This window comes from Camellia sinensis, chromosome 2, assembly GCF_055761805.1.
Source record: "Camellia sinensis isolate YWXY chromosome 2, ASM5576180v1, whole genome shotgun sequence".
Classification (NCBI taxonomy): domain Eukaryota; kingdom Viridiplantae; phylum Streptophyta; class Magnoliopsida; order Ericales; family Theaceae; genus Camellia; species Camellia sinensis.
In genome coordinates, this window is record NC_138962.1 from 60,538,985 (window position 1) to 60,611,073 (window position 72,089).

The 72,089-nt window shown below is 36.7% G+C and overlaps 3 protein-coding genes and 1 pseudogene across 5 annotated transcripts; 1 reads left to right on the forward strand and 3 right to left on the reverse strand.

Moving 5' to 3' along the window:
- Nucleotides 1-14,727: 14,727 nt before the first annotated feature.
- On the reverse strand, nt 14,728-15,423 carry LOC114277860 (uncharacterized). Its single transcript, XM_028219812.2, has one exon. It carries the CDS (start codon nt 15,421-15,423, stop codon nt 14,728-14,730), a length of 696 nt encoding a protein of 231 aa, XP_028075613.2.
- A 10,669-nt stretch (nt 15,424-26,092) lies between these two features.
- Nucleotides 26,093-33,005, reverse strand: LOC114259947 (uncharacterized). 3 transcript variants are annotated; one of them, XM_082914535.1, is made up of 4 exons: nt 32,644-33,005; nt 32,455-32,570; nt 26,865-30,085; nt 26,093-26,425 (listed from the first exon to the last, which is right to left on the reverse strand). In XM_082914535.1, exons 1-2 carry the CDS (start codon nt 32,945-32,947, stop codon nt 32,494-32,496), a joined length of 381 nt encoding a protein of 126 aa, XP_082770661.1. In that variant the 5' UTR covers nt 32,948-33,005; the 3' UTR covers nt 26,093-26,425; nt 26,865-30,085; nt 32,455-32,493. The 3 variants fall into 3 exon arrangements, with proteins under 3 accessions (XP_082770661.1, XP_082770659.1, XP_082770660.1); XM_082914533.1 differs by lacking the exon at nt 32,644-33,005 and having other exon boundaries at nt 32,455-32,571; XM_082914534.1 differs by lacking the exon at nt 32,644-33,005 and having other exon boundaries at nt 26,209-26,425; nt 32,455-32,571.
- A 20,937-nt stretch (nt 33,006-53,942) lies between these two features.
- Nucleotides 53,943-55,280, reverse strand: LOC145813848 (uncharacterized). The gene is made up of 2 exons (XM_082909978.1): nt 54,633-55,280; nt 53,943-54,551 (listed from the first exon to the last, which is right to left on the reverse strand). The coding sequence occupies exons 1-2, from the start codon at nt 55,278-55,280 to the stop codon at nt 53,943-53,945; spliced, it is 1,257 nt and encodes a 418-aa protein (XP_082766104.1).
- An 8,568-nt stretch (nt 55,281-63,848) lies between these two features.
- LOC145813850 (uncharacterized) overlaps nt 63,849-72,089 on the forward strand; it is a 16,781-nt pseudogene continuing 8,540 nt past the window's right edge.

The window sequence follows — 72,089 nt, forward strand, 5'->3', positions numbered from 1 at the left end:
AATTTCAAAAAATTTGTAACGGTGTGTTTTCATTATTATTATTATTTTTTTTTTTGAAAATAGTTTGCCATACAAGTTTAATATCGTGTTTTTCAAAAAATAGCTTGCCATACAAGTTTAATATTGTGTTTTTCAAAAATAAACATAGAGAACGAGAAATGTACCACACAGTTTAAGTGCTTTGAGACTAACCAACTGATTTGATGAATTAATTGGTTAAGAATGTTTGGTAGACCTATTACTTGTCCATTGAGAAATTAAACGCATCTTGAAGGAGATGATTATTTGAAATTGTGTTGTATTTTACTTGATTATATACAGGGGTGCAGGCATGTGAGACCTAGGGTCACGTGCCCCCTCAACTTTTGGAAAATTATGCTTTTGTCTCTTGTAAAAATAATTATTTTAATTTAAACCTTTCATGTAATGTTATGAAATTTTTATATCACTATTTTTTTTTTTTACTTTTAAAAAAAATATATATGTTTAATTTTTTACTTTAAATGTTTAATTATATTAAAAATTTCTTATATATTGTATATTGGAGAGATGTTACGTATCACTGATTTCTATCACTAAGAATATTCATAATTAGTTCATTTGTTTCTAAATAATTCTTGCGTAATTAATAACACCTAATAACATATTGTCATGTGATTCAATGATTCAAAGCGGTGAAAGAAAAAATGATATATAGTAGTCCCTATATATTATTTATTCACCATTTTTTTTATTTCTTTCTGTATCCCTCTCTATATCTCTTTTTGTGTGTGTATTTTTATATAATTTAATTGGTTAACTTGAGCTTATATCTAAATATAAATTTTGCATCACACTAATTTTTAGTTGCTATCAAATAAAAGTTAAGTTAAATTGGATTGGATTGGATTATTCACCCAAAAAAAGAAAAAAAGTTAAATCGGATTGTGAATTTTGTTAAGATTTTAATTTAGTGGTGCCCCTTGTGAGTTAAAACCTTGGCTCCACCATTGATTATATAACACCTTTAAAACTTGGTTAATACCTGCCTTACTCTCTCTCTCTCTCTCTCTCTCTCTCTCTCTCTCTCTCTCTTCCTCTCCCTCTTTTTTTTTGTGGTATAAAGGATGTAGGTTTTTTTTTGACATAAATAAAGTGCAAAAGTGTCATGACCTGAACCTCCCCAATGGGTTAAGGACATAACCGGCCAGTAATCCTGAGATTACCTACGGCCTCAAACCAAATCAGACATAACTCATCAGAGTAAAGGGGCCAAACGGAAGCAAAATTTAAAACTTTGTCCATAGAGCCGTGCTTACATGGCACATCAAAATAAACCATACATATGTACATTAATAACTCACATCAGAAGTGCAGAACCATAGAGTTCTGTACAGATAGGATCATCCAAAACTAAGTCAACCCATGAAAACCATATACAGATATGTTCAAAGACTTCGCCAATCATGACAACATAAAACAAAATGGCAAGAAGGCGAAGACGAGTTTCGTGCGTGAGACGCAAGGGCTGACTCTGCAAAACCTTTGTTGTTCCCCACATACTTCACTGGGGCTGGGTTTGGACTTCTCTTGGCTCACCTACAAACACATGAATGAGCGTGAGCGATAGCCCAGTGAATAATATCAAATAAGGAAGTTATACAAACGGTACATAGAACAACATGCTTCAGATGGCCTTGGGCCCAAATTCACATTTCTATTTAACATATATCTAAACACAATTTAAGTCGAGTGACTGTGGTTCCAAACATACTAGCATTTGGCCCATTTATCTTCAATTTGTCAAACGGGCCTTTGGCCCATTCAGATTTTCATGTCAAACTGGCCTCTGGCCCATCCAACTTTCATTCATGTCAAACTGGCCTCTGGCCCATTCATTCATGTCAAACTGGCCTCTAGTCCATTCATTTATATCAGACCGGCCTCTGGCCCATTCATTTATGTCAAACCGGCCTCTGGCCCATTCATTTATATCAAACCGGCCTCTGGCCCATTCATTTATGTCAAACTGGCCTCTGGCCCATTCATTTATATCAAACCGGCCTCTGGCCCATTCATTTATGTCAAACTAGCCTCTGGCCCATTCATTTATATCAAACCAGCCTCTGGCCCATTCATTTATATCAAACCAGCCTCTGGCCCATTCATTTATGTCAAACTGGCCTCTAGCCCATTCATTTATATCAAACTGGCCTCTGGCCCATTCATTTATTCATATCAGACATTTGTCCGTAATTCAAACTAGCAAACTTATAAGGCTTCTAAGAAAATAAGCAATTGGACAAATGACAAGCTTCAAATATCGATATTACTCATAGTGATCGGCTAGTTGGTTTGCCCTGGACCTCGACCCTACACATTTCATGAACACAAAAGGGTCATAAACAATTCAATCCGTTCTAAATTCACATATTCCTCTTTAGGCTTCATTCTTATCTTTTTAACTCAATTACAATGCTCAATGCATGCCTAAGAGTACTTAAAAGTGAAAGAGAACAGAAAGTGAAACACAGAATGTTTTTTCAAATTTTTAGAAAACAGGGTCCCCGCTCGAGCGTGGACTTTCCCGCTCGAGCGGACCCTTGAGGCCTGCAAAGGTTCTGGATACATCGAATTTACGCTCGATCGTGCACTTTGGCGCTCGAGCGGAAAGCCTCTCGACATGGCTCCCCGCTCGAGCGTGAAATTACCCCGCTCAAGCAGACACCATGTCTGAAAAAAAGTGCTAGATGCATCAAAATTACACTCGAGCGTGAAGTCTGGCGCTCGAGCTGAAGGTCTGCATACATAGCTCCACGCTTGAGCGTGAACTTACCCGCTCGAGCGGACATCCAAGTCTGCAAAAGTACTGGGAGCACGAAATTCACGCTCGAGCGGCGGTTTCCCCGCTCGAGCGAACATTAAAATTCTGGAAAACCCAGAATTGTTCTTTGAGCTCAATTCGACCTTCCAATCAACACTTCATGCATACGATAGCTCAAACTTCAAATATACTTGTACTAACATGGTACAAACACTAAATTACAACATAATGGAGCTCAATCTCACAAAATAATCACATGCATGGCTCAAATTACACCAAACTCATTTTCATCATAACACATTCATGTATTCAAAGCTCCTATCCTCTTAAATTGTATATGCATGTGATGTATTACTCTCGTCATCAACTTAGATGATACAAATGGTGATCATAACATGAGCTTTAACCAAAACTCTACATAAATCATGTATATCAAGCTCAAACATGCAAATTCAAAGCAATTACACACATGCATGCATACATTGACCTTCAATTCAACATGATCAACTCAATTTGCGCTCTTGATCACAAACAAACCTTGAACTTACAAAATCACAAATTTAAACTTATGAATTCAAGATCAAATGCTTACCTAGAGGCTCAATTTTTCCAATCAACAACAAATTCTTGAGTATAGCTTCAAAGCTACCAAGTTCCCTAGCCAAAACTCTTCCTTGAGCTCCTTTTCTCACTAATTTCGGCTCCCTTCTCTCCCTAGAGCATAATTTCGGATGATAAGCTCAAAATGAGCAAAGTGAGGGTGTAAAATGGCCCTTTAAAGGCTCCCTCTCAATTACATTATTTTATTATAAAATAAATGAGCACTAATTCATTACATTAATCCAATTAATCTGATCCGAATCAATTTTCAATCAAATTTCACCGTAGGCTCTAAAAATTATGCCAATCACAATTGCGCAATCAATTTCGGGTTTTGTGGCTGATAAGGCCTTCAATTTAATTCTCAAAGCAGATAATCAAACAGATATTCCTACGGTGAACAGATAGAAATTCAAAACCACATATTTTCACATAATGGCACACAAAATCATATTAAACACATAATCATGCTCATATTAAGGACCAATTAACATTTTACGAAACACGGATATCACAGTCTTCCCCCCTTTAGGAAGTTTGGTCCTCCAAACTTAATTTACCTTCGTCGGGAAACAAATGTGGATAGCGTAGTCGCATTTTCTCCTCTTTTTCCCATGTAGCATCCGTCCCATAGTGTTCCTTCCATTCCACTTTCACCATTGGGATGGACTTGCTTCTCAATTGTTTCACTTGTCGATCAACAATTCGTTCCAGTCATTCGGCGTATTCCATATTTTCATCAATAGCTACCCGGTGATAATCAATCACATGAAACGGGTCTCGGAGGTAACCCCTCAACATCGACACATGAAACATGTTATGGATTTGCTCAAATCCCGGTGGCAAAGCAATTCTATAGGCAACTGGACCAAGTCTTTCTAGAATCTGAAACGGCCCAATGTAACGGGGCGATAACTTGCCCTTCTTTCCAAACCTGACTTGGCCTTTCATTAGGGACACACGAATGAACACATGGTCACCAACCTCATACTCGAGAGGTCTCCTCCGAACATCTGCATAGTTCTTTTGTCGGTCTTGAGCTGTTTTGAGCCTTTGCCGAATAATCTTGATTTTCTCAGAAGTGTCTTGCACAATTTCTGGCCCAAGTAAAGCTCTATTCCCGACCTCTGTCCAACAAATCGGTGATCTACACCTTCTACCATACAAAGCCTCGTATGGTGCCATACCGATGCTGGAGTGGAAGCTGTTATTATAAGCAAATTCTGTAAGTGGCAAATAGTCTTCCCAACTCCCCTGAAAATCCAAAGCACACATCCGAAGCATATCTTCCAAAGTTTGTATCGTTCGTTCTGACTGTCCATCTGTCTGTGGATGGAATGCAGTATTGAGCCTTAGTTCTGTTCCCATAGCTTCCTGTAAACTCTTCCACAATCTAGATACAAATTTCGGATCTCTATCCGACACAATAGATACCGGGACTCCATGTAAACGGACAATCTCATCAACATATATAGTGGCCAATCTATAAGCACTAAATGTAGTTTTGACAGGCAGAAAATGTACAGATTTAGTCAGTCTATCAACTACAACCCAAATAGAATCCATACCTCTAGAAGTCTGAGGTAGGCCAACAACAAAATCCATAGTCACATGCTCCCACTTCCATTCAGGAATAGGGAGAGGTTGAAGTAGACCGCCTGGTTTCTGATATTCAGCATTGACTTGCTGGCATTGAAGACATTTAGACACATATTCTGCAATCTCTTTCTTCATTTTAGGCCACCAATAGGTTTGTTTCAAATCCCGATACATTTTATTATTACCCGGATGCATAGCAAATACGGATCTGTGGGCTTCATCTAGAACCCTCTTCTTTAGTTCCGGAATATCTGGGACACACATTCTGTTCCGAAATCTCAACACTTCATTCTCAATGCCAAACTCTGCTTTCGGACTTGTCTCAAATTCATCAATCACTTTCTTGAGGAATTCATCCTCTTTCTATTTCTGCTTGACTTCGTCGATGATTGCCGGCTCGGCTGTTATAGCGGCTATCAATCCGCTCTGTTCACACATTACCACTTCAATTTCAGACTTCTCAAAATCTTGCAAGATCTCTTTCTGTTCAGTAAGCAAACAAGCCATACTCCCCGTTGATTTTCTGCTCAAGGCATCAGCAACTGTGTTAGCTTTCCCAGGGTGATACTGAATCTCTAAATCATAATCCTTTATCAATTCCAGTCATCTCCTCTGCCGCATATTAAACTCTTTCTGTGTGAAAAAGTATTTCAAACTTTTGTGATCTGTGTAGACTTCACACTTGGCTCCATACAGATAATGCCGCCAGATTTTCAAAGCAAAAACAACTGCGGCCAATTCTAGGTCATGTGTTGGATAATTCTTCTCATGTGGCCTCAACTGTCGGGAGGTGTAAGCAATAACCTTTCCGTTCTGCATTAACACACAACCCAAACCTTTATAAGACACATCACTGAAATTTCCAAAATTCTCCGTACCTGAAGGTAGTGTCAAAATTGGTGCAGTGGTCAATCTTGTTTTCAGTTCATGAAAGGCAGGTTCTCTTTCGTCATTCCATTCAAACGGTTGATCTTTTCGTGTCAATTGAGTAAGAGGCACAACTAATTTCGAAAAGTTTTTAACAAACCTTCTGTAATAACCAGCTAAGCCCATGAAACTGCGAACTTTTGTCACATTTGTCGGTGTAGGCCAATTCACAATTGCCGCTATTTTCTGTGGGTTCACTGAGATTCCTTCCTTGTTGATCACGTGCCCTAAGAAAACAACTTCATCCAACCAAAACTCACATTTCTTTAGCTTAGCAAATAATTTCCTTTCCCAAAGTATTTGTAGGACAGTTCTCAAATGATGTTCATGTTCAAGTCTATCTTTAGAATATATCAAAATGTCATCGATAAAAACCACAACGAATTTGTCAAGGTAGGTTTTAAAAATTCAGTTCATTAAGTCCATAAATGCTGTCGGAGCATTAGTCACTCCAAATGGCATAACGAGAAACTCAAAATGTCCATACCTCGTTCTGAATGCGGTTTTCTCAACATCCTCTGCCTTAACTTTCAACTGATGATGCCCAGATCTCAAATCAATTTTAGAAAACACCTGTGATCCCTGCAATTGGTCAAATAAGTCATCAATACGGGGTAGGGGATATTTGTTCTTTATTGTTACCTTGTTCAATTCCCGATAATCAATACACAGGCGTAGGGTTCCATTCTTCTTTTTCACAAACAACACTGGTACATCCCATAGCGAAGTGCTAGGTCGGATAAACCCTTTGTTAAGCAGGTCTTGCAACTGTTCTTTCAATTCTTTCATTTCAGCAGTAGCCATTCTGTAGGGAGTTTTAGAAATAGGTTGGGTGTCTGGCACAGTTTCAATGGTAAACTCTATCTCCCTATCCACCAATTCCCATGGCAATTCCTTTGGAAACACATCTGGAAATTCTCTAACAATAGGAATATCATTCAATTCAACATTCACAGATTGTTTAGACAACACATAGCACAAATAACCCTGGCACCCTTTCCTGATCAGTTTACATACTTCCATTGCAGATATCAAATAAGGTGGAGGCACTACCCCATTACCCACAAACGTAATCTCCTTTTGTTCTGGTAGTTTAAACACAACCCGTTTTTTCACACAATCAATGGTGGCACAATATTTGGTTAACCAATCCATGCCCAGAATTACATCAAAATGTCTAAAATTTAAGGGCAACAAATCCACATATAGGATAGCATCCTCAACACGCATATCACAAAACCGGTATATAGATTCACACAATACAGATTCCCCAGATGAAACAGACACACATAGCAGATATGGCAGTAATTCTAAGGGTCTATTCAGTCTAGATGCAAATGTATATGTTACAAAAGAGTATGTGGATCTGGAGTCAATTAACACAAAAGCATCCTGATTACATATAGAAATAGTACCTGAGACAACTGCGTTGGCATTTCGCGTATCGCCCGGAACAAGCACAAAAACTCTCCCCTGTCTCACGATATCCCTGGTGGTAGCAGACTTCAAAGTATTTCTCAGCTTCGGGATTGATGCAGTTGAGCTAGCAGCTAGCTTCCCACTATTCTGATTACAATCTCGGGCCATGTGCCCTTGTTTACCATACTTGAAACAGGCCCCTGACACACGGTAACAAACCCCACGGTGCCTTTTGCTACAAATATTGCACATGGGAGATGCGTCTAGGGAAGAATTTGAAGTACTTGAAGAGCCTGTGTTTTGCTTTTTCAAAAATTTCTTCTTCGAAAAGAAGCCTTGTCTTTTATTGCCTTTCCATTCTGTTGGTGGCTTAGCCTGTCTAGCTATGTTAGCCTCTAATATGATGGCCCTGTCTAGCATCCCAATATAAGTCTCCAGCTTCAAGACATTCACGCTTTCTAAAATGTCACTTCGGAGCCCACCTTCAAAGTGTCTCGCCTTCTTATAGTCAGTATCAATTACATGTGGTGCAAACCTGGCCAATTCAGTGAATTTGGCCTCATACTCAGCTACAGTCATACTGTCTTGCTTAAGTTCCATGAACTCTGCTACTTTCCTGTCCCAAACACACTGCGGAAAGTACTTGTCATAGAAAATCTCCAAAAATTTCACCCAATCAACATCTTTATGATTTTCTCGCATTAACATCCACCATCTTCTTGCCTCGTCTTCTAGCATAAAAGTGGCTAGAAGCACTTTTTGTGTCTCTGAACAGGGGAACACTTCAAACAGTTTCTCAATGCCGAGGACCCATGCTTTGGCTTTCAACGGATCTAATCCCCCGTGGAACTGTGGTGGTTTCATTTTCTTGAACTCTTTGGTGAGTGCTATTATTCGATCATCATTCTGATTATCTGGCACGGGTGGTGCCGGAGGTGGAGGTGGCGGATGTGGTTGTTGCCACTGCTGTTGCCACTCCTGTTGCTGCCTCAAAGCTTCTGCCATTTCCTAAATCAATCTTTCCATTCTATCTATTCTAGCAGTAGAGGACTCTTCTATCTCATCACCTCTTGTCCTCACCATCTGATTAAACTTACATTATTCTTTATACAAAAAATTCACAATATGCATAAACTAAAGAGCATATGTAGTCAAATAATTTGCAATGCAAGTAAATCATAACTTACAGCACATAATTGTCCACATCAAAACACTTAAGCATATTCTTGATGCTTTTAAGTTCAGACTTATCACATGAATGCATCCTAGATCTTTTCCAAATGCTTATTGCTCTTTTTGGACAAATGTGTGAGTTATTAACTCGTGCTATAATACCACTCTGTCATGACCCGAACCCACCCCTATGGGTTAAGGACATAATCGGCCAGTAATCCTGAGATTACCTACGGCCTCAAACCAAATCAGACATAACTCATCAGAGTAAAGGGGCCAAACGGAAGCAAAATTTAAAACTTTGTCCATAGAGCCGTGCTTACATGGCACATCAAAATAAACCATACATATGTACATTAATAACTCACATAAGAAATACAGTACCATAGAGTTCTGTACAGATAGGATCATCCAAAACTAAGTCAACCCATGAAAACCATATATAGATATGTTCAAAGACTTCACCAATCATGACAACATAAAACAAAATGGCAAGAAGGCGAAGACGAGTCTCGTGCGTGAGACGCAAGGGCTGACTCTGCAAAACCTTTGTTGTTCCACACATACTTCACTGGGGCTGGATTTGGACTTCTCTTGACTCACCTACAAACACATGAATGAGCGTGAGCAATAGCCCAGAAAATAATATCAAATAAGGAAGTTATACAAACGGTACGTAGAACAACATGCTTCAGACGACCTTGGGCCCAAATTCACATTTCTATTTAACATATATCTAAACACAATTTAAGTCGAGTGACTGTGCTTCCAAATATACTGGCCTTTGGCCCATTTATCTTCTATTTGTCAAACGGGCCTTTGGCCCATTCAGATTTTCATGTCAAACTAGCCTTTGGCCCATCCAACTTTCATTCATGTCAAACTGGCCTCTGGCCTATTCATTCATGTCAAACCCCATTTATTCATGTCAAACTGGCCTCTGGCCCATTCATTCATGTCAAACTGGCCTCTGGCCCATTCATGTATGTCAAACCGACCTCTGGTCCATTCATTTATGTCAAGCCGGCCTCTGGCCCATTCATTTATATCAAACTAGCCTCTAGCCCATTCATTTATTCATATCAGACATTTGTCCGTAATTCAAACTAGCAAACTTATACGGCTTATAAGGAAATAAGCAATTGGACAAATGGCAAGCTTCAAATATCGATATTACTCACAGTGATCGGTTGGTTGGTTTGCCCTAGAGCTCGACCCTACACATTTCATGAACACAAAAGGGTCACAAACAATTCGATCCGTTCTAAATTCACATATTCCTCTTTAGGCTTCATTCTTATCTTTTTAACTCAATTACAATGCTCAATGCATGCCTAAGAGTACTTAAAAGTGAAAGAGAACAGAAAGCGAAACACAGAATGTCTTTTCAAATTTTCAGAAAATAGGGTCCCCGCTCGAGCGTGGACTTCCCCGCTCGAGCGAACCCTTGAGGCCTGCAAAAGTTCTGGATACATCGAATTTATGCTCGATTGTGCACTTTGGCGCTCGAGCGGAAGGCCTCTCTACATGGCTCCCCGCTCGAGTGTGAAATTACCCCGCTCGAGCGGACACCATGTTTGAAAAAAGTGCTGGATGCATCAAAATTATGCTCGAGCGTGAAGTCTGGCGCTCGAGCTGAAGGTCTGCGTACATAGCTCCACGCTCGAGCGTGAACTTACCCGCTCGAGCGGACATCCAAGTCTGCAAAAGTACAGGGAGCACGAAATTCACGCTCGAGCGACGGTTTCCCCGCTCGAGCAGACATCAAAATTTTGGAAAACCCAGAATTGTTCTTTGAGCTCAATTCAACCTTCCAATCAACATTTCATGTATACAATAGCTCAAACTTCAAATATACTTGTACTAACGTGGTACAAACACTAAATTACAACATAATGGAGCTCAATTTCACAGAATAATCACATGCATGGCTCAAATTACACCAAACTCATTTTCATCATAACACATTCATGTATTCAAAGCTCCTATCCTCTTAAATTGTACATGCATGTGATGTATTACTCTCATCCTCAACTTAGATGATACAAATGGTGATCATAACACGAGCTTTAACCAAAACTCTACATAAATCATGTATATCAAGCTCAAACATGCAAATTCAAAGCAATTACACACATGCATGCATACATTGACCTTCAATTCAACATGATCAACTCAATTTGTGCTCTTGATCACAAACAAACCTTGAACTTACAAAATCACAAATTTAAACTTATGAATTCAAGATCAAATGCTTACCTAGAGGCTCAATTTTTCCAATCAACAACAAATTCTTGAGTATAGCTTCAAAGCTACCAAGTTCCCTAGCCAAAACTCTTCCTTGAGCTCCTTTTCTCACTAATTTCGGCTCCCTTCTCTCCCTAGAGCATAATTTCGGATGATAAGCTCAAAATGAGCAAAGTGAGGGTGTAAAATGGCCCTTTAAAGGCTCTCTCTCAATTACATTATTTTATTATAAAATAAATGAGCACTAATTCATTAAATTAATCCAATTAATCTGATCCGAATCAATTTTCAATCAAATTTCACCGTAGGCTCTAAAATTATGCCAATCACAATGGCGCAATCAATTTCGGGTTTTGTGGCTAATAAGGCCTTCAATTTACTTCCCAAAGCAGATAATCGAACAGATATTCCTACGGTGAACAGATAGAAATTCAAAACCACATATTCACATAATGGCACACAAAATCATATTAAACACATAATCATGCTCATATTAAGGACCAATTAACATTTTACGGAATAGGGATATCACAAAAAGCTAGCAAAAAAAAACTTAATTTTGAGACTTCTTAATTGGATTTATTTATTGATCATCAAAGCACTTATTTATACAACTTATCAAACTAGAAAAAGCATAAAGAATGCAGCCAAATCTACTGCAGTTACATAACAGAAACTTCCAGAAAAGCAGCAGAAGAATAGGTCAAGCCTAACAGACTTTTACAACTTCAATTCAGCATGTGTTGTATTAAACCTCAACACATCTCAAACATCAGCAGCTCCTGGGGCATCATTCAACACTTCTCCTTGGAGCTGCAGACTCCAAGTCTTTGCCTCAAGAACTCATACCTAGCTTTGGAAAGTGTCTTGGTCAGGATGTTAGCATTTTGATTTTCTGTTTTGTAGAAGATCAGCTATATTTCTCCTTCTCTTTGTACCTCTCTTAGGAAATAGAGTTTCAGCTTGAAGTGTTTTTGTTTTGCCATAGAACACTGGATTATTTGCAATTGAAATTGCAGCTTGGTTGTCTACAAGTATCTGTGTGCTTTCCTTTTGCTCCATATGCAGGTCTGCCATCAATTTCCCAATCCAGAGAGCCTGATTCACAGCAGCAGCAGCAGCTACATATTATGCTTATGTTGTGGATTGAGCTGTGATTTCTTGCTTCTTAGAACACCATTAGAAAATAGCAGAACCAAAGCTAAAACAATAACCTGAAGTTCTTCTCATCAACATAACCAGCCTAATCACTATCAGAATAACCATGGAGTGTGAAATTTTTAACTTGACAGAACCTCAAACCATAGTCAATCGTATCCTTGATATATCTAACAATTGCTTTTGCTGCTTGAAAATCAATTTCACTAGCACAGTGCATGTACCTTGAGAGTAGACTTATAGCACTCATAATATATGGTCTTGTTACAGTCAGATACATCAAGCAGCCTATTATGGTTCTGTAAAGCCTTTCATCAACCTTTCCAGCTCCATCTTCTTTGCAAAACTTCTCCTTTTGATTCATTGGGGTTGCTGTTGGCTTGCACTCTTCCATGTTGAATTTTTTTAGAATCTCTTTGGCATATTTATGTTGACAAATGAAGATCTCATTCTGCTTTTGTTTAAATTCCATGCCAAGGAAGAATGTCATCTTCCGAAGATCAGTCATCTCAAAAACATCCTTCATTTCCCTTTTGAAAGTGTCAATCTTCTTCTTACTGCTTCCTATCACAAGCAAATCATCAACATATAGGGATACCACAAGTATTTCATCACTAACCTTCCTGAGATAGAGAGTAAATTCACTTAGGCTTTTTGTGAAGCCTAAGTCTAACAAATGTGCATCAATCTTGCTGTACCAAGCCCTTGGTGCCTACTTTGGTGCCTACTTTAAACCATACAGGGCCTTTTTCAACAGATAAACTTTATCCTCTTTTCCTTGGACAACAAAACCTTCAGGCTGCTCCACAAAAATTTCTTTCTCCAAGTATCCATTTAAGAAGGTAGATTTGACGTCCATCTGGTGTATATTCCAACCCTTTTGAGCAGCAAGGGCCAACAACATTCTTATGATATCCAATCTAGCAATTAGGGCAAAAGTCTCAGAGAAATCCAACCCAAACATTTGAGCATATCCTTTAATGACCAGCCTTGCCTTGTGTTTGTTTACAGAACTATCAGGATTGAGTTTGGTCGTATAAACCCACTTGACCCCTATGGCCTTTTTGTGTGCAGGTCTGTCTACTAGCATCCAAATTTGGTTTTTCTCAATCATCTTAAGCTCCTCCTTCATTACAGCCATCTATTTTTTATCTGTTGCAACTTCTTTATATCCTTCAGGCTTTATTATAGCAACATTGCACCTCTGATAGATGTCAGAGAGTGATCTGGTTCCCTTAACAGGTTCGTCATCAATGTCATCATTCTCCTCCTAGAACTCAAGCTTTTTATCATTCTCCCAGCTCCAACTATCTGACTCAAAGAATTGGACATCCCTGCTAACAATTACTTTGTTGTTTTGTGGAAGATAAATCCTGTATGCTTTTGAAACTGAACTGTAGCCTACAAAGATCCCAGGATTCTGTTTTCTTATCCAATTTGTCTCTCTTAACCTGAGGAATATAAGAGAAACAAAGGCAACCATATGTTTTTAAATTTGGCAGCCTTGGTTTATAGCCATACCATGCTTGAAATGGAGTCTTTTGTTGCAAAGCTTTTGTTGGCAATCTGTTTAGCAAAAAAAATTGTTGTGTTAGCAGCCACGGCCCAGAGTTTCTTTGGCAGCCCTTTGTCATGCAGCAAACACCTTGTTATCTCCATAAGCGTTCTGTTTTTCCTCTCAACCACCCCATTCTGTTGAAGGGTATAAGGTGCTGTCAGCTGGTGCTCAATGCCTTCATCTTCACAGAACTTGTTAAATCTTTCTGAGGTGTATTAAGTTCCATTATCAGATCTAATCACCTGCATTTTGCATCTACTTTGATTTTCCATCCAAGCTTTAAACTTCCAGAAGATGTCAGCAACCTCAGATTTAAATTTCATGAAATAAATACAGCACATTCTTGTGTGATCATCAATGAAAACAATGTAAAACTTACTGCCATTCAATGATGGTGTTTTGCGAGGTCCTCCCACATCTGTGTGTACTAACTGTAGTTTCTGTGTAGCCCTCCAGGCCTTGTTTTATGGAAAAGGAAGCCTTATCTGCTTCCCATACTGACAGGCTGCACAAGTAAGAAGCTCCTCTTCTAATTCAGGCAAGCCTTCCACAAGATTGTTCTTCTTCATAAAAAGTAGGGTCGTATGATGAAAGTGCTCCAATCTCCTATGCCAAAGCATTGTATTTCTATCTTCTTTGTGTACTGTAGCCTGCTCTTTTTCCATCAAATTCAAGGCAAAGCATTTACCTTCCCTTGGACTTTAAACACCTCTTTTCCTTGTGCATCAGTAATCAAGCAATGATTGTCCTCAAACAGCACCTTATATCCTTTTTCCAGAAACTGACCAACACTCAAAAGGTTTTGATTAATTTCAGGAACATATAAGACATTAGAAATTAATTTCAAACCTGTGTGGCCTTCAATTGCCACTGTTCCTTTGCCTTTTACTGCAAGATATGCTCCATTTCCAATTCTAACTTTAGAAATGGCAGTTTTGTCAAGCTCTTTGAAAAGCTCTTGATCATAAGTCATGTGGCTTGTACAACCACTGTCTATAATCTAGCTTTCTGTGGAGCTACTGGTAGCAAAGCATGATGCCACAAACAGTTGCTCCTCTGAAGTTGTTCAACAGCAGTTTTGGCTTCTCCTTGCTGCTGTTGAGATTTGCATATCCTTTCCATGTGCCCTAACTAACCACACTTGTGACATTTTATATCCGAGCTCCACCAACACCTTTTCTGTGGATGATTGGAATTTTTGCAGTAAGGACATGGTGGAAATGTAATGTTGTTGCTGCTATTATTATTGTTGCTTTGCTTCTCTTTCTTGTACATATTGTTCTGTGATATAGCTTGAAATGCACCCTCCGCAGATCCTTCTTGCCTCATAAGTCTCCTTTGTTTCTAAGCATGTGGTGCATTCAACATCTGCCAAGGTAATACTTGACACATCTTTTGAGTTTTCTATTGATGATATTGTAGTCTCAAATTTTTCAAGAACTGTTACAAGGATTTTTTGAACTATTCTAGAATCAGAAAAATCAGTACCAAGAAGCCTTACTTTGTTAACAATGTCAAGGAGTCTGTTAGAGTAATCTTTGATTGTTTCTGATTCCTTCATTCTTTGTATCTCAAATTCTCTTATCAGATTCAGAACTTGCATGCCTTTCACTCGTTCATTTCTTTCATACTCCTTCTTTAGGAAGTTCCAAATTTCATTTGCTGTCTTTAGTGTCATGGTTCTGGTGAAAATTGAAGATGAAACAGCTACAAATAAGCTAGCTTTTGCCTTGGATTTCCTTTGCCTCATCTCCTTGTGATTTTTTATTTGAGCCATAGTTGGATTGTCGGGCAAGGGAGAAACTTCGTACGTATTTTCAACGGCTTCCCACTGATCATTAGCATCAAGGTAGGTTTCCATTTGAACAGCCCACACTTGATAATTCGTTCCATCAAACACTAGAGGTGATATTACATTCAATGAAGCTCTCGAACTCATCCTGCGTTGGTTGTAGGCTTTTGTGTTTTGGATAGGGGAGATGGTGAGTGTTTAAGGCAAGTGTTTAAGGTAAGTGGTTAGGCTCACTCAACCTCACAGGTCTCTCAAGAACATATGTGGTTTTGATACCAATTGTCGGTTTTTTTTTTATAGAACTAAAGTGCAAAAGCTAGCAAAAACAAACTTAATTTTGAGACTTCCTAATCTGATTTATTTATTGATCCTCAAAGCACTAATTTATACAACTATTCAAAATAGAAAAAGCATAAAGAATGCAGCCAAATCTGCTACAGTTACATAACAGAAACTTCCAGAAAAATAGCAAAAGAATAGGTCAAGCTTAACAGACTTTGACAACTTCAATTCAACATGTGTTTTTATTAAACCTCAACACATCTCAAACATCAGCAACTCCTGGGACATCATTCAACAAAGGAGCTAACATATAATAAATAAATTATAGTACCAGAAGTTCTCCTAACACCCAAAGTCAGTTGATTACTAATACAATAAGGTGCAGTATTGAAAAACTGAATTCCTAAATCTATGTTGTTTCCAATGATAGCTAGCAAATTAGTGCAATTATTTCCTTCCCGGTAACAATGGTAGACTCTAGTAATCCCCAGCTTGGTTATTAAGTACTGCAATTAAGAATGATGTTACTGAACCTATGATGAGTTGTGTTCTCTTTAGCTACTAGGTCAATGGCTAACTTGGCATCCACTTCCAGTACTAGATTTTTAAGGTTTAGATCGTTTGCTAGAGTTAGCCCATTTCTAAAGCTATCAATTTCACACAGACGACGACGACGACGACGACGATAAGGTGAAGGGAAAGGTGTTGGTTAGTTTGCCGGAGAGGCTCGCGCTGGTGGATTTGGTAGTTTTTAGAGAGAGAAATGAGGAAAAGGAGGAAGAAGAAGAATGAGTTGGGATGAGGGGACGTTGGTTACAACGGTGATGGCGAGGAGGTGGTGGTGTCGCCTGGTAGAGGGATGAAAGCGGGGGAAAAAGGTTTGGGTTTGAAGAGGGGTTGCTGGCGAGGTCACTGGTGATGGCTTGTTCTTCTTCGTCTCTCTGTTTTCTTTTTCTTTTTTTTTTCTTTTTTTGAAGTTTTGTCGTTGTTTTGGGACACTACAAGGATGCACTATAGAATAACCCTACAGAGAGGATCTAGATGCATGCTAGCGTGGGTGTAATATTGACACTATATTCAATCCATTCTATAGAAACAAGACATATGGCTATCCACGATGACGAATGGATGAGGACGTGTGGAAATACATGTGGTAGTAGAATATGGGAGATAACATTGAGAAGTTATTGGTTGATCTTGAGGTACCGCCACGTGGTGCCGCAATGGTGTTCTAATTGGTAGAAGGGGTGGTGCTCACAAATTTGTGTTGGGTAATTAGAAAATATGAGGGAGTATGGAGATTTGTGATTGATGAAGGATACTACCACATGATGCCCTAAGAGCACCAAATAATTTTTCGACAACATGGTACTCGTAGCAATATGTAGAGCTGAGTCAGCAACGCACAATTAAATCCAACACTACTTTTCTTCAATCAGTCTTATCTTTTCTTTCCGATAGTAGCATAGTCGCAAGCCTTGTTTGGCAACTAGAATTTTGACTAAAATAATTATTTTTACAAAAAAAAGAGATTAAAATAGTTTATAAGATAAAATGCCACATTTACACATCAATCACTTTTTCTTTTCTTTTTTTCACAACTATCTATTTAAGTACCCAAAAAAAAAAATCACAAATTATCCTAAACGATTTTTTTTTTTCTTCTTTTTCTTTTTCATCTCATAAAATAACCAAAAAGTCAACTAAAATAACCAAGTTTTCAAATAAGGCCATAGCATTTGATTTCCTTGTAGATTCACTTTGAGCAATTTATTTACTCACACTTTCATTCCGAAGTAGGAGTAACAAGGTAATAATATACTTCAACTAGTGATTGTATTATCCAGTTAATTAATTGCAATTTCTCTTGTCTTCATCTCTCTTTCTTAACCACTTTCTCAATTAATTTTCATTGCAAATTGGTTATGAATTTGATACTCACTATGAAAATTCTCCACTGAGAAAAAAAGGAAACTCTACATAACCGTCTATTAAGTGTTTGGCTTAATATTAATTTTGTAAGAATTTTTCAATTCTTACTAACATGCGCTCAAAATTACTTTTCTAACCTTCAAAAATCAAAAAAGCCACCCAAGGCCAATTGAATAATTGGAGCCGTTTGAGAATGAAATCGAGACGTGGCACTTAGGGATGTCCTGAAGATTCGCGTGTGCCTTGTATGCTTGAATCTTATAATGGATTTGATTTGGGAGTCAGGGCTGTAGGCTTTTTCCCTTATTTGATTTTCTACCTTAAAATACTGTAATTCAAACCAAGGTTAAAAATGGTTAATCAATTACTTAAACCATAGTGTTTAAGAAATTGGCCCAGTCACCTCCCTCTAGGCACAACTAATTTAGGCATCAATATTTCAATTTTAATTTATATTACACTTATCTTCTTTTTCATCAATAATTTGTTAGTCACATAAATAAAAATAATAATATTGTTATCTCTTTTATATTGAAATACATATTTTTATTTGTTTATCCTTATATCTCCACACCATCTATATTAGTTCTTGTCACTTTAACATAATTAAAAAAAAAAATCAGTGCAATTATATAAACTATAATATTTACTGTATTTTTTTCAAATATCAAAAGAAATCAGTGTAATTGTAATTTATAAACCCAAAAAAAAAAGACACGGATAAATTTATTTAATGTCAAAATGTACCAAACTTATTCTTTAGAAGACTGGATTTCTCTCATGTCCATCATCTGGACTGGAGGATGCTATTTGGACTCATGGAGTCCACCATGGATTCTGTTTCGATAATCCGAATAATTCATTTTGTAGAGTTTTGGGTGTAAATCATCCATAAAAAAATTAGATTAATCCTATATTTATAACCCATTCATTTTGTCACATTTGTACCCAAAAAAAAAAAAGATAGTCTATTTTTAAAAATACATTCACCATTAATATTTTTGAAGACAAATTTGATAAAATGAAGGTGCTATGAATATCGGATCGACCTAATTTTTTTTATTTAGGGATTACGAATATCGGGTTGATCTTTTTTTTTTTTAATTTTTTTTTATGGATGATATACACGCATGGTCCTATAAAATGAATGATTTGAATCATCAAAACTGAACCCGTGATGAACTCCATGAGCCCAAATAACACTCTCCAATCTAAATTTAAACTTAAGGGAAGCCAATCTTTCCTTAAAATTTCTTTAAATCTTCATTTACTACTAGTTTATATAGAGAATGAAAAACCCTGCTGGTTAGCATATTTTTTCACATCATCTTCTTACTTTTCTGCACATCTTTTCATAAAAAGATCAAAAAGTACACTTATTTAAATAATTCCAAACAACCTCTAAATAACAAGTTATTGAGCTAAGCTGAGCTGGAAGAGTCAGCAAGAGTTGATTGTAGTTGGTCGAGATGAACGAGTGAGTTAATTAGTTAGTTAGTTAGTGGAGATGAACGAGTGAGCTAATTAGTAAGTTAGTTATAAGCTGTTAATCTTCTAAAGAATGAATGGGAGTGAGTTAGTTACCGTTGAGGAGATGACGTGATAGAGTGAGTGAGTTAGTAAATCTTTTGAGCTGGAAGAGTCAGCAAGAGTTGGTTGTAGTTAGTGGAGATAATAGAGTGAGTGAGTTAGTTAATCTTCTTCCTTTCTGAGTTAAAGAATGAGTGGAGAATTGGGTGGCTTAGATTGGTGAGAGGAGGAATCAATTGGCAATGAGCGGATTTTTGTGGCCTCTTTCTTTTCAGCTTCTTCTTCCTTTCTGAAAAATCTAGAAACTCTAGATGTTGATTTGTGATTATGTACCAATTTTAAGCAGAATATAACAATCCCAATCAAAAAATAAAAGACAAATCGACACAACGATTTTACGTGGAAAAAACCACAATTGGACACCTCTAACTGTGATTAAAAAACCACGGGCAGCAGCCACAAAACAATCCACTAAGAAGATTTAAAGGAATTACACAGGTATACTCTCAATTACCTAGCGAATCCACGCCTAATTGAACCAACCTCTATGTGCCTCTTCCAACCCCGTCTTCACCTCGGAATTGTCTTTACGATGAGCCACTCCAGAATCCACCGAAGCTTCAGGCTCGAATTCTTCAGAATCCACCGAAGAACAACTTTTTCTCTCTCTTGTGTATAACAAACAAAACCTTTGATGTACTCTCTTTAAACCATGAGTTGAATACTCAATAAAACATCAAAGAAAACTAACAAAATATCCCCAGATATAAACCTTAAGCACCAAAAAGAAGATCTGGAGGAATTAAATAGTTTTGAGAGAAAACCAACTATTTATAGAAAATCCAAAAGTAATCCTAGTTTTGGAAGAAATCCAATTACTTATAGAAATCCAAAAGTAATCCTAATTTTGAAAGAAAATCAACTTCTTAAAGAAATCATTGTCAAACGGAATTGCCAATAATAAAACCTAACACTTTCTTTGTTAAAGAATGAGTGGAGATTAGGTGGCTTAGATTGCCGATTGGAAGAACTAATTGGCAAATGAGTAAAGAGGCCCTTGCGTTTCTTATATTATATTAATTAAGCTTGAGTGGAATGAGTGTTATATTATATTAATTAAGCTTGAGTGGAATGAGTGGAGAGGCACTTGCATTCCTTGTATTATATATTATTGAAAGGTTCAATTGAGAAATGGACTGTTTGTACCAAAAAATGTGATAGACCATTAAAATATCTAATTCAAAATCAATTGGCAATGAGTGGATGATCCTTGCATTATATTAATCAAGTTTGGGTGGCATATATTGACGATGCGAGTTTAAGTATAACAAAATTGTATTTGCAAGTTCTCTTTCTTGCTTTCATATTTATGTATGCATCATTTTATTTTATTTTTTGGGAGCAAATTACACTGATAGTTTTTACGTTTTTGTCCTTTGTATCAACTTGGTCCATATGCTGAAGATAAGGGTTGGGTTGGGGATGGGTGTAGGATACACTTCTGGTCTGATAAATGGCACATGAACACCCAACTGAAGGTTGAGTTCCCTAGGCTTTACAGCCTATCAGGGGATAAGGATGGCACTCTGAAGGACTATGTTCAAAGAAGACAGAGCACAGGGGTTTGGATTTTTTTCTTCTTTTAGAAGGCCTCTTTTATCATGGGAAGAGGAAGAAGTTGATGGTTACAAGGTTGGCTGGGTTGTGGTCCAAGAATCAGGCGGAATTGCCCTGATGCTCTACATTGGGATGCAGATCCATCTGACCAGTTCACTGTAGCATCAGTAAGAGCGTGGAACAATGCAGCACCAAATAAAGCCCAATTTTTTGGGTGGCTAGCTTGGATAGGGAAGGCGAAAACAACAGATTTTCTACAAAGACTTGGAGTAATTAGTAGCAGTGAGGAGTTTACTTGTCCATTTTGCAAATCTGAACCAGAAACAGGGAATCATGGGTTGTTACTCTGTCCAGGTGTGTGGAGATTATGTCTGAGCTATTGGATTGGTGGGGAATTTGCGGGGCAACACCAGCAAGTGTGGAGGGGCTGCTCCAGTGGTGGATGGGAGTTGAACTCAAGAAAATGGAACATCTGATCTGGAAATCATTACCGATTGCACTGCTATGGTTTGTTTGGAAAGCAAGAAATGATTGTGTTTTTAATGGAAGTCAACCAGATTATGCTGAGATAGGGAATTGGTGAAGGTGAGGGTGGCTTTGTGGACAAGACCAAGTATAAAAGGGTTCCATTTTACAGCTCTGGATTTTGTTTCAAATTTAGGGAGTGCAAGGCATTGCCTGAAATAGGTGTTCTACTGCCACGTGCTACCTATTTTGGCTCATGTCTGCCCTGCTGTTGTGGTATGGTGGTGATCTGGTGTGACTTTGGGGTTACTAAAGCTGGATGGTTGAGTTTTTATTGGTGCTTTGCTTTTGGTTGGTTTTTCACCAACTTGGTATTGTACTAGCAAATGATTGGGTGCGCAAGTTGGTGCCCATATAGTTGGGATGATCTTGCATATTGTGATGCTCTTTGCACTTGCCTTCCTTTATTGATGTTGTTGTATGTGTACTTTGTACTATGTGTTTCATCAATAAAGTTCATAGCTATATATATTTACTTGACTTAAGATTGAACGGAACATATTGAATGTTCAAGGGAACTAGTTTGATCTTTGTCCACCTACAGCGTTTCACAAACAAGTGAAAGCTATGAACTAATTGTCTGTATGTTGTCTCTGTGCAGTACATCGCTGGATGTTTATATTTTTGCGGCAGTTGGAAGAGTTTGGTAACTCGTTGCGAGTTTGGAATTCTTTTTCCTGAACTTTAGATACTACCTGTTTGTTTAAATAAGACCATCAAGGTATCTGCTATGCTTTTCTCCGGAAATCTGATCCGAAGTTGAGAATTTTTTTTTTTTTCAATTTACATGTTTCTCCAATGATTAGAACTCACACCTAATTTGTTCGTCACGATAAAGGAATTAAAAGACATGGTTCCATTTACTGTGATGTGATGTGATGTGATGGTGTTTTCTCATGGTATCACTTTGATTGTGTGTTGGGTTTGGCTGCTGAGATCTGAGAGCGTGGTTGAGATTACCCCTTCTATATATCAGTTTCTTTTTTAATATTTTTAGATACAAATATAACGAATAGTTAGAGAACATCTAACATTTTCATATCGTTTTTATTTGTGAAAACAATTTTAAAAATTTTGAAAAGGTGTGTTTTCATAATTTTTTTTATACTTTATTTTAAAAATAGTTTGCCATACAAGTTTAATATTGTGTTTTTCAAAAATGAACATAGAGAACGGGAAATGTACCAAACAGTTTAACTGCTTTGAGACTGACCAACTGATTTGATGAATTAATTGGTTGAGAATGTTTGGTGGACCTATTACTCGTCCATTGAGAAATTAAATGCATGTTGCAGGAGATGATTATTTGAAATTATATTGTATTTTACTTGATTATGTACAGGGGTGGAGGCATGTGAGCGCTCAAGGTCACGTGCCCCTCAATTTTTGGCAAATTATGCTTTTGTCTATTGTAAAATTAATTATTTTAATTTATACTTTCCGTGTAATGTTATGAAATTTTTATATCACTATCTTTTTTTAATTTTTAAAAAAATATATATGTTTAATTTTTTACCTTAAATATTTAATTATATTAAGAATTTCTTATATATTGTATATTAGAGAAATGTTATACATTAATGATTTCTATCACCTCTTATATGAATATTCATAATTAGTTCATTTGTTTATAAATAATTATTACATAATTAATAACAACTAATAATATATTGCCATGCGATTCAGTGATTTAAAGCTGTGAAAAAAACAAATGATATATAGCAGCCCGTATATATTATTTATTCACCATTTCTTTTATTTCTTTCTATATCCCTCTCTATATATCTCTTCGTGTGTGTATTTTTATATAATTTAATTGGTTAACTTGAGCTTATATTTAAATATAACTTTTGCATCACACTAATTTTTAGTTGCTATCAAATAAAAATTAAGTTAAATTGGATTGTGAATTTTGTTAAGATTTTAATTTAGTAGTGCCTCTTCTGAGTTAAAACCTTGGCTCCACCACTGATTATATAACACGTTTAAAACTTGGTTAATACCTTGGTTTTTCTCTCTCTCTCTCTCTCTCTGGTGGTATAAAGGAGCTATCATCTAATAAATAGATTATAGTACCAGAAGTTCTGGCACCCAAAGTCAGTTGATTACTAATACAATAAGGTGCAGTATTGAAAAACTGAATCCCTAAATCAGTGCAATTATTTGCTTCCTGGTAACAATGGTAGACTCTGGTGATCCCCAGCTTGCTAATTAAGTACTGCGGTTAAGAATCATGTTATTGAACCTGTGATGAGTTGTGTTCTCTTTGGCTACTAGGTCAATGGCTAACTTGGCATCCACTTCCACTACTAGATTCTTAAGGTTTAGATCGTTTGCTAGAGTTGGCCCATTTATTATGGCCCATATTTCTGCTTCAATAGCTGTGGCATGCCCAATGTTTCTACAGAACCCGATGAACCATTGCCCAAGATGATCTCTAATGATACTGCCCCGATTGGCCTGGCGTTGTGTCACACACCGACAATGCGAAAGCCTTGACAAAGATATGCAAGTGTGTGTGGCGCTAGTTAACTCTCTTCACTAGCCCACCAATAAAGCTCAAAAGGTTTGCAAAGACAAGCAAACACAATATTAGTTTAGTTGATGAGCCATAAGATTGGAGACAAGCCACAGAATAGCAATCAACAAGCCAAAATTAAAGTAAGCAACAATTGAAAGGCTTTGCACAATTTAAAGACAAAATGAACTTTTCATTGATCAAAAGAAGGCATTACAATAGTTGAACAATCAATCAAAAGTGCTACAAAAGTTGTCTTACCATAAGCTAGGTTGGAGTACTTTAAAGGCACAAGTGGTCTGGTTCAACACTTGGGTACCCCCTCCTTAATATAGATTGTTAAGCCTTTTCCTAGCTGACAGGAGGAAACATCCACTATGTTTGAGGAGTCATAATGGATTTTTAAAAATTCTACAAAAAGAGAAAAAATTGCAACTCTTGGTCCCAAAACACCTTTAATACTAAGGTATTTACATAAAAATTTACAAGGCAAAAAGACTACATTTGACCCTCCAAAAGTTGGCTTGAAGTTGCTACTTGGGTAGGCAAGTCTGTGGCCAGCTGTGACTAGGTTGCTTCATGGCATGCCTTGGGCTATCTTGCACCATGCCTTGGGCCTTTGCTTGCACTTGCACCAACAACTTCTTGGGCATGATTTTGGCTCTTCGAAGGGAACAAATGAGTATGGCATCAAGGTGTTGACCCTTGGATGGGTGCACCTTAACATGTGGCCAGTCCTCAGTGGCCCCATCCATATTTAGTTTGAAAGAGCATGGTTCAGGGGCTGTCCATCTGATACTAATTGTCTCCCGATTTGGTTTGCGGCGTTCTTGCCTTGTTAGGGAGCACCACTGAAGCACTTTGGCAAGAATGAGATGAGGTGCAGTGGATAGATAGGTTGGGAGAGATGAGGGACATGAAGGCCCAAAGACAGTTTTATTCCCAAGGAGCCAGATGTTCCAACAGGCAATAGGAAATATGATTGCCCAAGGAATGTCTGTCATGGACTGAATTAGATATGCAATTGGATTTGATCCATGCGTGGAGATTTGTATTAGGTCAGTTTGGAAGAGGAGTCCCCAGGTTGTTCCAATAGAGGAGGCAACATGGCTTACCGAAGGATCTGGTTGGGGTCCTCTGGAGCTGAGTGGCAGATGGGGCAAGAAGGGTTCATACCAATGCCCTATGTCCTAAAAGTGACTTGGTGCTGATTCGGTTCAGTAGGTCAAGCCAATGGAAGTGGGGATCATTCTAGGGGTAGTCCAAGTTTTCCAAAGCCACGCCCAGTTAGAAAAGGGGTAAGATGGTTCGACCTTCTAGATTAAAGAAAGGGCCAATACACTGGAAAAGAGGCCGTTCGAAATTAGTTTCCACACAAGAGTGTCCTCCCCTGGCCTAAACCATTGAGGGGATGTGATTTCTCCTCCTTTATTGGTGCTGTTTCTGCTTACTTATAACAGAGTAGTAGAGTAAATGTTCGAGACTGAAGTGAGAGTAAAAATTTGTATGTTTTTTTTGAAAAAGATTGAATCAATTGAGGAAGTGAGTAAAATTTTTGTTATGCAATTGAAATTTAAATAACTCTTCATATGAAAGTCATAGTATTCTAGCCAATTAGGACAACTCAATTAATTGTATATATATTATCTATAGAAATAAACTAAATCTACAATCCAGACTATTCTAAAGCACCTAACATTTGTTGCCCTACTACATGTGAGGGCCCTCATGAATACAAAAAAATAAAGCTACTGCCAAAATCATATTGATGGAATGTAGACATTGCCACTAGCAAAAATGGAAAAAGGAAACACAGTAATTTGAAAAAGTTTCAGCATTCCAGTATTAATATTGTCCTCCTCTAAAAGACAAGTCATCCTGTTATTTAAAGTTATCACAGAAAATAAAAGTTTTCCGGAAAAGATAGAGAAAATTTGAATCACTTCATTACAAAAATTTTAAAAATAAAATTATAGCATAGACTCATCTGGACATTAAATGATCTCAAACTTCGAAAACATCGTCCAAACCACTAATCCCGCGGACACATATACGCGATCCCTCCATTCCACGTGTACTAGGTAATTACTGCCTAAAACCTATAATTTCAAGGACATAGTTCGAAGACATGGCCTAGTGTCCTTTAGGTTAACTACACTTTAGGCTGCTATTGTATTTTCAAATGAATAAATAGAATGAAGTGTCATATACAATGAAAATGCTCTATAAACTTTCTCTGAATGCAGCAATTAATACATAAAAGTTCATAGCTTGTACAATCAGTTCCAATGCTATAACAATGGAATGAGGTTCGAAAATTTCCTAACAATTGTTATAGTTGGCAAATTATGTTTATGGTAGTGCCCTTCAAGGAAGACTAAAGCCACCCAGGATATACAGAGACGTGTATTAGTTGCCAAAGCACATTAAACATTACCATATGATAGGGTTTCAAGTAACAACAATAACAAGTACATCAACTACAACACTGACAATAAGTACTGTTACAATCACATCAAAGCAAATAAAAGCATCACATCCCAATGTTGTATTCAAAGAAATGAAGACAAGCAGAAATTAATACAAGAAAGAAATTAACGAACAAGCTATATATGAAGCTTCATATGATCAGTTTTGCTTGAAGACGATTTATTGGAATTTACAGCCACCGGTAGCAATAGTTCCTCAGCTTGAGCTCCTAAACTCCATTGGATTGTCCCAGTCTTCCACAAAGTTTGTCACGACCTGTCACTCAAATGGTAATGATTACAGTTAATGTCAGATTAATTAATAAAATATGTTCATTAAGTGCCATGTTTCTGATTTTTAGTGAACCTATAATATTCATTCAAACTGTTCGTAATAGTAAGCCTAGCCTTGTAATAGAAATTTAAAATTTGTACACATCTGTTGTAAGTAATAATTTGTTGTTTAGGTCTTACCACAAGGATGTTTATTTAATTAAACATTTGTAGTTTGATACTAGCTTTAAGGGTGTTAAAACGGAGCAAAATGTTTACATAATTTGAGGATTCATCCCAAATTAACTTATAATGGAATACTATAATGAATTAGGTCTAGTGATCACAATGCACGTATGGGAGATTGGTAAAATAAATATTTTTAAAAGAAAAAGTACAGATGCTCTATATGGTCTTAAATGGGAAAGGATATGAGAAATTACCTGGCTATTAAAAGTCCATCCCCAATTAGTGCAAATAGATCTTTAGCTAATTGATCCATCAAATCTTCACCACTTCCAAGTTCCTCGAAAGTAATGTTGGACTCTGATTCATTCCACTTTAATGTCTCCAACCACTCCTTCACTCCTTTGATCTTCGAAATAGTACTAGATATTTCTGTGGGATAAAGAATTTCAAGCTTTGGACAACCATAAACCATCAGAATTTTCAATATTGGATTGACAATTAGACCGCCTGAAATGGTGACCAATTTAGGTAGGTCAACAAGTGACATCCTCTTCAATCTTCGGAGAACATAACCAGATTTGAAGTTGGGAGATTCCTGAATAACTAGGCTCTTAATTTTGTAGCAGTCTCCAACTACAAGCTCTTCCAATTGCGACAAATTATTAAGCAAACTTGGTGTGAAAATGGTGGTCAAATTGGGGCACGTACGCAATGTCAAGGAACTCAGACATGATAGACTACCATTCTCAATTGGACCTTTCCAAATGCTTTGTAAATTCTTCATATGATGAATACCCAAGTAATTTAGCGATTCGAATACAAGTTCCTTAACAACACCCGATGGATATTTATAATTTCCATCAATAATGGTTTGAAGCTCATTGCATTCTACCAACAAACAAAATTTGAGTTAACCAGGTTTCCATTTTCGAAATCAGAAAGCATCTTGATAGTCCAATGGCGATCCAAGAAGAAAACAAAGGCACGGTTGAGAACCTCAGTAATTTCTGTCGGTTTTCCGTCACCATTTATATACTCAAGGCATTTCCTCCATTTGTTCCATTTCTTGAATCTCTCTTCAACTTCACGTGGTAGGCGGGATATGAGGCGCTGTCAGTGACAACTAACAATGAATCTAAATTCAAACCAATCTAGATACTTGAGTTCTGTGCCTTTCCATCTAAGTAGCTGTAATATTTCAACAGTTGGCAGATACAACTCAAGGAATGTCAACTTTAATGCTTTACTTGGTTCATTGGGTATTGTTTTCACCTCAGCATCCCACCACTCATCATCTGGGTTCACATCAATGCTTAATTCTTCCAATTCAGAGAGTTTTGATAATGCCTTTGTTGGGATTATCAAGTCCATATAGCGGTTTGCACGGCCACAAAAAGAGACCTTGAAGCACGTCAAACTAATTAGTTCACCAATTTCCTCGGGTAGGTACATAATTTCAGTTCCTTCAAGATCAAATATCTCAAGATTCCCAAGTACTCCGAGTTGGGGGGCAGCTCCATGAGAAGTGCACAACCTCTCAAATTGAATGTTTGAAGTGATCTCAATCTGGAAATAGAAGGTGGCAAAGACTTTATGCTAGTATAGGACAAATCTAGAACTCCTAGGAGAGGCATGCTTTCATAGAATAATTCAGGAATTTCCATCAGATCATAGTTGTTATGTAAAAGCAGTTTTTGGAGAAATGGGCACTTGGGGTTCTCCGGTAGCTCAGACAATTTATTATTCATCAACTCAATCTCCTTGAGATTAGTCCATTTTTCAACCTTTGGTGTCTCAGTCAATCCTAATCCCCATTGCCTTAGAAAAAGACTCGGTATAAATAATTTCTGCAGGACAATTTTAGTTTCATCCCGCATTCGGACATAACTGTTGCCAACCTTCCCTAGCAAGAAGGAATTGATGAGTTCTCCAAGAACAACATTTCATTCTTTCGGTGTTTCTACTAAATCATCCTTGATCCAATTTAATACTAGTGAATGTGTGCGCCATTGTTGTAGAAGTGCACAGTTTTTTATGCAATGTTTTGTTATAATGACTTTCTGATCCCAAATGAGTTTTAACACATGAACCATGACTTCACTTATTCCTTCTTCAACTTGCTCGAGGGAGGACTGTGATGTTAATTCGTGGAGTGCAACATCCCACACACCAATATCAGCCACACCTTTCAAGGCCCTCGCAAGAAGAATGATGGCAAGTAGGTTGCCGTGGCACTCTTTCACTAAATGGATAGCCATTTGTTGGATAACAGAAGAAGTATGAACAAGTGATGGCCCCACATTCCTACAGAATAGTTCCCAGGGTAACAGATCGTCCTCCATTCTGATCTCCAGATCCAAATCCATTATCTCATAGACTTTTTGTGATCGAGTTGTAAGCACTAGTACAAATCCACAATTGGGGATACCTAAGTCATGTAGATCAATCTGCCCATCATCAGTACAATCCACCAACAAGAAGAAGTCTCTAGGTAGATAACAACTTAATATATTTGGATCTGTGAAAATCTCATCAGCTTCCTTATATCAGCGAATCTGTTCTGCAATGCTCTGCCTAACATCTTTGGTGCTGTGATGTCGTGAGACAGAGACGCAGAGGACATGCTTACACTTTGCTTTGATTTCCCATGTATCTTTCAATGCTTTTGCCACTTTCTCAACTCCACTCCCTGAAATCCCAATCTTTCGATATAAACCATCATGAAAGCATTTTGAGACCTGACGAATAGTAGAATCGATAGCCAATTCCAACATTTCATCTGGCACTTTTGCTTCTTCAAATGTTGTACAACCTGCGCTTTCGCTATGTGTTGTTAGCCCAACCTCAATTCTTCGTGTCAAACTCTCATCTAGCCTTATAATAGTGGTATCAGCTTCTTTATTAGGTAAATAAGCCAACATATCAAAATCAAATTCGGCCAAAGTTCTTTCAGTATTGTTTAATTTGCTCTTAATCTGCTGCATTATGATTTTGTTACTTACTTTATTTGAATATTTGTCGGAAACATCATTGTTTGATGGCGAAGCCTGTAGTCTTCTTACGTCTTGTTGAATAGAGGAAAAACTTTTATTGCCAAATGAGAATCGAAAGGGCTTTGCTTCTGGTTTGATAGGGTATGATAAGAGAAGGTGTAGGAAATCTTTCTTCCTTCTCAAAAACTCAAATTTTGTTCTCATCTCTTCCCATTCATTTTCTTTTCTTGCTGACGGCGAGGCTTCCCGTTGAGGTACTTTTGATATTTCTCTTTCAAGTAGGCTGCTGGCTTTCAGCTTAAGAGCCATTTCTTCTTTTCCTTTTTGTTCTTCTTCTTCTTCTTCTTTAGAGGACGACAACTTCCGAGTTGTTGACTTCTTCTGTGAATCTAATAAATGTGCATCCACAGTACTATGCTCGGATGAGCCGCCTTCCTGGTCAACATCCTCCATCCCCAACCAGCCAACTTTTAGCCTGAAAACTGCAAAATACATTTGATAAATTCATTAGTAATACAAGGAGAATTCCCTATCAAATGAAGTTGAATTTGTAAACTATTTTTGTGAAGAAGTCTTCGACTCTTAAATGTAGTGTATTATACAAAAATATTTCCACTGGACCTAATGTCTGATACTCTCTTTAAATTAGATTTATTACCAATTTTCTCTTAAAAATAATAATTAAATTAGAAGAAAAATTAATAACATAAAATTAAAAGTAATTCTAACTATTTAATTTTATTTTTTATTCATTTGGAAAATAAAAATATTTAGAAATAGAATTTATATAAAATTTATTTAAAAAATTAAATCTAAATAGGGTAAATTACACTAACACGCCCTAAGGTTGAGTTTAATACAAAATCCCTTCACATTTTAGAAATTACATCCCCTTCTTAAGAATAATAGTCACATTACATATTGTCCCCTCCGTTAGTGTACCGTTAGTAAAGTTAAAAGATTGGGATGCTATCACCTATAGTATTTTACAAAATGCCGATTTTACCCTTAGATTCATAGACTCAATCTTTCCATCTTCCATCTTTTTCATCATTTTCATCTCTCTGCAAATGGGTCCAAAACCCCCACTGTCACACTAACCCACTCTACCATCTTCCACTTTCTTCATGTCTCTTCCCTCCACCATCACTACACTATCACAACACTATTAAAACATCAGTCCTCTTTCTTCCACCATCATGACACCACTGTGACATCACTAAACATTAATCCAAGTAGACTTGTTGGTATGTAAAATGGCTGACCTCAAAATTTATCCAATATGTATAAATATATATATTTACATCCTTTCTCTCATTATTTATACATACAGTAATTCAATACGGCTCGATAAAAACACGGAAATCATAAAAAAAAATGAAATGCATTGTATAAGAATTCACCATTACAATTCACAAGAATCATCGTTTGTTACGCCCCAAGCCCCATGACAATGCCGCACACTCATCCAAGTGAGCATACTCATCCAAGTGAGCATACAAGGCTAAGAGTCCAATCAAATAAACCAACAGTATAAAATACTCAATTTAAATCTTTAATTATCATAATGCCAAAATCCATAAAACTAAATGATTCTTATCATATGAAATTGTCCACTAAGTCCACTAATATAGTCCACTAACAAAATAATAACTTAAAATCATAGTCCTACTCTCGGCACTCCCACATGTACAAAACCCGCGCAGCTCTACTTCTCAGAATTTGAAAAAAATAAAATAAAATAACGGTAAGCTAGATTCTAGATAGCCCATCAAATAACCAACCATCATTGCTAGCTGAATCAAGTATATACAAATAAAAAAATAGTCAATAACCAATGAATATAATTTTGCTACAATTCAATAAATGAACAATTATTTTGTAAGATGGTTTCATAACTAAAAATAAATAATGTACAATACATTTTAATTGAAAAGACAACAAAATAATTCAAAATAATTTTGTTGTTCAAATCGATGGTTCGATATTCAGATAGTTCGATGATTCAATTCACAAAACTCAAGTCTTGACGATTACGGTTACTTAGCCCGTGACAAGGCCCAAAACCACACATAAGCCGACGGTAAAACCACAAAAGAAATTAGTTTCTATGCCAATAAATAACCCCCATTGGCTAGGATCCAAATCATAGTCAGACTAGAGTGATGTTTAAAATTCAAACAATACACATCTTTTAAATAAAATATTCAATATTTTCAGAATAAACATTTTGTACAATTTTTAGAATAGTTTTACAAAATATTCAAATAATTTTCATAATAACATCCGATGGTGTTTATAATTGACCCATATTTTATTTTAAGAGAACAGGAAGCTTGTAAATAAATATTTATAATTTCAAACGATTCAATAGGAATAAAAATGAATCAAAAGTGATATAGAGGGTTACTTACCCTCAAACAGCTAAAATTATATTCCAACACTAACTCCAAACGGCCAACTCCACCACTTCAATCACACAAACCTAATAAATAAAACCTCACATAAAATAATATTTTACGTGTTTCATACACCCACAAAAACCCCACCATATTAGTTTAATGTATTGCTTTAATATCCAAGTGATACCAAACCATTCAACCCAACTTTATACCAAACACACCCTTACCCATCCCATGATACAAAACTCCATTGGCTAGCTACACCCACACACATTCTGCTTTACCACTGTTTCTACTACCCACCCAAAGCTACACTCTTACACGTTGCACCCAAACACCCAATTCTCAAACCTAGGCAGGCACGATCTTTCAAATCCCCATAATGCATTGATTGTTTAATTCCTCAAAAAAAAAAAAATTAATAATCAGTAGTACAAGAAAATTTTTACCTCAACCAATGGTGTCCAAATATCACCAGTTTTGAGCCTTCAATTCTCTACCGCAGTCTCTCTCCTGAATGCAGCCGAATCCAGCAGCCATAGAAGAGCATAAACCACCGGCACCTCTGTTCAGATCATCACCACAAACTTGTTAGAGAGAGACAGAGACAGAGACAGAGAAGTGATTAGTGATCATACCCGAGAAATGGCGAGAAGAAGCAACAAAACCCCATGGAAGATCGGAGTTGGCTAGGGTTTCCAATTGAGAACCGCCCAGCTGTGCTTTGATTGGAGGTGGTAACGAACAGTCTAACTTACCGAGTTGACTCCTAACTTCACCACTGCAACTGTCATCATCATCAACTTCCTCCAATTCTACATCGTTCCCGCCACCGCCACCACCGCCACTATCATCATCATCATCATCTTCTTCTCCTTCATCGTCTTCACTTTGCCTCTCTGCTTCTCCGAGAGCTTCGAACCTCTGCTTACTCTCATCCATGGCGAAATCAGAGAGAACTTGGGATTGCGAGAGAGAGAGAGAGAGAGAGAGAGAGGGGTTTCAGGGCTGATTTCCCTGACTATACCATTTTCAAAATTTTAGTCCCGTGTGTTTTTATCTTTATTCCGTAATAGGGTAAAACGGTTTTAGAAATGGCCTTTTTTTAGAAAAACGACTTTGTTTTGTGATTAAAATAATAATAAAATTTGAACATAAAAAACGATTTTAGAAAAATTGATTTTAATTAAGCTTTTAATTAATTCTAAATTAATTAAAAATGATTTTAGTAAAACTGATTTTACATTAATTTTAAATTTTTTTTAATTTATATTTTTAACTTAAATATTTTTTGACCAAAATATTTTTAATAAAAAACGGTGTTAGAAAAGTCGTTTTAGAAAACAGTTTTGGTAAAATCGGTTTTACATTAATTTTTAATTTTTTTAATTTATATTTTCAACTTAAATATTTTTTGACTAAAAATATTTTTAATAAAAAACGGTGTTAGAAAAGTCGTTTTAGAAAACGGTTTTGGTAAAACCGGTTTTACATTAATTTTTAATTTTTTTAATTTATATTTTCAACTTAAATATTTTTTACCAAAAATATTTTTAATAAAAAGCGGTTTTAGAAAAGTCGTTTTTACATTAATTTTTTTAATTTATATTTCAACATAAATATTTTTTGACCACAAATATTTTTAATAAAAAATGGTTTTAGAATTTTTTTTTTTAATTATTTTTTCTCATGTGCGAAGGTTGGACTTGGGAATTAAAAGATGAGTAAGAGAGCAACAATTTCAATGCATTCAAAGATGGGTTTCTTTAGAAAATTACAAAACAAATAAAAATTAAAATTAAAATTAAAACGTAATGCTTGCTTTGAGTTTTCTAAAACATTTTTTAGAAAATTCTATTTTCTTATTTTTCGTATTTTTTTGTTTTTGTTGAATTTTTTAATATTTTAAGTTTTTAAACATACCTAGCATAAACACACTAAATACCAAAAATATAAACAAAAAAAAAAACGAAAATTCATTACATTTGTCATATTTTTGTGTATTTATTAATTTGTGAAAATATTTTTTTATAAATATTTTACTTTTTAAACACATCTAAGTAAAATGCATCTAAAAAGGTAAAAAAAAAAATGCTTAAAATTTTAAAAATATTCACTAAAAACAAAAACTCAATTTTCAAAAAACTTAAATCAAAAAACTAAAACCTAGGGCTTGTTTGGTTTGTATCTCAAGATATAATTTTTGAGAAATTTTTTTAAAATTTTTTGAAAAAAAAAAATTCCAAAATCACTTTTCAAAAATTTCCAAAATTTCAAAATGTTTACAAAACCCACCCTAGAGTGGGAATAAATATTTTATGTTTTAAATATTTATTTATTTTTTTAATGTGCACTATATTTCGGTACTTTTCCCATATTAAGCCAATTTATCATCTTAATTCCCAAACTAGGCCTAGTTTGAACGGAATTCTCAAACTAGGCTAAAGCACTATTACAAAACACGCTTTCACTGTTTGGGGCCGAAAATTTGATGAACATTGAAATCGCTATTAGAAATCACGCTTTTAATTAAGAAAGCATGGTTGCAAACCACGCTTTTAACATAATTTTTTTTTTAAATTAAGAAAGCGCTATTGGTAGTGTAGTTTTTTGTAAGAATGAGAACGTTATTTGTTATATTCAATGAATAATGGTTTCATTATTGGGTTCTCACAGTTGAGAAGATGAACAAGTTAAGAGAATGTGTATTTCTCCTAAAATAAATTTTGTCAACATTTTTGTAATAAAACTTAATACATAATATAAGAAGTTACTAATTTACTAAATACTCATACAGGCATGAAAACAACATAACTAAAGTTGCAAATGTAACAGTTTTCAGTTACATAGGTAGTACAGACATAAGTATCCCACAAAAATACATTCTGGACACTATGAACTGAACACATAATACATACATCCTAGACACCCTGAACTGAACACACAATACATAAACATAACAGTTAGACAGACAAATATTAGGCAGACAATCTGACAAACTCATTACGGAAACACTTAGTCTAACACAGACATTACATATTAATGCAAGTTGTTATATTGCCGAAGTGTAGACATTAACACCTAATTCGCGCTTAAATCGGCAGGTGGCTCAGAGTCTGAATAATCCGAAAGCTCAGCGTCAGAGACAAGTTTAGGATCCTCCATGATACCCTTGATAGCCGCAACATTTGGTTCTGTTCTGTTCTTCTGGGCATCCTTCTTAACTATGTGTAGCTGCATATCGCGAGCTAACCTACGGCGCATTTGAGAAATCTCACGTTGTAGTCTTTCACATAGTCGATCAACATTATCAGGATCTTCCTTTTGGATCTCAACAGAACGTACTTTTGGCACCTTCAGTTGATTTTCCCGACATAATCTTTCCATTTGCACTCGCTCTATAAATAGTGTGGGCCACTTCAGAAGTCTAGCGTTTGCTAAACCATATCCTGTTTGATATCTGATGGATCCTCCACCAAACCACATGGATCTCGATAGTACTTGGGCATGACAAAATGTCGCTTCCCAAACCTATCATGATAAGCACAAGAGGCATCTAACAAAGTAAATGGTGTTTCATCTTCAGCATCGCCACTTCCCCTTCCCCCTCCTCGTCGTGAACTGTCACCCCTTTGCAAGTTCCTACCACCTTTGCGATTCCCACTCCCTCCCATGAACCATGTAGCCATGCTAATTTTTTAAAACAAATGAATGATAATTTTGTAGGGCGAAATGAGTTGTAAGGTTATGTCTTCACCTTTAGTCGTTTATATAGTTGGTTATGAACGGCTTTAGAAAGATGCCTCTGCATGACAATCCCACATATACGAATAAGGTATGAGTTGTCACTAGAATGAAAAAACAGAGTAAAGCAAATATTGTGTACCAAGTCACGTGACTTGACAATCCATCTGCATATACCGACAAAGTAAGGGCATGCTCACTGTAAGGTAAATCAGTGAATTCACTGTTGCATGTGACTTTTTGAATTGAGAATCCCACATATATCAATAAGAGATGAGTTGTCACTGTAATAAAAAAAATCGAGCAAAAAATTGAGAAAACCAAAGCTTGTGCACCAAGTCACATGACTTGACAATCCATCTGCATATACGGATAAAATAAGGGTATGCTCACTGTAAGGTAAATCAGTGAATTTAGTGTTGCCACGTGACTTTCTGAATTGAGAATCCCACATATATCAATAAGAGATAAGTTGTCACTGTAATAAAAAAATCGAGCAAAAAATTGAGAAAACCAAAGCCTGTGCACCAAGTCACATGACTTGACAATCCATCTGCATATACGGACAAAATAAGGGCATGCTCACTCTAAGGTAAATCAGTGAATTCATTGTTGCCATGTGACTTTCTGAATTAAGAATCCAACATATATCAATAAGAGATGAGTTGTCACTGTAATAAAAAAAATCAAGCAAAAAATTGAGAAAACCAAAGCCTGTGCACCAAGTCACATGACTTAACAATTCATCTGCATATACTGACAAAATAAGGGCATGCTCACTGTAAGGTAAATCAGTGAATTCACTGCTGCCATGTGACTTTCTGAATTGAGAATCCCACATATATCAATACGAGATGAGTTGTCACTGTAATAAAAAAAATCGAGCAAAAAATTGAGAAAATCAAAGCCTATGCACCAAGTCACATGACTTGACAATCCATCTGCATATACGGACAAAATAAGGGCATGCTCATTCTAAGGTAAATCAGTGAATTCAGTGTTGCCATGTGACTTTCTGAATTGAGAATCCCACATATATCAATACGAGATGAGTTGTACTTTAATAAAAAAAATTGAGCAAAAAATTGAGAAAACCAAAGCCTGTGCACCAAGTCACATGACTTGACAATCCATCTGCATATACAGACAAAATAAGGGCATGCTCACTATAAGGTAAATCAGTGAATTCACTGTTGCCATGTGACTTTTTGAAATGAGAATCCCACATATATCAATAAGAGATGAGTTGTCACTGTAATAAAAAAATCGAGCAAAAAATTGAGAAAACCAAAGCCTATCCACCAAGTCACACGACTTGACAATCCATCTGCATATACGGACAAAATAAGGGCATGCTTACTGTAAGGTAAATTAGTGAATTCACTGTTGCCATGTGACTTTCTGAAATGAGAATCCCACATATATCAATAAGAGATGAGTTGTCACAGTAATAAAAAAATCGAGCAAAAAAACGAGAAAACCAAAGCCTGTCCACCAAGTCACATGACTTGACAATCCATCTGCATATACGGACAAAATATGGGCATGCTCACTGTAAGGTAAATTAGTGAATTCACTGATGCCACGGGACTTTTTGAATTGAGAATCCCACATATATCAATAAGAGATGAGTTGTCACTGTAATTAAAAAATCGAGCAAAAAAATGAGAAAACCAAAGCCTGTGCACCAAGTCACATGACATGACAATCCATCTGTATATACGGACAAAATAAGGGCATGCTCACTGTAAGGTAAATTAGTGAATTCACTGTTGCCATGTGACTTTCTGAAATGAGAATCCTATATATATCAATAAGAGATGAGTTGTCACTATAATAAAAAATCGAGCAAAAAATCAAGAAAACCAAAGCCTGTCCACCAAGTCACATGACTTGACAATCCATCTGCATATACGGACAAAATAAGGGCATGCTCACTGTAAGGTAAATCAGTGAATTCACTGTTGCCATGTGACTTTCTGAATTGAGAATCCCACATATATCAATAAGAGATGAGTTGTCACTGTAATTAAAAAGGAAGCTTATGTAGGCAATGTTGTGTTTCACTTAGCTATGCATCATTCGTTGTTACGACCAACTATTTGTATTTCATTGAAAAGTATGACTATTTGAATTTTTGTTGTCATTTGGAATTATTTTAAAATCAATTTTTGAATATTCAATTTGTAATATTTTGGGAAACATTTACAATCTCAACTTTTGAAATGAACTTTAAAATAATTGTGGATCTTGTGAGTGAAACGTGGGTTAGGTAGGAGTACTTGGCCACCAATGTTTGTGAATATCATGGTGCATTCAAATCTGTCCAGAAAATTGGTGCATTCAAATCTGTCCAGGAAACTGGTGTTACACAGTAATTTTGGAAGTGTTGTTCTCTTTCGATATAAATCCGAAAAATATAAAATCGGCGTCATTAGAACTGGTTACAAGTCTAGTTTTTTACATTTTTGGGAAAAAGACAGGTACTAGAAATGTAAGAAACTAGACTTGTAAAAAATGCAAGAAACGTAAAAAAAATATAAAATCAGCGTCATTAGAACTAGTATAAATCTGAAATACATCCGTACGTTAGATGAACAACAACATTGTCTTACACTCCAGTAACGAAGATACGACACAACATACAAACATATATGAAAGATAAAGGTGTTTGATTTCTCATTCCTCATCTGACATGTAGTAGTCAGAGAGATATTTTTCATTGTTTAAGACATTATTTCGTTAAATTACTGTCAAATCTCTGTTGCTTACTTCTGCTATTTCGGTGGCTAGTTGAAGCATTAAATGTCAACATCTTCGCATCAACATTCTGTTGTTCTCCTTCTTAATTCTGCTAACTGCTTTTTCATAGTCACTCATATTTCGTCTAGCCATGGTCAATGAACGACGATGAGGTACCGGTGCCCCAAAGTTACGTAGATCATTAAACAATCCTTCTTGCTCCGTTACCCTGAACGCCCATTCTGCTCGGATACCAGCATAATAATCCTTCGGACTCGAGTGCTTTTCGCTCTTGTAGTCATAAGTAAATGGAGGTAGCAGCCACACTTTCAGATTTCTTTGCTGGCGTGAACTTCCTGCACCTCTTGAAGACATTGTTCATAAAATAAACCAACAAATAATAATAGTAATTGTAGCTATATTACTATTGTTATGATTTGAACAAACATCATACTGGGGGTATCGCTATTTATAGACATCATAGTGGGGGTTAACTAGAGATGATCTAGTGATGATAATGCATGATGGGGCACTATGGAAGAAGTGATACCCGTGATATTATTTTACGTTATTCATTTCATGCACTCCTAAGTACCCGTGACTTTGTGTACTGAGTAGTATTTTCAGCTTCTTTTTATATTCGGTAAATTACACTTCACTGCCTTCAGTCCATCACATAATTGTTTATCAACACTATTGCCATGTGGTCGTATTAATGTGACTTACATGAATTCTGAAATGTGAGGAAAAAACAAAGCATGTACGTTGCGCTGCATAAAGTCACATGCATCACGTAATGTGAGGAAAAAAGTCACATGCATGGCAAAGTCAGAAAGTCACATGCATGGCAAAGTCAGAAAGTCACATGCATCACTGCATAAAGTGACATGCATCACTGCATCACTGAACAAAGTCATATGCATCACTGCATCGCGGCACAAATTCACATAGTAGCTGAGGAAAAAACAAAGCATCCAAATTATTACATCTGTTCAAGTCACTGGCGAGTATCATTGAGAAATGTTGGACGTATCACTGTGCCGAGCTACAATTTATTATCATACCACACCTACTGTGCCCATGTGAATTATGCAATTCATAAAAAATTTGAGGGGGTGTCAGAACAAAATAACAAAATAATTAGACCCTTTGTGTTTAAAAAGCCACCCTATGCACCCCCAAATAGATTCATAAATGTTGAAGATGAAATATTATACAGTTAGAATGTATTGAAGATTAATTTGTAATAGAGTTAGAATGAATGGGTTTTTCGATGAACAGAACTTGAAAGTGTTACAAACAAGAACAACATCGACTTAAATCAACACATAATTAACTTCAAATTAAATTGGTCAAATTTTTCCAATTAAATTAAATGAAATATGTAAGGTAAAAAATGAAATTAAATATGTTGTCAAAGAAAAATAAATTGAATTATATTTGTAAGCGGAAAAATTAAATTAAATTTCCAAGCGGATTTAAACTTTGCTTAAAACCTTCAGATATGCACTGAGTAGTAAATAAAAGTCGAAGTGACAACTCCTATCAAGTTGATGCATAGTTGTTCAGGTGATAAATGTTGACATGACAACTTTGATGCATAGTTGTTTACAATAATTTCATACATACAGCTACCATGTGTATATATGGTATAAATATCGCATCATACCACAACAAAAGTTTTACAGCTATTTCGATATCATCATGAGATATACGGTGGTTGATCTGTATTCAACAATGGGTCGCTATTGGGTTGTAGATGGAGATGAATTTCAATACCCACTTAATCCAAATTTGCGTTACTTACGTGCCACCGTCAATACCATGAGAGTTGAGTAGGAATTTCGCATAACTCGAGCAAACGTTCTTGTTGAGTTATGTCATGAAGTTAATATTAAATTTCTTCGCCGGTTAGCCATGTGTATGCTAACTGACACTCCACAGTTGTTGCAAAGGGCATTGCATCGTATCCGCGACGAAGTTAATCACATGACCCAACGTTTGCAAAGGTCCTCACTAATGAAGACCGTAAATGAGCTTGCCGAAGATGGGTTAATGGATGATGCACACCAGTACTTCGCCTAGAGCATGGATGTTATATATGAATCTGATATTGAGATGTCAGATGATGATGATAATGAATGAAATTATTTCGATAAATGTCATGGCCTGAACCCGCCCCTATGGGTTAAGGACATAACCGGCCAGCAATCTTGAGATTACCTACGGCCTCAGACCAAAACAGACATAACTTGTCAGAGTAAAGGGGCCAAACGGAAGCAATAAATAAAAACTTTGTCCATGGAGCCGTGCTTATATGCACATCAACAAACCATAATCGGTTACGTTAATAACCCACAGTTCAAAAGTACAGTTCTACAAAATTCATTACAGACAGGATCATACAAAACGAGTCAACCTATGACAGACTATTTACAGATATACATAAAGTCCTTGCCGGCAAGACAAAATATAATTACATGGCAAAGGCAAGGGTAGGTCTCAAGAGTGAGACGCAAGGCTGACTTCCCCAAAACTCGGATTTTTCCTAGCAGACTTCACTGGGGCTGGGTTTGGACTTCCCTTGGCTCACCTACAAACACATGAATGAGCGTGAGCGATAGCCCAGTGAATAATATCAAACATGACAGTTGCATAACAATATGTAGAACAATATACACCAAACGGCCTTGGGCCCAGTTCATACGTTTATTTAACGAATATATACAACTATACAAAATTCGAATCAAGTAGTTCTAAACATTCTGGCCTTTGGCCCGCTCGGGTTTCCATTCATGGCAAAACGGCCTTCGGCCCATTCACTTATGTCGAAACGGCCTTCGGCCCATTCATTCATGTCAAAACGGCCTTCGGCCCATTCATTCATGTCAAAACGGCCTTTGGCCCACTCATTCATGTCCAAACGGCCTTTGGCCCACTCATTCATGTCCAAACGGCCTTTGGCCCACTCTTTCATGTCAAAACGGCCTTTGGCCCACTCTTTCATGTCAAAACGGCCTTCGGCCCACTCTTTCATGTCAAAACGACCTTTGGTCCATTCCTTTACATCAAAACGACCTTCGGTCCATTCATTCTTATCAAAACGACCTTTGGTCCATTTATTTACTTCAGAACGACCTTCGGTCCATTCATTCTTATCATAACGACCTTTGGTCCATTCATTTATTCCTGTCAGACTTTTGTCCACAATCTCAATTAACAACTCATAAAGTTTATAAGGGAATAACAATTGGACATTGACAAGCTTTCAATTATTGATATTACTCACAGTGATCGGCTTGTGGATGCGCCCTGGAGCTTGACCCTACACATTTCATGAACACAAAAGGGTCATTAACAGTTTAATCCGTCCTTTAATTCACATATTCCTCTTTAGGCTTTATTATTATCTCATTAACTCATTTACAATGCTTAACATATGCCTAAGAGTGCTTGCAAGTGAAACAGAACGGGAAAACAGAACACAAAATGCAAAAACAGGATCTCAGAAAATAGGGTCCCCGCTCGAGCGTCAATTTACCCGCTCGAGCGGACCCTCAAGGCCTGCAAAAGTACTGGTTGCATGAAAAATACGCTCGAGCGTTAAATAGGGCGCTCGAGCGGGAGGCCTGCCTACAAAAATCCATGCTCGAGCGTGATATGTCCCGCTCGAGCGGACATCCAACTCTGCAAAAAAGCTGGGAGCACGATTTTCCCGCTCGAGCGTCAGATTCCCCGCTCGAGCGGACCTCAAAATTCTGGAAAACCCAGAACTGTGTTCTTGAGCTTCAACTCGAAATTCAAAGGTTCAAGATGCATGATTTCGGTCCAAACTTCACATAATCATATACTAACATGGTACAAACATAAAATTACAACATATTGAAGCTCAATTTCATAATTTATCTACATGCATGTCCCAAAATATGTCAAACTCAATCATTAACATAACCAATTCGTGCATTCAAGCTCATGTCTTCTCAATTTGTACATGCATGTGATGGATTAGCCACATTCTCAACTTAGATAACACAAATGGTGATCAAGACATGAGTTTCCTTTTAACATTTCACATGGGTTATACACATTTGTGCTTAAACATGCAAATTTCAAGGTATTTCTTACATGCATGCACATATTAAGCCTCAATTCAACAAACACAACTCAACTTCATCACAATCTTGTTCTTGATCACTAAGATAGCTTGGACATGCACAAAATTACAATTATAATCCAAGAATCACTCACCTAGGAGCTTGATTCTCACAATCTATGATCAAATCTTGACTTAGGCTTCCAATCTCCAAGTTTCAAGACCAAAGTTGCACAATCCCTCTTTCTCCCTCCCTATAGTCGGCTCTCCCTCTCAAATTGAGTTCAAGAATCAGCCAAAATAAGCTAAGGGAGAGAAATAAGGTGTAGTGCTCAAATATGGCAAGTCCCACTAAGTCAATATAATATTAGTAAATAATTGGGCACCAATTTACCAATTTAATCAACTTAATCTGGTCTGAATCAATTTTTCAATTAAATTTCACCGTAGGCTCTAAAAATTATGCCAATCACAATGGCGTAATCAATTTCGGGTTCTGTGGCCGATAAGGCCCTCGATTAAATTTCCAAAGTTGATTAGTCAAACAGATATTCCTACGGTGAACAGATAAAACTTCAAAATCACATATATTCACATAATGGCACATCAAATCATGATAAACACATAATCACACTCAATTTAAGGACCAATTAGCATACTACGGAACAGGGGTATCACAGTCTTCCCCCCTTTAGGAAGTTTGGTCCTCCAAACTTAATTTACCTTCGTCAGGAAACAAATGTGGATAGCATAGACGCATTTCCTCCTCTTTTTCCATTGTGGCATCTGTCCCATAGTGTTCCTTCCATTCCACTTTCACTATTGGAATGGATTTGTTTCTCAATTCTTTTACTTGTCGGTCAACAATTCTTTCCGGCCATTCAGCATATTGCATATTTTCATCAATAGCAACCCGGTGATAATCAATCACATGCAACGGGTCTCGGAGGTAACCCCTCAACATTGACACATGAAACACATTGTGGATTTGCTCAAATCCCGGTGGCAAAGCGACCCTGTAGGCAACTGGACCAAGCCTTTCCAAAATCTGGAACGGCCCAATGTAGCGGGGTGACAACTTGCCCTTTTTCCCAAACCTGACTTGGCCTTTCATTGGAGAAACACGGATGAACACATGGTCGCCGACCTCATACTCAAGAGGTCTTCTCCGGACGTCTGCATAACTCTTCTGTCGGTCTTGAGCTGTTTTGAGTCTTTGCCGAATAGTTTGATCTTTTCAGAGGTGTCTTGTACAATTTCAGGCCCAAGCAAAGCTCTGTCTCCGACCTCTGTCCAACAAATAGGTGATCTACACCTCCTACCATACAAAGCCTCGTATGGTGCCATGCCGATGCTGGAGTGAAAGCTATTGTTATAAGCAAATTCTGCAAGTGATAGGTAATCTTCCCAACTCCCTTGAAAATCCAAAGCACACATGCGAAGCATATCTTCCAAAGTCTGTATCGTTCGTTCTGACTGCCCATCTGTCTGTGGGTGGAATGCAGTGCTGAACCTTAGTTCTGTTCCCATAGCTTCCTGCAAACTTTTCTACAATCTAAATACAAATTTCGGATCCCTATCTGACACGATAGACACCGGAACTCCGTGTAACCGGACAATTTCATCAACATAAATAGTAGCCAATCTATAAGCAGTAAATGTAGTTTTGACAGGCAGAAAATGTGCAGATTTGGTCAGTCTGTCGACTACAACCCAAACAGAGTCCATACCTCGGGAAGTTCGAGGTAGGCCAACAACGAAATCCATAGTCACATGTTCCCACTTCCATTCAGGAATAGGGAGGGGTTGAAGTAGACCGCCTGGTTTCTGATGTTCAGCCTTGCTGACACTGGAGGCACTTGGACACATATTCTGCAATCTCTTTCTTCATTTTAGGCCACCAATAGGTTTGTTTCAAATCCCGATACATTTTATTATTACCCAGATGCATAGCAAATACAGATCTGTGGGCTTCATCTAAAACCCTCTTCCTCAGCTCCGGAATATCTAGGACACATATTCGGTTTCGAAATTTCAACATTCCATTCTCGACACTGAACTCTGCTTTTGGGCTTACTTCAAATTCATTAATTACCTTTCTGAGGAGCTCATCTTCTTTCTGTTTCTGCTTGATCTCATCAACAATTGCTGGTTCGGCTGTAATAGCGGCTATCAATCCACCCTGTTCACATACCACCACTTCAATTTCAGACTTTTCAAAGTCTTGCAAAATCTCCCTTTGTTCAGTAAGCAAACAAGCCATACTCCCGGTTGATTTTCTGCTCAAGGCATCAGCCACTGTATTAGCTTTCCCGGATGGTACTGAATCTCTAGGTCGTAATCTTTTATCAATTCCAGCCATCTTCTCTGACGCATATTCAACTCTTTCTGCGTGAAGAAGTATTTTAGGCTCTTATGATCCGTGTAGACTTCACATTTTGCTCCATACAGATAATGCCGCCAGATTTTCAAAGCAAAAACAACTGCGGCCAATTCTAGGTCATGTGTTGGATAATTCTTCTCATGTGGCCTCAACTGTCGGGAGGCGTAAGCAATAACATTTCCGTTCTGCATTAACACACAACCCAAGCCCTTATAAGATGCGTCACTGAAAATCACAAAATTTTCCGTACCTGAAGGTAGTGTCAAAATTGGTGCAGTGGTCAATCTTGTCTTCAATTCATGAAAGGCTGATTCTCTTTCACTATTCCACTCAAATGGTTGTCCTTTACGTGTCAATTGGGTAAGAGGCACAGCTAATTTCGAAAAGTCCTTTACAAACCTCCTGTAGTACCCAGCCAAGCCCATGAAACTGCGAACTTCTGTCACATTAGTTGGTGTAGGCCAATTCACAATTGCTTCTATTTTCTGCGGATCCACTGAAATTCCTTCCTTGTTGATCACATGCCCTAAGAAAACAACCTCATCCAACCAAAACTCACATTTCTTTAGTTTAGCAAATAATTTCCTTTCCCAAAGTATTTGTAAAACAGTCCTCAAATGATGTTCATGTTCAAGTCTATCTTTAGAGTATATCAAAATATCATCGATGAAGACTACAACAAACTCATCAAGGTAGGTTTTAAAAATTCTATTCATTAGGTCCATAAATGCTGCCGGAGCATTAGTCACTCCAAATGGCATAACAAGGAACTCAAAATGACCATACCTCGTTCTGAATGCGGTTTTCTCAACATCCTCTGCTTTAACCTTCAGCTGATGATACCCGGATCTCAAATCAATCTTAGAAAACACCTGTGATCCCTGCAACTGGTCAAATAAGTCATCAATACAGGGTAAAGGATACTTGTTCTTTATCGTTACCTTGTTTAGTTCCCGGTAATCAATGCACAGGCGCAAAGTACCATCCTTCTTCTTTACAAATAACACTGGTGCACCCCAAGGTGAAGTGCTAGGCCGGATAAACCCTTTATCAAGAAGGTCTTCCAACTGTTCCTTTAATTCTTTCATTTCGGCAGTAGCCATCCTGTAGGGAGTTTTAGAAATAGGCTGGGTGCCTGGCACGGTCTCAATAGTAAATTATATCTCCCTGTCTACCAATTCCCCTGGTAATTCATTTGGAAACACATCTGGGAATTCTCTAACAATGGGAATATCATTCAATTCAACACTCTCAGATTGTTCAGTCAATACATAACACAAATAACCCTGGCACCCCTTCCTGATCAATTTACATGCTTTCATTGCAGATATCAAATATGGTGGAGGCACTACCCCATTTTCCACAAACACAATCTCTTTCTGTTCTGGTGGTTTAAACACAACCCTCTTTGTCACACAATCTATAGTGGCACAATATTTGGTCAACCAATCCATGCCCAAAATTACATCGAAGTGTCTAAAGTTTAAGGGCAACAAATCTACATATAGGGTAGCACCCTCAATATGCATATCACAAAACCGATATATATAGTCACATAACACAGATTCCCCCGATGGAGCAGACACACATAACAAATATGGCAACAATTCTAGGGGTCTTTCCAGTCTAGATGCAAATACATATGTCACAAATGAGTGCGTCGATCCAGAATCAATTAATACAAAGGCATCCTGATTACATATTGAAATAGTACCTGAGACAACGGCATTGGCATTCCGTGTATCGCCCGGAACGAGTGCAAAAACTCTCCCTTGTCTCACTGTATCCCCAGTAGTAGTAGATCTCAAAGTGTTTCCCGGCTTTGGGATCGATGCAGTGGAGCTAGCAGCTACCTTCCCACTATTCTGATTACAATCTCGGGCTATATGCCCTTGTTTCCCACACTTAAAACAGGCTCCCGATGTACGGTAACAGACTCCACGGTGCTTTTTGCCACAAATGTTGCACATGGGAGCTGTGTCTCGGGAAGAACTTGAAGTAGTTGAGGAGCCCGTGTTTTGCTTTTTCAAAAATTTCTTCTTCGAAAAGAAGCCTTGTCTCTTGTTGCCTTTCCATTCTGTTGTTGGCTTAGCTTGTCTAGCTATGTTAGCCTCTGATATGATGGCCCGGTCAAGCACCCCGATGTAGGTCTCCAACTTCAGGACATTCACTCGCTCTAGGATGTCACTTCAGAGCCCACCTTCAAAATGCCTTGCCTTCTTATAATCAGTGTCAATTACGTGTGGTGCAAACCTGGCCAACTCAGTAAATTTGGCCTCATACTCAGCTACAGTCATGCTGCCTTGCTTGAGTTCCATGAACTCTGCCACTTTCCTATCCCGGACACACAGCGGGAAGTACTTGTCATAGAAGATTTCCAAAAATTTCGCCCAATCAACATCTCTGTGGTTTTCCCTCATCAACATCCACCATCTTCTCGCTTCATCTTCTAGCATAAAGGTGGCTAGAAGCACTTTCTGTGTATCCGAGCACGGAAACACCTCAAACAGTTTTTCGATCCCAAGAACCCAAGCCTCAGCTTTCAAAGGATCCAATCCGCCATGGAACTGTGGTGGTTTCATTTTCTTGAATTCCTTGGTGAGAGCGATTATCCGATCATCATTTTGATTATCTGGCACAGGTGGTGCCGGAGGTGGAGGTGGCGGATGTGGTTGCTGCCACTGTTGCCACTCCTGTTGCTGTCTCAAGGCTTCTGCCATTTCTTGGATCAGTCTTTCCATCCTGTCCAGTCTGGCAGTGGAGGATTCCTCTAACCCATCACCTCTGGTTCTCACCATCTGATTAAACTTGCATTACATTTCATACAAAAGGTACACAAGTATGCATACACTAAGGAGCACATATTTCCAGATAATTTGCAATGCAAGTAGTTCACAACTTACACATATAATTATTCATAACAAAACACTTAAGCATATAATCAATGCTTCCAAACTCGTACTTATCACATGAATGCATCCTAGATCTTATCTAGACGCTTATTGCTCTTTTTGGACAAGTGTGTGAGTTATTAACTCGTGCTCTGATACCACTCTGTCATGGCCCGAACCCGTCCCTATGGGTTAAGGACATAACCGGCCAGCAATCTTGAGATTACCTACGGCCTCAGACCAAAACAGACATAACTTGTCAGAGTAAAGGGGCCAAACGGAAGCAATAAATAAAAACTTTGTCCATAGAGCCGTGCTTATATGCACATCAACAAACCATAATCGGTTACGTTAATAACCCACAATTCAAAAGTACAGTTCCACAAAATTCATTACAGACAGGATCATACAAAACGAGTCAACCTATGACAGACTATTTACAGATATACATAAAGTCCTTGCCGGCAGGACAAAATATAATTACATGGCAAAGGCAAGGGTAGGTCTCAAGAGTGAGACGCAAGGCTGACTTCCCCAAAACTCTGATTTTTCCTAGCAGACTTCACTGGGGCTGGGTTTGGACTTCCCTTGGCTCACCTACAAACACATGAATGAGCGTGAGCGATAGCCCAGTGAATAATATCAAACATGACAGTTGCATAACAATATGTAGAACAATATACACCAAACGGCCTTGGGCCCAGTTCATACGTCTATTTAACGAATATATACAACTATACAAAATTCGAATCAAGTAGTTCTAAACATTCTGGCCTTTGGCCCGTTCGGGTTTCCATTCATGGCAAAACGGCCTTCGGCCCATTCACTTATGTCGAAACGGCCTTCGGCCCATTCATTCATGTCAAAACGGCCTTCGGCCCATTCATTCATGTCAAAACGGCCTTTGGCCCACTCATTCATGTCCAAACGGCCTTTGGCCCACTCATTCATGTCCAAACGGCCTTTGGCCCACTCATTCATGTCCAAACGGCCTTTGGCCCACTCTTTCATGTCAAAACGGCCTTTGGCCCACTCTTTCATGTCAAAACGGCCTTCGGCCCACTCTTTCATGTCAAAACGACCTTTGGTCCATTCCTTTACATCAAAACGACCTTCGGTCCATTCATTCTTATCAAAACGACCTTTGGTCCATTTATTTACTTCAGAACGACCTTCGGTCCATTCATTCTTATCATAACGACCTTTGGTCCATTCATTTATTCCTGTCAGACTTTTGTCCACAATCTCAATTAACAACTCATAAAGTTTATAAGGGAATAACAATTGGACATTGACAAGCTTTCAATTATTGATATTACTCACAGTGATCGGCTTGTGGATGCGCCCTGGAGCTTGACCCTACACATTTCATGAACACAAAAGGGTCATTAACAGTTTAATCCGTCCTTTAATTCACATATTCCTCTTTAGGCTTTATTATTATCTCATTAACTCATTTACAATGCTTAACATATGCCTAAGAGTGCTTGCAAGTGAAACAGAACGGGAAAACAGAACACAAAATGCAAAAACAGGATCTCAGAAAATAGGGTCCCCGCTCGAGCGTCAATTTACCCGCTCGAGCGGACCCTCAAGGCCTGCAAAAGTACTGGTTGCATGAAAAATACGCTCGAGCGTTAAATAGGGCGCTCGAGCGGGAGGCCTGCCTACAAAAATCCATGCTCGAGCGTGATATGTCCCGCTCGAGCGGACATCCAACTCTGCAAAAAAGCTGGGAGCACGATTTTCCCGCTCGAGCGTCAGATTCCCCGCTCGAGCGGACCTCAAAATTCTGGAAAACCCAGAACTGTGTTCTTGAGCTTCAACTCGAAATTCAAAGGTTCAAGATGCATGATTTCGGTCCAAACTTCACATAATCATATACTAACATGGTACAAACATAAAATTACAACATATTGAAGCTCAATTTCATAATTTATCTACATGCATGTCCCAAAATATGTCAAACTCAATCATTAACATAACCAATTCGTGCATTCAAGCTCATGTCTTCTCAATTTGTACATGCATGTGATGGATTAGCCACATTCTCAACTTAGATAACACAAATGGTGATCAAGACATGAGTTTCCTTTTAACATTTCACATGGGTTATACACATTTGTGCTTAAACATGCAAATTTCAAGGTATTTCTTACATGCATGCACATATTAAGCCTCAATTCAACAAACACAACTCAACTTCATCACAATCTTGTTCTTGATCACTAAGATAGCTTGGACATGCACAAAATTACAATTATAATCCAAGAATCACTCACCTAGGAGCTTGATTCTCACAATCTATGATCAAATCTTGACTTAGGCTTCCAATCTCCAAGTTTCAAGACCAAAGTTGCACAATCCCTCTTTCTCCCTCCCTATAGTCGGCTCTCCCTCTCAAATTGAGTTCAAGAATCAGCCAAAATAAGCTAAGGGAGAGAAATAAGGTGTAGTGCTCAAATATGGCAAGTCCCACTAAGTCAATATAATATTAGTAAATAATTGGGCACCAATTTACCAATTTAATCAACTTAATCTGGTCTGAATCAATTTTTCAATTAAATTTCACCGTAGGCTCTAAAAATTATGCCAATCACAATGGCGTAATCAATTTCGGGTTCTGTGGCCGATAAGGCCCTCGATTAAATTTCCAAAGTTGATTAGTCAAACAGATATTCCTACGGTGAACAGATAAAACTTCAAAATCACATATATTCACATAATGGCACATCAAATCATGATAAACACATAATCACACTCAATTTAAGGACCAATTAGCATACTACGGAACAGGGGTATCACAATAAATGACCAAACCATTTATGTTGTAATGGATTTGTAATGCTTATCCACAACTTATCAATGAAGAGAGATATTTCAATTGTTTTTGAATAGTTCAAGTAATTCTACAAATACTTCAATGAATGGATTTGTGTACTTATAAATGTAGTGATTTCATAAACTTCAGGTCAACCCCAAGTTTAGTTTTCTGTCAACCCCCCTCATTCCTTACTAGAGTCATCATTTTGACTGGACTTCCAGGAATTGGAAGGTGACTCTTTCTTCTTTCCTGTTGGAGATTGAAATTCTTTACGTAGAGGTCACTATTTGAGGAGCCCCAGTTAAGGGAAGCTTTTGACTGAGCTATCTGTTCTGTTTTCTGTGTTGTTGAAAGCGGTAGTTTGTTTGTCTGAACTTTAGTAGTCCCCCAACTAGACCAACCACTTGGCTTTGAGCTTGTTTGTCCAGCCTCGAAGTTTAGTTTTCTGTCAACCCCCCCATTCCTTACTAGAGTCATCATTTTCACTGGACTTCCAGGAATTGGAAGGTGACTCTTTCTTCTTTCCTGATGGAGATTGAAATTCTTTACATAAAGGTCACTATTTGAGGAGCCCCAGTTAAGGGAAGCTTTTGACTGAGCTATCTGTTCTGTTTTCTGTGTTGTTGAAAGCGGTAGTTCGTCTGTCTGAACTTTAGTAGTCCCCCAACTAGACCAACCACTTGGCTTTGAGCTTGTTTGTCCAGCTCCCAAGTTTAGTTTTCTGTCAACCCCCCCATTCCTTACTAGAGTCATCATTTTGACTGGACTTCCAGGAATTGGAAGGTGACTCTTTCTTCTTTCCTGATGGAGATTGAAATTCTTTACGTAGAGGTCACTATTTGAGGAGCCCCAGTTAAGGGAAGCTTTTGACTGAGCTACCTGTTCTGTTTTCTGTGTTGTTGAAGGCAGTAGTTCGTCTGTCTAAACTTTAATAGTCCTCCAATTGGACCAACCACTTGGCTTTGAGCTTGATTGTCCAGCCCCCAAGTTTAGTTTTTTGTCAACCCCCCCATTCCTTACTAGAGTCATCATTTTGACTAGACTTCCAAGAATTGGAAGGTGACACTTTCTTCTTTCCTGATGGAGATTGAAATTCTTTACGTAGAGGTCACTATTTGAGGAGCCCCAGTTAAGGGAAGCTTTTGACTGAGCTACCTGTTCTATTTTCTGTGTTGTTGAAGGCGGTAGTTCGTCTGTATGAACTTTAGTAGTCCCCCAACTAGACCAACCACTTGGCTTTGAGCTTGTTTGTCCAGCCCCCAAGTTTAGTTTTCTGTCAACCCTCTCATTCCTTACTAGAGTCATCATTTTGACTGGACTTCCAGGAATTGGAAGGTGACTCTTTCTTCTTTCCTGATGGAGATTGAAATTCTTTACGTAGAGGTCACTATTTGAGGAGCCCCAGTTAAGGGAAGCTTTTGACTGAGCTATCTGTTCTGTTTTTTGTGTTGTTGAAGGCTGTAGTTCGTCTGTCTGAACTTTATTAGTCCCCCAACTGGACCAACCACTTGTTTTTCTGTAATGCTTGTCCAGCCCCCAAGTTTAGTTTTTTGTCAACCCCCCATTCCTTACCACAGTCATCATTTTGACTGGACTTCCAGAAATTGAAAGGCGACTCTTTCGTCTTTCCTGATGGAGATTGAAATTCTTTAAAAAGAGGATCACTATTTGAGGAGCCCTAGTTAAGGGAAGCTTTTGATTGAGCTACTCGTTCTGTTTTCTTTGTTGTTGAAGGCGGTAGTTCGTCTGTCTGAACTTTATTAGTCCCCCAATTGGACGAACCACTTGTTTTTCGGTAATGTTTGTCCAGCCCCCAAGTTTAGTTTTTTGTCAACCCCCCATTCCTTACCACAGTCATCATTTTGACTGGACTTCCAGAAATTGAAAGGCGACTCTTTCGTCTTTCCTGATGGAGATTGAAATTCTTTAAGAAGAGGATCACTATTTGAGGAGCCGTAGTTAAGGGAAGTTTTTGACTGAGCTACCTGTTCTGTTTTCTGTGCTGTTGAAGGCGGCAGTTCGTCTGTCTTAACTTTATTAGTCCCCCAACTAGACCAACCATTTGGCTTTGAGATTGTTTCTCTAGCTAACAAATTTTGTTTTATCTGTTGAAATGCATTTGTTTTCCTCACCCTAACATTTTCCATGTTCTATTGGAATAGATAAGTTTTGTATCTTTCTAATGTGAATTTGTACAATATACTGTTGTTATGCAATGCAGCATTGTTGTGATTTTGTGTTTACTTGGATTCATGATATTATATTTCTATTTTAATTTCATTTTCTGGGATAATTGGTGGGGGTAAATTTTCATGACACTCCTACTGTAAATTTTCAACATTAACGCGGAGTTTATTTTCGAAGCTCAACCCATTAAGAAAAAACAACACACCTGTTCTAACACCAAATAACAGTACAACAAATAATACTTTTTGTGTCACCTGTAACCTATGCATATACAAAATTATTCATCCATCCATTCATTCATTCAATTCTCAACCATTCAATAAAAATATTTCTCCACAACCTGTAGCATTCAATTTTCAACCATATACACAACTTAACTATAAACCGTACATATCAAAGAAAATAAGAATCCATAAACATAGTATAATCTAACAAATACATATACTATCCGAACCAACAATTACAATTCAAACTACAAAAAAAAAGAAGAAAAAGAAACGTCATAACAAAACATATCAGCTGTACATGTTTTCCATAAAGAAAAAATATAATGTAAATTGCGCCCATGCAAACATCATCAATCTGGCCCAAAAGCATCACTGTATCCATGGCAACATAATCAATCTGCAACAAAAACTAGTGAGGTAAGTAATAAAAAATGCAGAGCTTGATTTTTGTTTAAACAGAATGTGGTTCAATTTATTTAACAAGTAATTTAGCTTATGGAGAAGGAAAAAATTAGATAACTAACTCAGTTGAATTTAGATGAATAACACAACGAATATACCAAGTGATATAGCAAGACTATATAAATAAAAATCAGTCCATCATTCCTTTTAGCTTAACATATTGTTATTTCACCTAAAATAGGGAAATTACGATTTATGAGGATATGACACACAATATCAATTATACAGCAACAAAGTGAGTTTATCAATTAGCTTTTTCGCACCCTTAATGCCCTTTTTGCTTTTCCGCACCGTTAACGCCATTTCTCGATTAAGTTTAATGCATTTTTAGCTCTAACTCCCAACCTACTCGTGCTAATTACATTTTGTCTGTTGTCACGTGTCCTATTTGTGTCGCAAGCAATACCTATGGTACCCTCTTGGTTGAACTGCTGGATTGTCCCAAATTCTTGACACGACACTAAGCAAAGCTGTGTGTCGATCGGATATCAATGTGACCCCCTCTCGGTCACGGCACACATGTCGCCTAAGCAGAGTAATGAACCAACCCCAACTCTCGATCATCTCCTTGTCAACAACGGCAAAGGCAAGAGGTACAATCTTGTCTGAAGTAGTCACTGCAGTGGCCGCAACAATCTTCCCTTCGTATTTCCCGTACAAGTGTGTGCCGTCAATGCATATCACTGGACGACAATACTTGAAGCCTTCTATTGCAGGTTTAAATGCCCAGAACACATAGTTCATGTACATTTTAGTTCCGATTGAGGTAGAGTGCAAATTTGGAATCATGTCCCACATGACAACTATGCCTGGATTGAATGCCTGCAATGCAGCCATATATCTAGGCAACCTTCGGTACGACTCGTCCCAGTCACCAAACACCATTGCAACTGCCTTCGTCCTTGTAAGCCACGCTTTCTTATATGATATAGTGAACTGAAACTTCTCCTTCACGACCTCAATTATGGTAGCAAGAGGCAATTCTGGTGATATCTGCAAATATACATTATATTTGAATACATTACAGTCATAATGAAATCCTAAAAACAATAATGTATCTAGCATGGCACTTACTGCAATTTGTGCCTTGATGAAATGAGCAATGACCTCGGACTTGAGGTTGCAATTGTCCCTATTCATTCTAGGGTACACACACTGATGCGGCGCTTCAAACCTTCTAATTTGAAAGAAATCTTGGTCTTTCAAGTTCGTTGCCCGAACCCTCCAGTTGCAGCCGTGCTTGCACTCGGCCACCCAACTGTTTCCTTTGGATTCTACGACCTTGCATTCTCGATTGCGCTTCAGGTTGTACAACTGAACAGCGTGCACTAGTCTTTTCTTATCGGTAAATATCATTCCTTTCTCCAAATTAGCAGTTTCGAAGTCCCACAATGGCCAACGTTCGACAACATCACGGCTAGTGATGGAACCATCATTGTCGAAATGCAAATTATGGTAGAAAGCGATATGGACATTTGTGTGTACCTCCTGCATATCATGATGCCCTCTAACTTCGTCATCACCAGAGTCATTGTCCGCACCTTCCCATGCGCTATCCAAATCTTCCATAGAATCTTCATCACTTACTCCAACCTCGTCAAACAATGGCACTGTATCATCGGAGTATGCATAATTTTGGACAGCCGTCTCCGGTGTACGTTGAACATTACAAACCGGTAGACATTCTTCATTCCACTGGGGATATGGGGTTGTAAGAACCATCAGATTATACGTTGTTGAGCACTTGGACCTGCTCTGGCACTGTAATAACCACTACGTTTTGTGATGCATTTAATTGATTGTAACTCTGAGAATGATTGAATGGAGGCTAATCTTCAGGGAACATGTGTGCAGACTGTATAAGTGTATTGTTAGGGGATTGCGATTGTGTCAACATTTGAGTGAATGTCCCACCCACCAGAATTGGCATCTTTGTGCCACCAAAATTGCTCTTCTTCTCCACATAGATTTCCAAAAAATAATCAGGGCCTAATTTATGTGGGAGCTCTAAGATATTACTTAAGGTCTCATTATCTTTGATTGGCAGCAACCTATACTTCCCCCGACATGGGAGTCTACATTTAAACTCTAATCGCATTATTTCCCCATGCATACCAACCTTCGGCACCATCATAGCCTCCAACTCGGACAATGTTATCCCCCTGTGCACATTATACAACCCCTAAGGTTCGATGTCGTACGATACACCTTCATCGCGATTGCGCAAAATCTTTCCACCCCAATAGAACATAATGCTCACAACTTCCATACCTACACTTTGCATTCAAAGTAACTCAATTATTTCAAAATAATAAAGTAAGCACATTTGAGAGCAAACACCACATATATTACACAGGAATGCCTTTAGGCATGGGTCTTTTGGTATTACAAAATATTTAAGTGGCATATCGACATGAACATGGAAATGAAAGTTATTTGCTCCATATATAATAGCATCCTACATGACTTATATTTCTTGTATTATTTAGAAGGATTATCTATTTGTACATTTAAACAAAAAATCATGTGTGGGATCATTTCTCCAATTATCATGAATTAACATTTGAATTCTTTTGTTGTGATTTGTCATGATTTCTTCATCTCTTCTTACGAGCTTATGTTTTCCTTTACTCTTTGTTTTATGTTGTTATGCTTTCCCTTTGGTATTATTATTATTTTTTTAAATAATTTTTTCAATTAAAACTCTTTTTTTGGGGCTTTCATGGGTGGGTGTTTTCAAATGCTTTGAAAGAACCTTTTCCATATCTTTAATTGACATTTTGTTCAAGTTTATCAAACCCGTTTTCGTCATGTGTTTCGCATGTAGTTGCTTTCATGTTTAGATTTTTTTAATTTCACATTCTATGAAATAGCATGCACATACTGTAAGAACTCTTCCCACAACCTCACTGTGTGCGCCATAATTTCTCATTTCATCTTCATGTATTGAACCATCCATGTAAGACATTATAACCAATAGGCCTTTGATACAGAAAAACTCTACTAAACTAATTCTTCATACTATAAGAACCTAATTTTACAAGCCCTAATGTTTCATACTATAACAACCTAAGAATTTCCAACAGGAAAATCCTAAATTGTTCACAAGTTCAAACTCTAAACTATCATGCCCACAATTGTTTAGTCTGAAACAATAGTATAAAATATTGAAATTCCAACTTTCCATGAAGAATAAAAAGTATCTTGCCTTCTAAAAACATAAACACATTAAGCTTTTGGGTCAATCGCTAATCTAATAGATTCATGTAGCTATAGCTAATCAATTCACGCATGGAGTTACAACACCTCAGTTTAGAAGAAGCTCTGAGGATTGTTGAATAAACATTTGTTTTCTTAACTCCGTTTGATTGGTCTAATTACATTGATAAAGAGGTTATCTTTGCAACTTGGTAAAGTAAATGCCAGTCAAACAGATGTCAGATCAAGTGCAAATCAATGACACATAGACCCTTTGAACTTCTTTTGACTAAAAATCACCACAATAATTAAGACCAACCAAAAAAGATTTTTTGAGACTTTATTGTGATAACAAATTAGCTACCAATTGTGCTCGTAGTCTAGAATCCATTAAGGAAGAATGCACCGATTGTTTATTTTTCCATGCCTACTGTTACAAGAATTTCACAATTTCTTTTAATAAATTTTTCTTAAAATGGGAAACCCCTTTATCCAACTAAGCATTCATAACACTCAACATGTTCAAGTAATTAACTATTGAGAATTTATTAACATCAATAAAAGTTTTTGTTTTTTTTCCTAAATATTTTCATACACTTTCAAATCCTTTTGTTATTTTTCATGTTTTCGAAAAGTTTGAAAAGTTTCCAATTCTATTTTCATTTCCAACCTAACCGAAAGAACGTATGGAAACGAAATTTTGATCCTATTAGAGAAGACGGGAAAATTATCACATTTTAATAACAACATTTGATTTCTTTAACATCAATTTATAACCCAAGTTTGACATCACATATGCACACCCATACAGTACCACCGAACAAAGTACTAGCCAAAATTAACAACAAACAAAGAAAAAAAGAAAAAAAAAAGCTTATTAAAAATAAAAATAAAAAGAAGAAAAAATAAGCACTTTTTCATATTTTTTATTTTTTAGTGAAATTTTTTTCAGACTTCTCATAAATATTAAAATTTTAAGTATATTTATATTAGGTGCATCAAAATAAATAGATTTTTAATTAAAATCTAAAAAAAATCAAAAATAGATGAAGACAAAAATAAAAGCTCTTTTTTTTTTTTTTTTTAATTTCTACACTCTATTAGAATGTGTGTATTTCTTAAATTTAAATTTATCACAATAGTGCCTGTAACCCCGTGCAAGGCATGGGCATTTTACCCTAGTATCTATATATCTGGCCCTAAAGGGTTGCACTCTAACACAAAAATATGGTTTTACCATAAAAAAGTAACATCAGTAACAAAATGTATAATCTCGTTACAAATTAGCATAATAAAATGTCCAAAATTTTGTGGTTAATGATGTAAAAGTTTTTGGCTTAATTACGATATTTTTTATTATGCCAGTTTGTAGTTAGGTTATGCATGATGTAAAAGTTTATGATTTTGTTGCGGCATTTTTTGTTACGTCAATTTGTAATCGGATTACACATTTTGTGGCAGGTGCATAAGGTAGCATTTTCCATATATCTAGGCTTGAATAACTCGATTTAGATTTGTTGTTATTGCATACAATGTAATGGGTTGAGCTAGGCTGTGGGCTCATACAAGAAAATTGTGGGCTTATTGTAGGGCTTGGTCCAAACGGGCCAGACTTCTATATCTAGAGGCTCTGAATTATAGGATTTTCATTTCTTCAAAAAAGGTTTGATTCCCTTATTAGATGTGGGCTTTTGCTTTTTATATTTGTTTTGAGGATCATTCTTGCACATATTTATAATTTTCTTTTTATGTACTAAAAAAATGTAATTAAAATACAAGGAAAAATATGTTAAGTTTGTTGTGAAGTTTTCTCAAACCTATTATATTATTATTTGAAGGCATTTGTTATTCCCAAACTTTTAGAATTATGAACTTTTTTATCTTGTTTTTTCTTTTTTTTCTTGCCATTTCTATTGACAAATTTAAAATCCAAATGTAGAAATTAAAATTAAATCTTCTAAAATATGCCCCTCCATTCCTCGGTCATTTGGCATATTAATTCCATGTTGATCATTCAAGAGGTAAAGTCTCAAAAAATTATGAAGTCCAAGTGTCCATCAATGGCCATAGGGGGTTCGAGGACAACAATGTGATGTTCAATCACCAAAAACTCTAAGCAACTCATTGTTGTCCTTTGTTTTTAATCTTTCCACAACCCACTTACAAAAATATATATATTTTTTGATTGGTATCCGGCCGTAATGACTGACTAATATGATCTCAAAAATACATATATATATATATATATTTGGATTGGTATCCGGCCGTATTGACTAACTAATATGAGAGATCAATCCCAACGTAGTGGACAGTGGGACAGTGGGATTAAGGGAAGAAGAAGAAGAAGAAGAAGAAGAAATCATAGAGTCCACTCTTTTGCTTATGTCTCATCTCTTTACTGACTGACTATAAAGCTAGTGTTTATATGGGTCAATCGTAAATAAGATAGTCTCTTGCTTAAAAATGCTATCTGTATAATTTGCATTTATTGAGAGAAAATTATACTACTAATACATCTTGAGTGTGGAGATTTAAAAGGTTGAATTTGGATATTTTAAAGGTTTGGAATCACTAGGAACTCCAATGATGTGTTAAAAATACCAAGTAAAATAGATGCACTACGTGAAATTGACAAGTTGAGAGTTAGCGAGTTAGCAAAACTCTTGCATCAATTCGAAGAGAAGATCGAAAGCTTTCACGAGGAATTTGCGTTAAGGATGTGGTCGTATTAGGCGGGGAATAATGTCATAACTTGGGAATTTGATCAAATATTTGAGTTACGAATTTGATTTTAGATTTATGTAAAATTTTGTAGAAATCCCTATAATTAGGTAGATAATTGTAGAATTTATTCATCATAAGGTGGTGGAAGGAAGTAGATAGCTTTCATACTACTAGATCATTGAAATTTATACATATGTAGACTATTAATTAAAATATATAATAGGCAATCATTTGGTTATAAAATGGAAGAATTAGATAGTTTCCACACCATTGGATCGTTGATATTTGTATATATATCTAGACTATTAATTGAAGATTTGAAGGCCAAAGGCATCATTTGGCCAAACTAACAAAGCAATGGTAAACTCTCCGTACTTCCAATTCGAACTTTACTTCTTGTGAACTTGCTATTTTCAATTCAAACTCTCTACTTCCAACTCAAACTCTATACCATCCTGAAAGTCCATCAGGGTGAGTACCACATGCACACAAACCATGGAAGGCCACCCTGCCTAGTAATATATATATATATATATATATATATGGGTTCATTTTATGAGACATGAACTACCTTATCTAATTTTCAATTTTATGCTCACAAGACATACGGCTATGCATTTAAAAAATTTGATTTTTAGAATTTTGATTTTTTAGGTGTATTTAAAAAATTTTGATTTTTATAAAATTTTGAAATGGTGTAGGAATAGAACACCACAAATCCAATCCCACTCTACTTCATTGCTATTCCTACTTTTGTTCTAAAATTTTGCCCTATATTCCCAATACATTTCCAAACAGAAGATTATGTCTCAAGATTTCAATATTTCAAAATTCCACTACATCTTGTGGTTAAGAGTGTATTGAAAAAGAGGAAAATAAGGATATTATATGATAAACAAAAAAGGAGTGAACAGATGAGGGTTTTCAATGCCCTACAAAATCGTATAATATCCACAAAAGTGAACTGAGATACACTGAATCGTATAATGCCCTAGAAAAGTGAATTGAGATACAGAAAATCGTAAACTATATCCTACGAATAACAAAATTTGTAACTTTTCAATGCCCTAGATTCAGTAATGAAATGAAAACCCCAAATTTCGAAATTTAATGCCCTAACTTTTCAATGCCCTAATTTCGAAATTTAAAATCCCAAATTTGAAATGAAAACCCTCATTTATGTGATACAAACCTGAATGTGGGTGTTTGATGAAGGTGTTCCTCGTTTTTCCGGTGGTGTACTGTTGGCCGTTGTTCGTTGCTTCCTCTTCGTCGTCAGTCTTCCCTTCGGAGTTCGGCTGAGTGAGGGAGAAAAAGATGGGCTGGAAAGGAAGAAACGACTTTCGTAAAGGGAGAAGAAGAAACGGCTTTCGTAAAGGGAGAAGGGGATGGGTTTTGTGTAAAATGAAACGGCTTTCCTAAAACCATTTTCCATTTATGATAAAATTCCTATTTTAGGCAAACAATATTTATAAATTGAAAAAAAAATTTATTAACAATAAAAACGGTTTTACAAAAACCGTTTTCTATTTATTTTCAAATTATTATTTTAGGCAAACAATATTTACAAATTGAAAAAAAAAATTAATAAAAATAAAAACGGTTTTAGAAAAACCGTTTTCTATTTATTTTCAAATTATTATTTTAGGCAAACAATATTTATAAATTGAAAAAAAAAATTAATAAAAATAAAAACGGTTTTAGAAAAACCGTTTTATCTAAGCTTAAAATTAATTAGGTGTTAAGTAAAAACGGTTTTACAAAAACCGTTTTTATGAAGGAAAATTTTATTATTTTTTTATTCATCAAAAACGGCTTTGCCAATGCCGTTTTAATGAAAACGGTTTTGGTAAACCTGTTTCACCCTATATTGGGAATAAAGTAGAAAACACAACCTAGAGTCGGACTAAAATATTCAAAATGCCCCAAACAGGGAAATTGGCCGGGTTTCAGTCATGTTTGATTTGGGCAAAACTAGAAGTCTACAAATATAAACAAATTAAAATCCTAAAAGTAAGAGAGAGAGGTTTCAGATTTGGGCAAAAATAGAAGTCTACAAATATAAACAAATTAAAATCTTAAAACTAAGGGTTTTACTTTTATCTTAATTTTACTTTACTAGATGATAAATTATCATAGAAGAGTTTTCACGGCATGTGTTAGCATGCCATTTAAAATAGATATAGACATATGAATAACATTTAAATTCAATCTAAATATAGAAAAAAAATTATATTTTAGAAAAGTTAGATATAGAAAATTTAGGATAATTATAAATATATTTTTTAAGATTTATTTAAAATATAATTTTTATTTTATTTATTTTATCTTTTGGGTTTGAACCTTTTTATTTGGCTTTAAATATTATTTGACTTGATATTAAATTTTAATTTTTTTAGTAGAAGTTTTCACAATATGTTAATGGATGCCGTGTACAATTATGATATATTATGACATGAAATGTATGTCGTCTTAAATATAAATTTTTCATGACAAATTTTTGTAAGTCGTGAAAATGTATATTTTTATGGCATTTTTTAACTTGTCATAAATATATGAATCAATGACTTATATGGTATGTATGTCATTATTGATAAAGCATTAATAGCTTGCAAATAAAAAAATGTCGTAGTATGACATGCATTTATGCATGTTGTAAACAGAAGGGGTTTTTATTTTTAGAGTCCATGGTATTAAGACTTTATAGTATAAAGGACATCTAATATTTTCATAATGTCTAAGGTCCCTCAATTTGATCTAGAGAAATTCTGTCCAGAGAAATTTCAACCCAGAGAAATTTTCATCCAGAGAAATTTTAAACCAGAGAAATTTGAAATTTCTCTGGTTTGTTCATTTTTTTTGATTTTCTATGTTTTGAAAATGTCTCATCTAATTCCCAAAATGGTGCAAATCAGAGTATTTTCTGGTGATTTTAGGTACATCATACATGAAATCCACAAGCAATTGTTAAACTAAAGTTGGTACACACCATAAGGCTACAACTGGATCAAATTCCTGAAGAAGTAAGCACCAAGAAGAAACCAACCTACTAGAAGGAAGGTGAAGAAGGCCAAGAACGTTATGAAAGTCCATCCTCCGAAAGTGATTCCCAGACCAAATATGATGACAAATGGTAAGTAAAATCGGATCATTGTTGCTTTGCTGACCCACCATCCCTTGGGAAAAATCAAAGCTGCGAGGTTCACTACGTTCCACCCACCAGAGAAATTTCTCTCCAGAGAAATTTTCATTCAGAATTTCTCTCCAGAGAAATTCTAGATTCTCTGGCCGTGTTTGGTTTGTATTTGAGAAACATGTTTTGAGATAAAAAGTACGAAAATTTGTTTGGTTTGATTTTTTTTCAAAAGATGTTTTGAAAAATTATTTTGAGAGAGAGTTTTGGAAAAAGTGATTGATTTGATGTGTATGAGAGAGAGATTTGTTTGGAAAATTTGTGAACCAAACAAGTTTTGGAAAAAAAAATTGGAAAAATTTGTTTGGTTTGATTACTTTTGAAAACTTATTTGTAGAGAATTTTTCTCAAAATTTTTTGAGAAACACAAACCAAACAAGGCCTTTGTGTTTTAACCAAATTTCTCTGGACTTCGGAATTTCTCTCCAGAGAAATTTTGAATTTCTCTGGATTCTTTGTGTTTTGACCAATTTTCTTTACACTTTGGAATTTCTCTCCAGAGAAATTCTACTCCAGAGAAATTCAGCCCAGGCTTGTCGACGTAGCAAAGAAAGTGAAAGTACGCAGCAACCCAAATCCATCCCAAAAAGAATGTCTTCTCCAAACCAAATGCCAAAGAGTGAATGTCTTGCCTAATTCCTCAGTCCCATGTGCCATCTCTGCCTCTGATCCTTCTAGTATATGACCCACTGCTCCATGTCCACCAAGCATAGCAACCATAACAACCATATTCAGCAGCTATTACATCTCCTTTAATTCAACAAACAGAGTGATAGTTGCTCCCTGCAGAAAAGCAAATCTGTCATGTCCCAGAGAAAATTTCAATTCAGAGAAACTTGAACACCCAGAGAAAATCTCAATCCAAAGAAAATTGAACATTTCAATCTAAAGATCTGTACCTATTAATTTCAATCTACACTAGTAAAAAAACTTCAGAGAAAGATTTGTAATGTGAGTCATCCATATGAAGGAATGGTTAATTATGCATAAAAATTCAGAGAAAGATTTTTCATAAAACAATATTTCTTGTTTTGATTTCCATCCATATAGATTTGAGTTTTATTTTCCTTTAATATTAATTAATTGGTTTATGTTTAGAAACAACTTTCTATGGCTTGTTACTGATTGAGTTACCATTCAATCTTTACTGGTGCCAGAGATGTGAAGCATCTAATATGGGAGGCTGGCACTCCGCAGAATCTTCTGAGTTTGTAATTCCAGAAAGACTCTTAAGATCAAATCAGATCCGTGCTATCTGGACCATCGCTTTCATTGATTCGAAGATCGGTCCCAGTGATGTGAAAATCACATTCTTTGTGCTCCAGGAGTTGCAGAACGCTGTTCGGTCTTCGAACAATGTCCATCTTTCTTTCTTGTTGTGTCTAGAACTGTGTGTAAATTTTCTGGTGTGTATGTGAATGTTAGTAAATTGATTTTTTGGAGGATGTCCAGGTTCGGAATATGGAGATGGAAGACCAAGCTCAGAGAAAGGATAGTCACATCGTCAACATCTTGGGTATCTTCAGCATCAACGTTGAATCATCATCATCATCACCGGTTGTCTTAGATACCGAATCGATCCTCGAATTGTCTTCTTCACATGGGTTCATATCAGATTCAGTCGACGAGGACGAGGTCGAAGATGTCGGAGTCTTTGATCGGAGGAGTTCAGGCGCGGAGGTACAAATAGGACCACGGCGGCAGAGGCGGCTGTCGGAATCGGACTCGCCAACCGGTTATTTGACACATCGAAAATCGATAACTGCACCAAAAGCCCCAGTTGCTGCGGGTAGGGTAGACGAAGATCTTGAAGCTTTTGTTCATTTGGTTGTAGGGGAGAGAGAGAGAGAGAGAGAGAGAGAGAGAGGAATCGTGGGCAAAGAGTCAAATTTCTCTGATATATGTTTAGGGACCTTAGACATCAAAAAATAATTTTGTGGATCTTTTCCATTACGAAAAGTAGGGAAGGGACCCTAGATTAATTTTCCCTAAACAGAAAGCCATAAATAGTTAATTTTATATCTAGTTTATTGGCAAAAAAAATAAAAATTTGTCATATCTACTAGAAATTTATAAATATTTAAGAACATCCGGAATTTTTTATTATTATTTATAATTAAAATATAATTTCTCCAAAGAATGAGACAATTTGGGACAAAAACATGTATGGATCTAGAATGAGTGGAAGTGTGGTGTAAGTTTTTTAATATTTTTTATTTTTTATTTTTTAAATTCAAATAATTTACATATACTTAGAAGGAAAAATATTTTTTAATTTTCTAAAAAAATCACTAAATTCAAAAAAAATATAAAATTTAATATTTTATGACATGAAATGTATGTTGTCTTAAGTGCAAATATTTTATAACATATTTTTGTATGTCGTGAAAATATATATTTTTTACGGCATACTTTTGCATGCCATAAAAAAATCAGATTGCATTTTTTTTTTTTTGTACAAGTTTTTGGGACATTCATTAGCATGTCGTGTAAGGTTATAATATTTTATAAATGAAATGTATGTCGTCTTAAATACAAATATTTTACGACATATTTTTGTAAGTCGTAAAAACATATATTTTTTACAGCATACTTTTACATGTCACAAATATATGAATTAACGACTTATACGACATATATGCTGTTATTGACAAAACATTAACGGCTTGCAAAAAAAAATTTCCGTAAAACATACTAACTACGACATGCATTTAGGCTTAGTTTGGCATGTTTGAAAAAAAGTCAAAAAAGTCAAAAAGTCACTATCCTATTTAAGTCACATCATCTTATTTAAGTCACATCACCTCTCTAACATATCACTCCAAACCCAACCCAAACATAACCCATATTTTATAAAAAGTCAAACAGTGCACTTATTTAGATCATCTCAAACAACCCCTTAATGCATGCCGTAAACATGATGCCGTAAATAGTTAGCTTTGTTGTAGTGCGCGTCGATGATTCGAATCGTTCATATTTTCAGATTCGTCGAGTATATCATCAATGCAAGAAATCAAGTGGATTGGGCAACGGCAACCACATCTTTAGCAAGTGGATTGGACAACGGCAACCACATGTTCATATCAGTTTTGTGTGGAAAACAATGAACAGTGACAAAAAAAAAATGATTCATACAAAATTAATCTGAACACGTGGTTTTTGTTTTCTAATCGATTTGATTTTTTGTGAAGATGATGTACTCGACAAATCCTAAAATACAAACGATTCGAATCATCAAAACGGGACTTAAAAACCGATCCACTAGGCCGGACTGTCCAATTTGATGAAAGACCGGAGACAGTCCAACCCCAAAATATATTACAAAAAATAAATAAATACAAAATATATATATGCATTATTGCCTTTAATATTTATCATCATATCTATCAAATTTATTGAAGTAATTCATCATAACATGCTTTCCCTTAATGGGTTTGTAGGATTAAAATAAAATTTGTTTAAAAAATATTAGAAAGAATTTATCTATCAAGATATAAGCGAGAAATTGGTTTGGAATAATAATAAGAAGGGGAATTGCTTACTATTTTGTATATCAGATCAATCATGACTTTCCATAGGTGGATCGTTTGACTATTATGCATGATATCTCTCGTGTTAATGGACTCCCAATTATTAAATTAAATTTATGTATGCTAACATTTTTTATGTGATCTAATAGTTATTAGGAATTAGAAGAGGACGGAAAAATTTGAGAGATCAATTCTTGACCAAATTCTAAGGGTCTTGAGACTAGAATAATTTCCAAAAGTATACCACTTGAAATTTAAGATATTATGCACTTATTAGGGACTTTTCACAGCGAAAGTGTTTATTAGGATTAAACACGGTATTCATGCAAGCTTGGTTCACTTTCTTTTAAGATCTTTTCTAAAAAAATTAAATAAAATATTGAGGACCAAACTTCAAATGCAAAATAAAAGCAAAAAAGAGGAATGAAGGAAAGAAATATTTGCATGCTAACAGGGATCCCAATTGAATCTTACCAATCTCAGAATCTCGCTTTTGCTGCTTCAGAAACAAATGCTAATTAATGATCAGCAATGGAAACCAACCAAAGAAGATAAGGGCATGGGTAATATACGACTCATTATTTGTAATTTAGGTTGTTACAATTTTTGACATTATTTTCGTTATGACTCATGAGTTCTTTAGTTATGCTTCATATTATATTTAGTTATAATATATATTTTTTAATTATGACTTAAAAAATTAAAATTATGTCATTTTTTTCAGTTATAAGATATATATGGTGCGCACCCTTTAATATTTCCCTGAAACAAATAAACCATCAAAGTTCAAGCAAATAAAGCATCACATCCCAATGTATTCAAAGACATGAAGACAATAAAAAAATTAAGAGAAATTATATTGGTAGTCTCTATATTTTATCCCTTGTGTCATTTCAGCCCCACACTTTTAATTGACTCAATTTTAACTCTTAATTTTAGATTTCGTTTCAATTTGGTCGAATTAATAATATTGTTAGTATTTTTTAAAGAAAATTATCACTAAATTTGTTGATGTTAACTAACTGAGTTGAGTAAGTTTATAATTGCCCTTAATTATATGGCACATAACACTTGTGTGTGTATTTTCTAGAAAAAAAAATGCTAAAAGTTGTCATTAATTAGACTAAATTGAGACAAAATCATAAATACAGAATCAAAATCGAGCTAATTGAAAGTACACACTACAAGAAATAACATCTTTGCCGACCAAAAAATTGGTCACTAAAAGCCCATTTTTAGTCTGCAAAAGTTATCCGCGACCAATTTTTTTGGTCACTACTTTGGTCGCCAATTGAGGGTCAGCAAAAGTAATTCGTGACCAAAATTTTTGTTGATCAGGAAAAGTTGGATTTGCCGATTAAATTTTTGGTCGCTAAATATATCATTACTGCGACTAATCCATTTTGTGGGTAAAACACTTTGGTCACAAAAAGTGATATTTTCCCGACCAAATATCTTAGTCGCCAATTGTCATATTCCACGACCAAACAGATTAGTCGCCAAAAGTTGAGGAATCGCCGACTAACAATTTAGTTGCCAAAAGGTAAGGAATTGCTGACCAATTTTTTAGTCACCAAATCTATCTTTTTTTTTTCTTTTTTTTTTATAACAATCAATTTTTGTTTATAAACATTCAATCCAATATCGAACAAAATTCATTCAACCCAACCACAATTAAAGAACAATAACATTTAAAAAAGAAAAAGCTTAGGAACAATAATTAACAAATTTCCTTTCTTGTAATTTCACTAAATCATCAAACAATAATTAAATTCCATTTAAAATAAAGATGAAAATATGTAACCGTAGTACAGCACAGGGCATATTCAAGTCAAATTGAATTTAGTAAGCATGTCTTCTCAAAAGCTATATCCTCTTTGAAGTCCAACATGACACAAAACTTGAAGCCTTTCACATTCTTTAATGATTTAACATATCAACTTGCTTGGTAGCTGATCCAAACTAACATATCAACTTTATGGATAATTGACCCTCCACCCTTGCATAGCTGAATGAAATAGCCACTTGGAAGCATTTCAGCTCTCACAAACTGAGCAGCAGCAGCTGCTGCATTTGGGCTAGCACCAGAACCTGACAGAGATCTCTCATAGACATTGAAAGATTGATGACAAAAAAGAACAAAGATCAAATTTTTGCATCACCAACTGTTCCAAAAGCGCAGATTCTTGTAGTGACACTACAAAAATTTGCACTTTTCACGACCAAATTTGGCAACTAAAATGATTTTAGTCGCCAAAAGTCAGCCCTTTGGCGACTAAAATTTGTATTGGTCGGCAATGTTTCATATTTTAGCTACTAAAAATTTCTAGTAGCTATATAGTACTTATTGGCGACAAAAAACACAATTAGTCACTAGAAAGTGACCTAATAGGCGACTGAAAAATAGTTAGTCGCTAAAAAGCACCCAATAGGAAACTAAAATGTAATTAGTCGCTAAAAAGTTACCCAATAGACGACCAAAAGACATATTAGTCTGTAACGCCCTCAAAATAATAACAATAAACCCATCAGATAAAACATGCATTTACATTTAAACTAACCGCATTCCTTTCATTCATTAGAATTCCATTACATAAGTATTACATGTTAATCTCATAACAAAATGCCCTACGGGCTTACAGCTTTCCAAGTTAATACTTGGTTTCAACAAGAGTTCTAACTCGTTTACACATTAAGCCCTTGGCTTGAAATTACATGTAATACATCAAAAGTAAAACGACAAAACTATGCCCGCCACTAGCCTCCCAGTCATGTCCTTGGAGGTGGCATGCTTCCTGTACCTGAAAATGATATTCCCATATAGGGTGAGCCACAGCCCAGTAGAAATACACTAAACCAACCATGGACAATGACTAAAACATTAGCAATTGATAGTTGGTCAACACTGATACAATCACATAAATTACATATTTATGTCAACGACTTACAAGTCCCAATCACTTTTCATTTTCCCTTTTTCAACAGATAAGCATGCTAGCTCTATCATCATTTCCACAGATATGTATAAAAACTATATCTCACATTCAGATAAGCATAAAAGCTATATCCACATTCTCAACAGATATGTATAACTACAATATCCACAGATAAGCATACAAGCTGTATCCACACTTCACAACAGATATGTATATCAACAATATCCACAGATAAGCATACAAGCTGTATCCACACTTCACAAAGATAAGCATACAAGCTCTATCTTCACTTCTCTAGACAAGCGTATGAGCTCTGTCTACGGAGTACATCCCCTATCTCCTCCAAATACCTATCCGGTTTAGAGGTCCATCCCCTATCTTCCCCTAAACCGCGGAGTACATCCCCTATCTCCTCCTCTACACATAACGTATATAAACACATTGGTTCTATATACAATCACACAATACACACAATTAATGTATTCTATCAACCGTCAAGTTCCATGACACATTCCATTGATTAGTTTCCGTTTACCTAATCATCATGCATTGTCTACAACAATCTCGACTATCCTCCACCGATAGCCCAAAGCAGTTATTTCTAAAACAGAAAATAAATGCACAAATGGATATTCAATCAACATTTCATTTCCTCATTTCCCACCAATTAATTATCCCAATTAATTAAACAATGTAATTAGGCCATTTTCCATAATTACCATTTCAACCCTTAGGTTCCATTTTCATCAATGATTCAACAATCATTCCATTTTTTTCTTTGCCAAACATGCATCTAGGTTTATTATGAATAAAACCCCAACTTTTGTAAAATAGCACAAAAGCCCCAAACTTTCTCAAAATTACCAAACCAAGCCCAACATCTCAAAATACCAAAATTTAAAGACAAAACCCATAGAGAGGAGTAGGATATCCCTACCTTGAAGTTTTAGCCCAAAAGGAGATGAAGACTCCAAGATCAACTCGCTCCAAATCCAACCTTTTTCAGATTAAATCGAAGCTCTCAACGCCCTCTATCTTTTTAACAAAGGCCCTAGGCTAGATTCACACCCTAGGGAGATCAAATCTTAGAGAGAGTGTAAGTTTAGGGAGAGAGAGTGTCGAATTTAGGTTTTGCTCAAAGAAAGGGACTGAAAAAGTGATGTTTAAGACGCTGCTGTCCGCGGATATAAAACACCCTCGCTCGAGCGAAGGATTGGTCGCTCGAGCGACCAGACACAGAAAACTCTCGCTCGAGCCAAGAGGTTCTCGATCGAGCGAAGAAAAACCCAGACCGCTCGAGCCACGAAAAGCTCGCTCGAGCCAGAAACTACAACTCTCAGGTCCAGAACCGGGGCAACACTACTCTCGCTCGAGCGACAAACTCCTCGCTCGAGCGAAAGACCAAAAATCTGGGCAGCAACACTAGGCTCCCAAGCACAACCAACCTGTAACACACCTGCCCAACTCATCCCATAACTCAATATACAAAGTAAAGAGGATGCAAACTAGAAAATAAACAACTACCAACAACCACGGACGCATGTCCGGATCACTGTACAACAAGGGCAAACCCGGGATCGCTATAACCTCCCCCCCTTAAAGAATTTCGCCCCCGAAATTAAGCACAAGTTTTCAAAAACAGGGTTTCCTCCATTTTAAACAATGTTACACTTGAACATTCAACAATTCGACCCATTACCGATCATCCCATCCCTTTAACAAGAGACATATCACAATATGTAAACAACATATGTATTATTAACATGCACCAACATTATGCACTAACTTTCCAATGTCAACAATATATTCAACATATATAGTGTTACATCCAACTACCATATGAGGCAAGTTCCAAGACAAGCTTCCAATAACCAAAACATTTTCAATGTTTCACAACTTAAGACATATATAAAAGCTCTTAAGTTCAACAAAATGTAAAATTTAAATACAAGATTACATATCAATAAACAAGTCCGGATATTTCTCTCGGACTTCCAACTCACGTTCCCAAGTGGCTTCCTCCACTCCGTGATGTTTCCACAAGACTTTCACCAAAGGAATAGTCTTGCCACGCAGGACCTGATCCCGCCTATCCAAGACCCGAACCGGTCTCTCCTCATACGAGGCATCCTCATCTACCTCTAAATCAGTCCAATCCAATACATGTGATGGATCTGGTTCATACTTCCGAAGCATACTCACATGAAACACGTCATGTACTCCGGACAATTGCGGCGGTAAGGCTAACCGATAAGCAACCTCACCTATCCTCTCAAGGATCTCAAAAGGACCAATAAACCGAGGGGATAACTTCCCACTCTTCCCAAATATCATCAAGCCTCGCCTAGGTGATATCTTCAGAAAGACATGATCACCTACCTCAAACGCCAAAGGCCTCCTCCTACGGTCGGCATAACTCTTTTGTCGACTCTGGGCTGTAACAAGCCTCCTACGGATAAGCTCAACTTTCTCCGTCGTCTCCCTAACCAACTCCGGACCCAACAAAGGTGCATCACCCACCTCGGCCCAACAAACTGGAGACCTACACGGTCGGCCATACAAGGCCTCAAACGGTGCCATACCGATGCTAGACTGAAAACTGTTGTTGTAGGCAAACTCTACCAATGGCAAGTGCCTCTCCCACGTCCCACTGAAGTCCAGGACACAACCCCGAAGCATATCCTCGAGGATCTGAATAGTACGCTCGGACTGCCCGTCAGTCTGAGGATGATAAGCCGTACTAAAGGTCAACTTAGTGCCCAGTGCACTCTGCAAACTCTGCCACAACCTAGCAGTAAAACGAGGATCTCTATCTGAGACGATCGTCACTGGGACCCCGTGCAATCTCACCACGTCCCGAATATACAAGTCGGCAAGATGATCTACCGAATCTCTCACGCGCATAGGAATAAAGTGCGCCGACTTAGTCAACCGGTCTACAACCACCCAA

Bases quoted from the DNA above. Each gene is read 5' to 3' on its own strand.
- LOC114259947 (XM_082914533.1), bottom strand. From the start codon at position 30,056: ATGGAGGATGTTGACCAGGAAGGCGGCTCATCCGAGCATAGTACTGTG.
- LOC145813848 (XM_082909978.1), bottom strand. From the start codon at position 55,280: ATGGTTCTTACAACCCCATATCCCCAGTGGAATGAAGAATGTCTACCG. The intron at 54,552-54,632 runs GTAAGTGCCATG...GTATATTTGCAG, and splicing joins TCATCAAGGCACAAATTGCA to ATATCACCAGAATTGCCTCT.
- LOC114277860 (XM_028219812.2), bottom strand. From the start codon at position 15,423: ATGAGTTCGAGAGCTTCATTGAATGTAATATCACCTCTAGTGTTTGAT.